Source organism: Clupea harengus, chromosome 15 (assembly GCF_900700415.2).
Source record: "Clupea harengus chromosome 15, Ch_v2.0.2, whole genome shotgun sequence".
NCBI classification, from domain to species: domain Eukaryota; kingdom Metazoa; phylum Chordata; class Actinopteri; order Clupeiformes; family Clupeidae; genus Clupea; species Clupea harengus.
In genome coordinates, this window is record NC_045166.1 from 21,561,196 (window position 1) to 21,630,669 (window position 69,474).

Sequence of the window (69,474 nt, forward strand, 5' to 3'; positions counted from 1 at the left end):
AACACACTAAAACCCCACTTGGCTGATGCACCTTTTAAATATATGAATATATAGAATATATTTTCACAGTGACTGACAGGATTTTCTGTAGACTTACATAAGTTTAATTTATACGCTCCGTTGCCCAGGAAACCCTTCTGAGCTGTCAGTCAAAAAAACACAGACAGCAGAAGAGGAAATCATAAGCTATTAGTTTCAGAGGTTGGTTGCCAAGTCAATTTAGGACCTCTGCCTTTCTCTACTGAGACAGTAAAGTTGTCACATCAGCCACACTGATAAGACTCTGCAATATCAGAGCCAACATTAACCCATCGTTAATAAATGCATATCAGACATTTATATTATTAAAGTAGTTTTTTACATCGTTGTGATGCTGAAACTATAATGAAATATGCTTTCTTTTTGCGGTAATTACAATCACATCATCTGGATACTAACAGGACAGCTGCAAATTTTAGCTGACTAGCGTACTCTAGCTTTGCGGCCCAACGGGAGACCTGAGGAGCGCCTGAAAGTTATTTTTCCACACGTCCCACACACCACTTTCTTTCGCTCTCTAAACCACACACCTCCACACACCACCAGCTTGTGGGTTTTCTATCCAACATGGCAGCACTTCACCAAACCAGTATCATGCTGCCTCTACGCACTTAGCGTCTCACTGTGGTTTTTCTTGTGTATCTGCTGAGGGTCCCAGCGGAGAGCCCCATCCCACCCAGCTGCCCTCCAACATCTGCACACGCTGGCCGTAAAAAAAAAGTTATCCAACTCCACACACAGACCACACAAGCCTCTCACACACACACACACACAGAGACCTGTCCATTAAACATTTGTTTTCCTCTCATTGATTGGTCTAGCTGTGGGTGGCTCTCCCAGCCATGACTGGAAAGGAAAGTGGGTTTCCAGGCCAGCGTACAACAGACACAGGGCTCCCGACAAAACATGTGAGTCAGACCGTGGGGAAGAAACAAAGGGATCAACGCAGCTCTGAGACAGCCGAAGTCAGGCCTTGGTGACCCACAATCCTCCGTCGGAGGACGGGGAAGAGCGTGCCGCAACCACTCAGTTACGTGAAGCTTGAGGCCTGGGCCGGCAGCTGCCAAGTTTCGGCTGCTGGTGCTATGACGTAATAATATACCAGTAATGTGTTTCTGAGCAGATTAAAAGATATCTGTCTGGGGTGGAAAGGGCAGGGTGGGAAAGGGTTTAAGATGTCAGAGATTCTTGGAATCATGGCTAATGACAGATGCAAGACAAAGGGTTGCCTCCTCCCTCACTCAACCCCATCATATCAGGGTTGCGTTCGTTTGTATCCTCTCTTGGATGTGCATGCCACGCTCCAGCAAAAAGGGGGATTTTTGGAGCAGGCTGCACGAAAGAGATTTCTTTTTTATCCATCATGGATGGACTGGACGGCTGTGTAGTTGCAGTCCAGAGCAGCGAAAGCCAGGCTTAGCATCCTATTTCATTACAGAGTTTTAGCAAATTCTCTGACCAAGCGGGTACCAAGGTCCTTAAACAGAGGTGTGGAGTTCTAGTTAGTTTGCTGCCTGCACTGTGCATGCCCTCATCATCTAAAATCACAGCATGGGCAGAGAACACAATCCCTTCCAAATACAATTAAGATAAGCTCCTCTTTAATGTTTTTATGATACTAAGTGACCTAAATCCATGCATTGGCCTGTAGGGGTTTAATGTGTTGTCCAAATGTATGCAAATTTGTTGTACTTTGTAATCCTCCTAATAAGAAGATGACAGCTGAACTGTAACTAATTGTATTTAAACACAAGTTGTCTGCTGGACACCTTGCAGACAATGGAACAGATAATAACAACTGAATAAGGACAATATTACTGTGTTAACTGTTACTGTGATCTACACTTTAGGCCTACTTGTCTGAGAAGCGTCAATACTGAATTAACATTTTTAAAGCGGAACAAGATGACCAGGTCAATTGAACCAGTTTGCTCACAAACTGTTTAATGCATGGTGACCCTCTTGATGAAAATCTCTGTGCGCATTTCTACATTATCACTTAAGTGTAATGGTACAAGTGACAGATTATAAATTCAGAAATGCGAACTGAAGAAACTGGATAGATATATTAGTATGAACCAAAGCAAAAAAGACACCCAAATGTATGGCCAGTATGTGTGTGGCAAACCTGGCTGGCTTCTGAATCAGCTAAAATGTCCCATCGTGGCTTTGGTAAGAGAGAGGCCATTTCAAGGAGGTAAGAGACAATAGCTAAGAACTGTCAACTGAAGAATGTCTGCTAGGCATCACAGTGACCTCAAGGTGAGAGTGGTGATTACAGGTGCATCTGGTGTGTCCACTTACCGTTGAGACCATTAGGAATACTTCTGTGGTGATTTGGAGCCAAGAGGTCATCCATAGACCTCCTTATGATGGTCCCCACTTTGGTCTCCACAGTTTTGTGTGCGTGGTTGTGGTGGTGGTCCGGACTGCCCGCACTTCCCGTGCTGGAGGTGCTGCTCCCGTCCCCCACGTCTCGAACGTTACTCGTTCCCCCATTGAGGTTGGTCAAGCTCGACTGGCTGTCAATGGAGCTCCTTGACCCTGCTCCATTCCTCTCCTCGTCCAACATGAGGATGATTTCTTTCAGGTCCGAATTCTCACGCGTCACGCTCTCCTGGTTGGCCTCAAGCTCCTTCAGCTTCTGCTGGTACAGGCCGACCTCTTTCCACATGGCACTGGCCGTGTACCTGCCGAAGCGCTGCCACTCCCGTGACAGCTTCTTGCCCTTCTGCCTGTCATCATCTAGGAAACAGCAAAGTTCCCGGAGCTCTTGGTTGTCATCCTGAAGTTTCTGGTTTACATCTTTTAGATTTCGAATTTCGTGCAGATGCACCTGCAGCCGACGGTTGACATCTTTCATCATGTTGCCGTGTTCAATCATTAAGTTCATTTTCTCGCTGTCCACCTTTCTCAGTCTTTTGACCAGCTCCTCCTTGCTGCATTTCAATAGTTCCTCATCGGAAACCTTACTAAGGTCATCCCTAAGTCCGTCAGTGCAATGTTTCGCCATATCCTCGGATAAGATTTATTTCCACGGTCCGAGTTAAAAGTTATCCGAGCCTTAACTGAGCCATTGTGATGGAACGCAAGTGCATAATAATCTGTTGCACAGTTTCGGTAAAAATCATCTACCACCCTAGCCAAGTTACAACCACTCCACGGAATCTATGAATTTTGACTGACGACTCACATGAACCGTTCCCTCCCACCCACGTCCAGTCTGTGTCGATTGTTCCTCGTATTTGTTAAGTAATTAAAATACTCAACAGTGTATTTGTTTAAATAACTATATATTACGACCGAAAGATTAAAAAAAACAAATGTGCAAAAGAAATTGAGCGCTTGAGATCTTACCGTATAAAAATGTGTTTTTGGAGTCAAAACGTTAGCTCCATCATTGCGTGAGCACTAACGTTAGCAAATATCACAATGTGGCGGAGATGTATTCTCCGTAGCATGTGCAGAAAATTCTAGGACTCGAGTTAAGCAAAATAAAAGGGTTCACAAGACGTAAAGACAGCAAAAAATCCTTAACATTCACGCTATAGTATTCGAGTGTAATTCACAAATGTCCAATATGAAATCACTTTCAAAATTCCATGTTGCTTAAAGGCAAGAAACGTACGCTCCGATACACGCTCAATCTGCCAGCCTTGAGACTTTTTCTCCCCAAAAGGGGTAAACGGAGGGGGATTGAATCCTCTCTCGGTTAGGAATTAGCAGCACAGTCCTCCCCCGTTTCCAAAGGATTGGTTTGAAATCATTCAAGAGGATTTTGGCCAAGACGGCCAATCAAGACGAAGGGAAAGAGTCTGAGCAGGTATTGAGATGAAAAGTATGGTCAAGCCTATCTTTTGCTTGGCTCTGCCTTCTTAAAGGGACAGTGAGCAATACAAGACTGAAAAGTGCACCTGCTCCCTAACCAATTAGGGGACAAGTAATAGGTTACGGCTTACACATACCCGTAACCAGATGTGGTGTATTTTTTTTTTTATGTAAATAAAATCTGTAGCAAAATAGAACTGGATGAAAAAAGTCAGCGGTTGAGAACTTCTCCTCTGAGTCGACTGCATACTTTATTCAGTTAAGACTTGTTATTTAGTGTTCGCTGTGTGTGAGAGTTGTAAGAGAGGGCGCGAGCGCAGCTCCCTTTCCTCTTTAGACGCACGTTGGCAGCAGGACATTTCTTTCATATTAGTAGGCTAGCTAACGTTTCACATAACGTCATTGATAAAATAAACAACTTATGTAGGCGACTGTATCAATAACAATCCCGTTCAGATGGTATACCTTAGGAGTGACACAAATACAATTTGTTTCATGTAAAGAGCAACAGGTCTCTTATGTGTGTTATGTTTGTATGTAAAAACCTAACCACCCCCACCCCAACCAGACCTCACTATTTTTGTACACCCTGGTCTTACATAACAAGTATGTCTACTAAACAACTGTGAGAATGTTTTAACGTGTAATTACTGGGACTGGGATAACCTGTGGGTTATGGCACTGACAACTGATCTTTCCCGTCCTGCCTGAGTTTCTGAATGATCTGGCAAAATACAATTCCACACACCATAGTGTTCTTAGAAATGGGAGATGTGCACATGGTGTTCCCTGAAAACCTGTGGGCTTCAGGACAGGAGTTTAAGTGTTATGGTTTCAATGACAGAGGAAAATGCCCACAAAGTGTGTATTTACTATACTGAAACTTGTTGTCATATCCCAACTAGCCTAGTAACTAAAAATAGCAAAATATTAAACGATACCTTTCACTTTTAATCATAATTCTTGACATTGCCATTAGTATAATGCTTAATTAGTAATGCACAGTTGCATGCTCAATCAGAATAGCTAATTACCCTGATGTATAGGATGCAGGGGAGGAGTCAAAAGCATAGGCCTACCCAGTCTCCTACCTTCAGTCCTCCTGGTGTGCCCCCTACAGGGAAAAATCTCAAAATCAATCTCATATTATATACTTACAAACATACCTCATTTAGAGTCTAGAAAGGGCATGGCCTCATTCTGAGGCAAATATGAAGGCAAGACTGGGCTAAAAGATTAGCAAACAACATTTAAAAGGTGCTACTGGCTTTCTGAGTCCTATGTAGAAATTGTAGGCAGTTTCGAGTGCTGTATTCAATTGATGACATGACGTTGTCTTAATATTATTCAAAACAAATGTATGGCATGCAACATATTGATTGTTGACGGATAAATGCACTGATCTGTACATCGTTCTCTACATCTTTAGGTATTAAGATGTCAACAAAAAAAATCCAAGTTGGTGTTAGCCATCCTAGCCGTAGCTAAGTAATGTTATCCTGCTGACATTGGCGTTGGATCTCTGCTGTCATTTTTCTTCTCAGTTTGAAAGAATGAAGTTATGTCGCTGTGAATCAAACAGTGATCAACTATTATAATACTTATTAACTTATATATATAGTACGCTGTGTAGTAGACAAGCACAGTCACGCACCAGACTCGAACTCGCAACTTCAGGCATGAGAGGGAGACGTGTACGAGCGCTCATACCTGTCACTAGCACTTGTACGGCAGTGGTCCGGCGTCAGTCTTTAACCTTTGCTAAAGTCAAATTATGGCCGGTGCTTCTGTGCTCGCTGGAAAATGTGCGGAACAATTGAATGTAGCCTAATTATGGAACAGCTGACCGAAGTAGGCCGAATAAAACTAATGTTTAAGCGATCAGGAAATATGGGCTACTTGATTGAGGTGTAATCAAACATTACATAGGCATAACATATGAAGGGCTGTAGTGGTCGCGAAGAAAAAGAAGCAAATATATTTCAAAAAAGTCGGATTCCTTCAACTGTCCATTACCACTTAAAATGTGGGCCTTATAATCCCAGTGTCTGACATGACTGGGCCGCGGGACAAATAAGTTCGAGGCTGTCTTTAAGTGTCTGGGGTGAGGTTTACTGAGTTTTACTTCTGCTGTCTGCCGTTATATACATTTACTCAACCTCTGTGGATAAGTATGGCATGTTGGCTAGCTAGCTTGCTAACAGTGTGGTTTCCCTTGTTTACACAGTTAACATGTTTGCTCAAAGGCCTTAGCAGCTCCTATAGTGTTTCTGACATAACGTTTGTCATCTCAGAAAAGTAGTGAAAAGGGTTGTCTAGTATTTATTGTTTGTTGTGGCGCAGTCCATTACTCTACAAATTCCTTACTAGCAAATTGGTCAATTTAGCTGTCTGGCGGTATCTCGCGGTGTTGGTGTAATTACAACCCCCTTGAGAACACCGCCATCTAGTGGACACAAACAAAGAATTACAGTGTTGAAGGGTGGACCCTTTGAAATTGAAGACGGTTCTTTTAACACGAATTCTGCCAAACGCAAATATGACTACCGTTATATTACTATTGAACCCATATTGCTTTTGTATTATTAGTGTACCTGTACTAATACATACATATGTATACAATGACCCTCGTGATACTGTTAGATTACCAAGAACCACACGAACATTGTTTTAGTCTTAATAGTAGCCTACAATTAACTATTCACTGAGTTTGACTAATGCCCGGTATAATCTGTATATAAAAAAAAAAACAGAACGTATCCATATGTATAACTGATGAATACATGTGAAATGACCAGTTTTAATACCAAAACCTACCACTAGGTGCATTACTTGGCTCCATAGCTCAGTGGTTAGAGCACTGGTCTTGTAAACCAGGGGTCGCGAGTTCGATCCTCGCTGGGGCCTTGATCCGGGCAGTTTTTTCACCAGTGAAAGTAGTCAGGAATAAACATACTGCAATATAGCAGTGCATACATAATAAATAGTGGCAGAATTAATTCAGAAGCATTGTGCATAACGTGCAGTGAAACATTTGGTTGTACATACAAGACCTCTACTCTTACACATTCACACAACTCTACACATAGGCCATCCTTCTATACATTCATGTTTTATTGCTGTTGTTTTAGCTTGAGTGTAGTTTGTGTATAGATTTGTCACTGTGTGCCCAAACATGAACAAGCACATTAACAGGATGAACACAGTTCTGGATAAATACTGGTACATAAAAAAGAGACAGGTATTTCATATTTTTGATTTAAAAAAAAAGGATTGTGACAGTATAAATTCAATTATAGGTGTATTATTAAGTTTAATTGGAAAATGAAAGATATAGCAGTAGATTTGATATATGACATACGAATTCAAGAACACAATGTTTTAATGTTTTAACAAATATAGTGCCCAGTGCATGAAATGAAAACAGGACATTAGCTTTCACATTGCAGCATCTCAGTGTGCAGGATATTAAAGAAGTGCCACATCTCCTGTCAAGCCTCTGCAGCAGTTCAGTGTGATGGTCTACCTAAGCCTATTACAAAGTCTAGAATGGTTACTCAGTTTGGATAGAGTTACACAATCAGATGTCATAAAAACTGGCAGACTAGATAAACGTATTCTTTCACAGATATATTACCCCACACATAAAAACACTGTGAAAGAAAAATCAATGCTTGATTAGTCTTTTAAGTGAAACAATAAGATAAAAGCATTCAGAAGAGTTACTGTATAAATATAATATATTTGTATGATTCAAAGTCAGTCTGTCTTCTTACTGTAAGACACTTTGTCAAGGGCTCTGAGGGTCATGCACTACTGCGCTGTTTGATCGTGCATATCACCCTGCTCTGCGGCCGCAGTGTCCCCGTGTCTAGGATGTCAAAAGACTGCCCTTGCCCTAGGCTGAAGTCAAATCTCTGCAGTAGTTTAGCCAGTGCAACCTTTGCCTCCATCTGCAAACAAACATGCCATTTATTGCCAGGCTGATTGAATTTTAAACACAATTTCAGTGACTTTGGATGTGTGTGTTTCACCTGTGAGAAGTTTTGCCCGAGGCAGGACCGTAGGCCCAAGGCAAAAAGATAGTAGCAGAAATAAGGCCTTGATGGATGAAGCACAAAAAGATTTGTTTCGTTTTTTAAAGTTTGGCCAACGGTTTTGTGTTAATTTCATTGTATACAATATCATTCTTGTAATCTAACTCAATTTAAGGAGACCAAATTGATGTCTTACTTAGGAGCATTCAAATTAAATCTCTCTGGATCAAATGTCAGTGGATCCTTGAAGAATTTGTCCATCCTTGAACTCACATACGTACTGAGCTACAAAAAGATGATAAAGATCCATTCAAAACATCCATTCTTTACTGCCACAATACTGAGATGACTTAAATATATAAATCAGGATCGTGCCCAGGTTGTGACAGACACAGACAGGTCATATAGAATTAATCAGGATGGTGTCCTGTTAAATCATCATGGCACAACCAACTCTGACTTTCATTGAGACTTTCAGTGAGACAATCTCTCAGATTGCAGATTTACACTTTAACAGACCGGGCCCTGATTGGGCAAAGGATCTGACGGATCCATGTTAGATCAGGATTGGACCAGGTTTCAGGATGACATACTATAAGAACTTGACACTCACCATAATGCCACATCCTGCAGGGACCTTGATACCATTAATGACAGTTTCCTTTGACAGCCAGCGAGAGGTACCAGGAGCAGTTGGGTATAACCTCAGAGACTCTTTCAGCCAGGGGCGGAGATCCCATTTCGTTGTAGGGGGGACAATACACGGTAAAATTTCAGAGAGTAATTCCTGGGGGGGACACAGGAAAATTGCAGATGACCCCACCCTCTCCCCCCGCGACGAAGTTTTGCCATCTTTTTCTCACATGCAGGGACGTTATAACTCGTTTTTAAAATACACAGAGGAACACGAAAATCCGATTTTAGAATCCCTGCCGGAAGCATTTTTTTAGGTCCATGTCCGGGTATAATTGTATTTACAATGACTGTTTGAGGGGGACAACTTTATGGTAGGGGGGGGACACGTCCCCCCCGGGATCTCCGCCTATGCTTTCAGCACCTACACAATCATCATTTCAAACAAAAGTTATAAAAGATGGGAAGACTCTGGTCAGTATTCTCCTTAGGCTGATTATTATAACAGTGATTTAGGATAGTGTAAATGACCTGGGTTAAGTAGGTCAGATTTCCTAGGGCCTCATAGCTGATCTCCTGTTTCATCCCAAGGACTTCATCCAACTCCTCGTTTAGCCTGGGTTAATAAGTAGATGCATTAGTCTTTTAAAAACAATAATTATCAGAGCTTTACAGCAATATATTTATATATATATTATGTTAGAGTCAGGCATATTAGCACTTACTCTTCATACCTCAATAGTATCTCAGGATCTTCCAAGTTCCATGATGGTAAATGAAATCTGACTAGCAGTTGTTTCTTGACCTTCATTTATACAATAATAATGCACAACAACAATATCAGTAATTGGATTGTTCAACTGGATTTTTTTGGTAGGGTAATAAGTTAGCAACCTGCTATGAGAAATGTGACAAAGTTGTCAAGCATGATTTCCTCATCGTTGTCATCTTTGTTTTCCTCTGTGAAGATAAAGCAACGTGAGGAAAAGTTGTTGCATAGACAGCCCTTGAGGCAACACTATATGATTTTTATATTCCTCACACTCGGATAAAAAATATGCAGATCAGAGTTATTTGGCCTAGTGGGGTGAGAAAGCTTGTACAGTATTTTCAGTGGCAGGACCTGTTAATTCAGCAAGACATTATTATAGGATTCTGGGTCACAAGATTAAATATAGAACATAAGGATGCAACTAAACTAAGAAAATAGATTATACTGGCGAGAGTTAAACTTTTACTATCAAAAGGAAAAGTCTGTTGACAAACGGTACCTACCTGAAACCTTTAGCAGTGAACAAAGTGGTGCAATAAAATATTCAACAATATTCAAGTAGAGGAGACTAACCCTAACCCTTCTAAATGGACTATGCAACATACTGAACACAGTGTCTGAATCCTGTATTTAGGCATATACATACATACATACATACATACATACATACATACATACATACATAACTGTGAGTGTACATGAATTCAAATTACCTGCACTTACGAGAATCTGTGTAAGAATGTCCATAGGCACATCCTCACCATTCTGAACAGCCTTCTTCCTCTCGTTTATCCAGCTGGCTCCTGTTTCACGAGGAAACTGGACAGCTTCCTTAATTTCCTGCACCACCTTTTTGTTCTTCCTCAAAAACTGAATGAAAGTATGAGGTCAACACTCATCTCTCTCAGCTGGTAATGCACTAATCCAATACACTGGGTCTGAATTGGCACCAATATTGACATTATTAGCTGAATCTGTTACTGTCCAGACTGTGATCCACACTGGATAGTGTTACATTGTCACTGTCATGAAGTTGTAACAACACAATCTTATGGATGGTTTTCTCCCATACTGCTGTGACACCTTACCGCAAAGGTTGGATCTCGTAGGTAGACCGTGCCCTTCAGACATAACTCTATGGCTCGAGGGAAAGGGGAGTCACTGATGTTCAGTAAATCTAAGTCAACTCCAAAGGCCACCTACATGGAATATCACAAACACTTCATGACAATCAACATAACATAACATAACATAACATAACACTACAATGTATTTGAAACTTGTTCCTTGTAGAGAACATTACTACAAGCCTGTGGGGAAGGACCCTGATATATATATACTATATATGATATAGTCATGAAAGGTTGGTTAAGTAAGATGTATTAAACTTACTGTTCAATTAGTAAACACTTAGTTTTGGACGACATTCTGTGCCTTATCTTCGAGTAAATTTGCTCTGCTATTATTAACTCCTTGACATTGAAACACTTACCCTAAGAGTTTAACAATTCATGAATTAAATAATAAACAGTTGGCCACTTATTTGTTCACATTGGGCTCAAAGAGGCAGTGACCTTTGCAATCACATCCAGGGCAAAGGAGTTGATCAGCTTATTCATGTGTGCCGGTGTCTGGCTATCGGCATACTCATTCAGCTTGGTCATCAGGCACTCCGCTCTCTCATTGAAGGTAGTCATCAGACCCCGTAAGTATCTGCATATCACAGCATCACAGACTTGAAACAGCTCAACACACCCTTCAGGATACTTTATAGAGAGTACAGTAATCCTATAACTGAACTAAAAAAAAGCAGTTAGACTGTTAGGAATACACATACTATTTGTAATGCATACCTGAACCATGAATTGCTGTAGATACAGGTACTGTATTTGTTTTAAATGAGTAAGTGATTAAGATTGTATTACTCACACACACACTACTAAATGCAGGATCCATGATTCTGCGCTGCCTGTACCACAAATCATGATCTGTGGCGGTCACCAAGCCATTTCCAAGGAATCTGAAGGGTAACAGTCAAGATTGTTTGCCATAGAAGTGCAGATTATAGCTTTATTTCATCAGACAGAAGAGAAATTTGAACAAGATTCAAGCAAAAAGAGAAGACTGTTAGTTATGCATATATAAGAGAAGACAATACTAATAAAATGTATGAATTTGCACAGCTCATTGAACTTGTTTACACCATACTGTTCAAGTTAATCGAACACTGCTGCAGTTTGCCTTGAAATCAAGTTATGTGTGTGAGTTCGATCTCGCTTTGCATTTGTAAGCCAGAGGGGCAAACTCAATTCCTCTCCACACTGAATAGCCTCAATTGGTTTGTCAAGCAGAGAAACAAGTAGGTAGTGCAAATTATTACATCGCAACCTGCCCTATCTACAGGCCTACTCAGCCACACGGCTGAATACAAATTATGAAATATATTGAACAAGTCACAGGTTTAAAATAAGACCCTGATTACCCTGTGTAAAATCAGCATAATGCTTGAACATGGTTAATCAAATAGATGGTGGTGGAATGTAATTTGAGCGAGCAGGGAACTGAAAACAATGAGCTGTGTATAGTCTGTATGGCAAATGTGAGTGGGAATTGAGTTCTATGTCTCCAACAATGTTCAGGGAACTGAAAAAAAAGTGCTCATGCTCCAGTGGCTCTGGTAGAAACTTATAAAACTGATTGTGTGATCAACCATGTACTGACGACAACGAAAAAGAGAAGTTAACTCGAAGTTGGATTTGGGATTTCTATTATCTGTCTATAAGTCATATGCTAAAAGTGCAGTTCTTGTTTCTGTTGTTGATGGAGGTTGTTGATATTTAAGCTCAACAGCCAATCAAATTACACCCCTCACTTCCATGCTCCTGAAGAAAGGTGTTGATTGGATGGAATAGTGTATGGCCCAGTCCGAGACACTTTGTTTCCCATACAGAGCCAGGACTCTGTACCAATACCTGAGTATACATATAGCCAGCTAGAGGAATGTGAGAGTTTTTTTTTCTGAAATTGACAAAAAATGTAATAGTTTATAATCATTGTGCCTTTATGTGGATGATTGGCTTTCAGGTTGCATGTTAATTAGCACAGTGAGGCAACTTTTCAAGACATTACCTGGTAGCAAATAAGTTGAACATCATCTTGTACATAAGAGGGTTTTTGGAATACTTTGGTGACATTAAGAACTCCTGTGTGCATTGTGTAGAAGTTATGGTGTTTACTGGAGAGATATTTGCTATGAGGAAGAATTTTGTTTTAAAATTTTAGGAAGCAAGATTTGTAACCTTGGTTGCCTCAGGACAAGTAACAATGAGAAATACAGAATGCAGCATGTTCACTCTACAGACAGGACCATACTTGTCAGCCCTACAACATTAAGACATTTAAAAAATATGATCAGGTTTAAGCTCCATTCACAGATTGTTCATGCCTGAACTATGGTAAAATCAAAGTAGTTGAAGACTACTAGACTTCAGCAGAGAGAGACGAGCGTTTGACAGGTTGAGCGACATGCATGTCATGGCAATACATTTCTCAAGGTCAGAATCTGGACTTTACTTGGATTTAAACCGAAAAACACTTGCTGGAGAATGCGGGCATCGATCCCGCTACCTCTCGCATGCTAAGCGAGCGCTCTACCATTTGAGCTAATTCCCCTCTACACCAGTATACCTTTGAGCAGATTCTCTTGCCATCTACTGGACAGTTTTAACTTTATATGTAATAATGTCAGATTCAGAAAACTTTTAAAATACCGTTTAGTCTACCAACTGCTTCGATGGTTACATACAACTGCACTTCAATTGTTTCTTGACACTCTCAAAAATATCAATCAAAACGAGGACAGTCTGTTAAAGAAGCCAAGCCACTAAATGTACATGATCCATCTGGGAACTGGCATAGGACGCACTGGAGAGGGCAGAGCAGTCTTATCTAAGCCTTAGCATTTCTGGGCCAAGTGCAGGAGGCTATTCCAAGTGAACATGTTGTCCTTGAAAGCCTCTTTCTCCCAAGTGCGTCCTATGCCAGTTCCCAGATGGATCATGTACATTTAGTGGCTTGGCTTCTTTAACAGACTGTCCTCGTTTTGATTGATATTTTTGAGAGTGTCAAGAAACAATTGAAGTGCGGTTGTATGTAACCATCGAAGCAGTTGGTAGACTAAACGGTATTTTAAAAGTTTTCTGAATCTGAAATTATTACATATAAAGTTAAAACTGTCCAGTAGATGGCAACACAAGCTGCTCAAGGGTCTATTGATGTAGAGGGGAATTAGCTCAAATGGTAGAGCGCTCGCTTAGCATGCGAGAGGTAGCGGGATCGATGCCCGCATTCTCCAGCAAGTGTTTTTCGGTTTAATTCCAAGTAAAGTCCAGATTCTGACCCTGAGGATTGAAATGACATGAAATGCAAGTCGCTCAAACTGTCAAACGCTGGTCTCTCTCTGCTGAAGTGAGCACAAGGAAAGTAACCACGACCTGTTTTAATTTTTTTCTTACAGTACGTGCTAGGTAGTTAGTTCGTGTAAACAAACAAAACCGATATAACGTGGACATTACGAACAACGTTACGTGTAATAACTATAGCCATAGTTACTGTATCTGATAGCAAAAAATACATGTTTTCAGTGTAGTTTGCCTAACTAACAGTATTACTGTACTCATAACTATGTACTTGTTAAGTACTCGCTGAGATGCGTTGATAATTATAGTTGTAATTATTGTTATTGCTTTTATGTCCATGTTGTCTTTAGATGAGCCACAAGTCCATGGGAGACACGGAGTGGATGGCAAGGCTTAGGGCATTTGCCAGCTCTGGAGTTTGGCCTTCTGGAGGCAATAGACCAGCTCCAAGGCTTGCTGTAAAAAAAAACAGCCTGGCAGTAGCCTCTGTGAGTACAGCAATGTCTATTTGCTCTGTTGTAAGTCTTGCTCTGTTCTGGCTCTGTTGTAAGTCATCTTTAGTATAACCTTTATTTATGCAATAGACTTGATTCTTATTTGTTGTTGTCTTACCATCCGGATGAGTCTGGAGGAGTTCAGCCAGTCACTGCTGGGGCTTCAGCTTCACTCTGGTTGCCGGTTGAGATGAGCAAGAGCATCCCTGTGCAGGACCAGAGGTGGTTTAAGTCACACCTTGTTTCACTCTGGCAAACTGAGGCCAGGTTTCAAGCTGTGGTATGAGCCCCCTGTCCCAGCCCTAATTTACCACCAGGCACCGACAGCCGACTGCTTTTTCACCCATCATCTGATGGTGTGGATGCCTTAACACCTGTGGAAGGTTAGGGTGTCCTGCCCAGGTTGTGGAAAACAGCTGACAGGCTCTGGTGTCCACAAGAGGGCTTGGAAGGTCCAGGACATCAACAGGTATTACCTGATGGTGACAGAGACACTCAGGTGCACTGTGTGTTCCCTGAACTATCTGTACATCAGTCAGACTGTAATTGCAGTCACAAAAGTTTTAATAGTTTCTCCAGTATGTGGTATCTTGTGCTACTAAAGATGTTTGGATGTACAGTATGTTTGACTCATTTTCCCAGAATGCATGTAACATGTCACTTCCTGTTGATAGTTTGGATGAATGACTGGATGCACGCATGAGGTCAAGTTTAGCTAGTATTAAGCTACTAGGTAAAGAAGATACAAGCTGAAATATGCTCTCTAAAGAAATACAAGCTGTATATCCCTCTTAGTCCACAAGCAGGCAAAAGTGGTATGTTACGTTTTGTTTGGTTATTATTTTAATAACATTTAAGATTGTTCTTGTGTGTATGAACTTATGATTGATTGCTGTATGTCTTTTATTCATTTCTGTATAGTTCTACAGTGTATTGGTGTCTGTGTTTGTCGGCGCAATAAAGAACATCAGTGTTAAAGAACCTGGACCTTGGATGTGTGACTAAGGGCGGCATACAGACTGTCCAGGACCAGCTGGACCTGCCACACCAGAGGATGTTCCAGCTGACCCTGGCCCAAAAGTGAGTAAAGCAGTTGTGAAAAGATGGTGATAGTGCAGACTTAAATCACTGAAATTACCCTCCAATGAACATGTAACTAATCACTGCAACAATGTGCATTTCGGGTATGCTTGTGACATCCATGTCATTCGGTTGCTTCCGGACCAGACTCTCGGCAACAGTCCAGCACGCCTGGTAAAGCAGCTTAAGGACAACTATGGCGGATCCGGTTGGCACACTATGTTGGGGAATGTGCTGACTTTGTGGATAAAATAAATCAGGGTGAAGTCGTTGCTGGTGACGGTCATCAGTAAAGCATCAGACCAGCAGAGGGCACTGAGAGCCAGAGGGAAGTGCTTCAGACGCCTACAAGACAGAGATGCAGGTATAATACGCACAGACGCAGGCAGGCAGGCAGGCAGGCAGGCAGGCAGGCACGCACAGACGCTGGCAGGGACGCACAGACACACGCAAGCAGGCACGCACAGCCAGTCGCAGGCAGGCACGCAAAGACACACACAGGCAGGCAGGCACAGACGCACGCAGGCGCAGACACCTGGTTTAGGATACATACCCCTAACAGAGACAACAACAGACGTTTCCATGTGTAGCGACCCTGGGTCAGGATAGTTTTAGCGTCAACGAGCACCTTTCATCCTAACCAAGAATAAGTTTACCTGGCCAGTACGGGTATCGAACCCGCGACCTTCGCGTTATTAGCACGACGCTCTAACCAACTGAGCTAACCGGCCATACATTAAATGCCATTTACATGTCACTTCTCGAACTTCATGTGTCAGATTCAGAAAACTTTTAAAATACCGTTTAAAATATGTTTTACTAAACTAAAACCCATACACAACTGGCTACTTCCATCTTCATCAACACACTGACTATGTAGGTATGTGACATTATGTACAGTATTTCTAGATTATAATTGACCCTGCTTCTAACTTTCTGCAGAACTTGAAAGAACAATTTTGTGACAGGGCGTAAGGGCTTGAAAATGTTCTAAGCTAGAAGGTGTCATTTTATGTTGCCAGATTTGTGTACAATAACTTGATATTTACATTATTGGGTCTTTGGGGACCAGGCCCAAGCCCTGGAAGCTAGTGCAGTATTCTCTGTATGGACATTATGGCAGAGGCAAGAAAGAAACCGCGGAGGACATTGTTGGAGGATAAGAAGAGAAAAAGAGAGAGTAACCAAGCAAGAGACCAAACAATTAAACGAGCAAGTCAGATGCCGAGCTGGCCTTCTTTCTGTTGGACTAGTCAGTAATAACTTATTAGCTGTCTTGCTGTGTTAGGAAAGTTGCCGACTCACTAGTTTTCATCATAAACCTCCTTGCCAATGAGCTTATTTATGAAATAATTCAATGTAGGCTGTAACCTTATTGGTGTTATCCCTGTCTCACAGAGATTTGTAGTTTTTCCAGATGCCCAAGGTCATCGACCTGTCCTGTCTAGCATCCAAATAAATGAATCTCACGTCAAAAAGTTTGATCAGTCTTTGTCAATCTCACTCCAATAAGCCTTGGAAGTTTGGAACTCAGCTAGCTTGTATTAAATGACACTGTCCAATGTTCCCTACTCTACATTCACACTTAGAAAACAATCTATATGGCTGAAAATATGACCAGTATTTCAGCAAAATGAACATTTGTCATAATTTTTTTGTTAATCTTTGGTTATGTTAGCGTTTATATCTCCGATCAAAAAATCTTGTGATATTACTCTGGCTGTTTGTGGGCAGCCTAATCTGTGCAGTCCAGAGTCCCTACGACACAGAGAAGACAAACAGCAGAGTTAAGCTCCATGAGCAGATTCATGATGACAATTGCACAAAAATGCAATTGAATGCATCTGAATGATCAAAAGAACACATTTAAATCAGATGATTTGCCTTGTGTGGTTTTCAGTCTTTGTAAGTTTGTAGTCTTTGTTCTTTTCATGTCTTGGTAAGCAGTCACACTTTGTACAACATGAGTAATTTCAAGACATGACAACTTCTGAGAAATGGAATTTGTGGTCGGAGTGCTTTCCCTTTTAAAGCTTACTGGAAGAAATAGCAAGAACTGGAAGTCCTTAAAACCGAGCACACTGACAAAGTTAGAACAAAGCAGCCTCCACCATTGATGACTAAATACTCTCAATCTTGACCTATCTGGTGTCCAGATTTCCCAGCTTTCCCTTACAACCACACCAGAGAGACGTAACAGGCTGACTCACAGTGAGGAAGTCTTGACGTTGTTATGTAAGTCAGTTTCAAGAAACTCCTGCTCATCCATATCAATATTTCAGCAGAACATACTAATGACACAGCCCTGTGCAAAAGGAAATGGCCCTAGAATGGACTCTTGGGAATGATGGGAATTTAGAGGGGTGGGCTAATCACCATGGTGACTCAACAAACTCAGCCTCCAAAGGACACCAGGGATTCCCCGGGTCACAGGGAGGGGGCTGGAGGGGGCCAGGCACTCTGGAATATTATGACATATGACACCTGAGAACACAAACTGTCTGCCCTTTTCTCAACCACAGTTACTATTCATAATATCCATGATGAATCATTATGTCTGTTCACACAAAAACACATAGCCTATGTCCCTTTTTTCATGTCCATTGGCACCCAAAGGCTTTGTACGGGGAGAGTCACTGTGTGCGTACACTCAGACATTTCTACACACAAAATAAAGCTTTATAAATGCAATCAGCCCACAAACCAATGTCATTCAGAATGAAGTTCCGAACCAGTGTCATTCGGAATTGGAGTTCTGTAACAACCCTCTGTACCTGGGTACTGCCTTCCCATTCCAGAGCTCTCATGGCCTCACAACCGCAAGTGGCCTCGATGGGGTGTATCAAAAGCATAAAGAATGAAGACTATCAGTTAGTCTAATTTTTCGCAGCAGACCGTACCTGAATGGTGGTAGACAATGGTGGAGATCCGAAGGAAGCACTGTAAATTGCTACCGATGTGTGCCTCCGCTAGGAGGTGGTTGAGGGCATCTCAAGTACCTACATATTTTTTGCATCTTTTCACCCTAAGTTTACACAAGGGCTACTGTAGAACAGCACAGAGATTGTGCAAATATTTTAAGAGCACTTTGTCCTGCTTAATTTGAGTTGTCATACAGTGAGTCAACTACAAGGAGACACATGCATCCTGTTCACGTCATCACGCCATACTCAGTCCAAAGAAGCACACATGCTCTAATAGTGCTCATATACGAACTTAGTGTAGAATACTAGATCCTGCAACTGGGGCATGAGAACCACTCACAAGAACTGGACGTCATGCCTTCCACAGACATGATAACAGATTTGTGGGTCCTAACGAGCTGGGGCCTGTCAGGGTTTTGTGCACGGATTGCAAAACTGTTAATTGTATTGTATTGAATGTATTGCTACGGATTTTGTTACCGACAAAAGCATACCTTTAAGGTCAAATGATACCCATTGACACTATAAGCTGTGGATTTGGCCAAATTGCTGGTGTGATTGCCCGTAAATTGTAGTAGTAGGGATGTGACAGTATTATTATTAAGGAAGTATCGTGATAGTCTAAACTTACAGTCAAAAGCACAGCAGAGATATAACTGATACGCATCTAATGCACTTTTCATCTGGGCTACATTAAATGTAACATTAGCAGAATCAGCAATCCAGAGGTGGTTTTGGTTGGTGAGGGCTACATTTTCCAGATTGAACAGTTCAAACAGTATAGTATACTGACAAGACACTAAGAGAAAACTCAATAACCTCTTCACTTGCTTCACTGAGCCAGTGGGCCACTAAATGTGTATGGTCCATCTGGGAACTGGCATAGGACGCACTTGGGAGAAAAGTTTTTTTTTTTAAGGACAACATGTTCACTAGGATTAGCCTCCTGCACTTGGCCCAGAAATGCTAAGGCTTAGATAATACTGCTCTGCCCTCTCCAGAGCTCTCCCTCTGCAGCAATAAATCAAGACAGAAGCTCCTGGCTAGTCGCTGACAACTAAACTACTGACATTTTTAGTGATCTGTCAGTCAATAGGTGGAGTTATAGTCACCTCTGTTCCTTTATATCACCTTTATCTTCACCTCTTTCACTTACTTGGTTGACTTAGGATGAAACAGCAAAAAATGAATCATTAAAATAAAGCCAATCAGAGCAGATTACAAACTAGACCAGGATGTGTATGAGGTAACTAGAAATATGGCAGATAGCCTACAGTAGAACATCTTACTTAACTGCAGGATACACATTTGCTTTAGCGTTAACGAGCACCTTTAATCCTCACCAAGAAAAAGTATTCCTGGCCAGTACGGGTATCGAACCCGCGACCTTCGCGTTATTAGCACGACGCTCTAACCAACTGAGCTAACCGGCCACTGGTAAAGCGGCATTTACATGTCACATCTCGAACTTCATAAGTGTTACATTCAGAAAACGTTTAAATACCGTTTAGGCTACCGACTGCTTCGATGGTTACATACAACTAACTGCACGACTTCAATTGTTTCTTGACACTTAACTCTCAAAAATATCAATCAAAACGAGGACAGTCTGTTAAAGAAGCCAAGCCACTAAATGTACATGATCCATCTGGGAACTGGCATAGGACGCACTTGGGCGAAAGAGGCTTTCAAGAACAACATGTTCACTGGGAATAGCCTCCTGCACTTGGCCCAGAAATGCTAAGGCTTAGATAAGACTGCTCTGCCCTCTCCAGAGCTCTCCCTCTGCAGCAATAAATCCAGACAGAAGCTCCTGGCCAGCCGCTGACAGGGCCTTGGGCCTGGTCCCCAGAGACCCAATAGTGTAAATATCAAGTTATTGTACGAAAGTGTGGCAACATAACATGACACTTCCTAGCTTAGAACATTTTCAAGCCCTTATGCCCTTTCACAAAATTGTTCTTTCAAGTTCTGCAGAAAGTTAGAAGCAGGGTCAATTATAATCTAGTATTACTGTACATAATGTCACATACCTACATAGTCAGTGGGTTGATGAAGACGGATGTAGCCAGTTGTGTATGGCTTTTAGCTTAGTAATTAAAATGTATTTGAAAAGTTTTCTGAATCTGACACTTATCAAGTTCGACATGTGACATGTAAATGTTGCTTTAGCAGTGGCCGGTTAGCTCAGTTGGTTAGAGCGTCGTGCTAATAACGCGAAGGTCGCGGGTTCGATACCCGTACTGGCCAGGTAAACTTATTCTTGGTTAGGATGAAAGGTGCTTGTAAACGCTAAAACCACACACGGATGTGTCTGTCTCTGGTAGTGGTATGTATCGTAACCCATCCTGAGTATGGACGGGGTTGGGACTGGGACACCAGACAACACTGTTGACTGAGCCCTCTGGAGGTGTCATGGTCCAAATTCAGCCAAACACTGATGAAGGAAGGTACCTGCTTAAAAACCCCATGCTCACAAAAACTTTGTTGTTGTTGAATACTACTGCTCACCTACTTTTATGGTTAGTCACGTTGTGGTGTTTAGCATTGTGGGCTACAGAGGGGACTTGCTGTGTTTGTCACCAGCCAGTTGCGGGTTGTTGTAATATCCTGTTGGTCAGGATCTAGGTTAGGTTGTTGGGATAGAGTACTTGCATAGACTGGCCACTGTGGGAGGTCCCCAACCAGTAGCACAAAGATTTTAACATCTTTTCCTGTGTATAACTAAATTACTGAAACTTATAGTGATCTGTCAGTCAATAGTTGGAGTTCCTTTATATCACCTTTATCTTCACCTCTTTCACTTACTTTGTTGAGTTAGGATAAAACAGAGCAAAAAACGAATCATTAAAATAAGAGCAGATTACAAACTATAATAGGGTGTGTATGAGGTAAGTACAAATATGGTAGATAGCATACATGATTAGAACACCTTACTACAGAGAGAGATTAAACAATCCTCTGTCTACACAGGATAAACATTTACTTTAACGATCACCTTTCATCTTCACCGAGAATAAGTTTCTCTGGCCAGTACGGGTATCGAACCCGCGACCTTCGCGTTATTAGCACGACGCTCTAACCAACTGAGCTAACCGGCCATACATATCCAAACGTTTACAAGATGTCAGATTTTTCCAACTTTAGATCTTCCAACTTCTTCCAAGTGTCAGATTCAGAAAACTTTTACAATACCGTTTAGGGTACCAACTGCTTCAATGGTTACATACAACTGCAAAACTTCAATTGTTACTCTACTCTAAAAGTTATATTGGTTTGGTTAGGTTGTTGGGTATGAGTACTTGCATATCTTCTCAGTGAGAGGATTGGCCACTGTGGGAGGTCCCCAACCAGGAGCACAAAGATTTTAACATATTTTCCTGCGTATAAGTAAACTACTGAAACGTGTAGTGATCTGTCAGTCAATAGGTGGAGTAATAGTCACCTCTGTTCCTTTATATCACCTTTGTCTTCACCTCTTTCACTTACTTGGTTGACTTAGGATGAAACAGCAAAACATGAATCATTAAAATAAAGCCAATCAGAGCAGATTACACACTAGAATAGGATGTGTATGAGGTAACTAGAAATATGGCAGATAGCCTACAGTAGAACATCTTACTCTACTACAGGATACACATTTGCTTTAGCGTGAACGAGCACCTTTAATCCTCACCAAGAATAAGTTTCCATGGCCAGTACGGGTATCGAACCCGCGACCTTCGCGTTATTAGCACGACGCTCTAACCAACTGAGCTAACCGGCCATACATCAAGGAGTTACGTGTTTGCATTTTACCTCTTGAAGTTCCTTAGCGCCAGCTACCCTCGGAGAGTTTGAAAAGTAACGAACGCGTCTCGGCCCAAAATCTGATTTTTTTTTGCCGTAAGAAATTGGATGTGTGGCATGTGCGTGTGAAAACATGCAAAAGCGTGTGTCACACGGCGAAACCGTGATAGTTGGCAGCTCTGGTTAACTGACTGTTTTTTTTTTTTTTTACAAAAGTACTCAACCTATAGCCTATTGTTGTGTTGGTTCAAGTACTTATTCAACTCAAATTATTAAAATGTACACGTATAGGCCTATGCTAAACCGTCACTGTAGGCCTACATTTAATTTTTTTTTATTGCGACATGTCCATCTTTTAACTGGCAAAAATGACGTCATTAACACAATTGTAATGTGGTGAATCACTGCTTCTGTTTGTCTGAGAGCGCGCGTGCCTACTACGCTGTATTGTGCAGCGCTCGGGGAGGGGAGCGCACGAGCATTTGGAGACCTTAAAACATGCGAGGAAGCCCAAGGTTCTGTCCAAGTGTTTGTAAAGCAGACTAAGGTCCTTCTCCGCTGATGTTACGAACTGTGGGGATATATGTCTACACAGAAATAAAAACAAAGGGTCAACTCAAAAAAACAATGAAACACCTAAATATGTCAAACAAAACTTGCTACCTCGATGCTGCCAATCCAGGCTCTCCAGCGGTTTCCGCATCTATGTTCGCAGCTGGGGTTTTAGGAAACATTTTCGCTTTGTTTCTGTTGGAGATACGACGCCGGAGGAAGAGTCGCTCTCTTTTTCACGTGTTGGTTACTGCTCTGGTCATCACTGATTTACTCGGGACTCTTGCCGTGAGTCCGTTAGTTCTTGCCGCGTACGTGAGGAAGGAGAGTCTGGTAGAGATGGGTGGGACAGCTCTCTGCAACCACTTCGGCTTCAGCATGACATTTTTCAGCCTGGCCACTCTGTCCATTCTACTGGCCATGGCCGTGGAACGCTGGCTCTCCATTGGACACGCATACTTTTACGAGAAGTACATGACCAAGCGCTGGGGATACTACACAATTCCCCTCACCTACCTAGTTTGCTTTGCGTTCTGTTCTCTACCTTTCGCTGGAGTCGGGAAGTATGTGTTGTATTGTCCCGGTACATGGTGCTTCTTTGACATGCATCCCCAAAAGCGCCTTGAACAAGTTTACGCGGGAGCCTACGCTTCTGCGATGCTCGTGATGATCGTGTGCACGGTGCTCTGCAATGGATCTGTCAGCTACAATCTATTTGGCATGTACCGGAGGAGAAAAAATAACCACGGATCGTTTCGAGGACCCCGTGGTCGAAAAAGATATGAGTCCATCACTAAGGAAGTAGAGCACCTTATTCTCCTCGTGGTGATGACTGTTTGTTTTGTAGTGTTTTCTCTTCCGCTTGTGGTAAGTCCGTTTGATTAACTCTTTAGTTCTTATGATTGCATATAGTCATTCATATACACCTTACATTTCAGTCAACCCTTTAGTCGTTTTTTAGTTTAGTTCATGCCCCCCACCCCCTTCTGACACTGGTGTATAAAATTGACAGCTGGTTCGTGTTTTATTATTAGTGATAATGTATATATAGGCTACTGGGAATTTTTACCATGACTAATGTAGTGGTTTCTGCACTGTGTTCCTCTCAGATCCAGGTGTATATGAACTTCTTCCGAATTGACAATCATCAGCAGGACCTCCGGATGCTCCGCCTGCTCTCCTTCAATTCCATCGTGGACCCCTGGGTCTTCATCATCCTTAGCCCCTCTGTCCTGCGCTTCCTCTGGGGGAAGCTGTGCCGACGGCAGCAGACACCAGCAAGCGAGGAGAGCACCTTCCGCACCATGAGAGCTTGCAGGCTTGGTCCCCCAATAGATGCTCACAAACTGCCTGCACATACGGCCCGTGCCCTCTGCCTGTGACTGGTCACGACAAGAGATGTGCCTGGATTGTCAAGCGCACACTGAGGGGCCCACTGTGGCGCTATTCACTGGATGGTCCAATCAGATCAAAGGATGTCCTCCTGTAGGTCGTGTCAGAGGTCAGGGTTGTGGTCACAGCTGTGGTCCCCATGTGCCTCTGACTGGTTGGCCATTAACTGTAAGTGGAGAGGTCTCTGAAGGGCAGAGGAGGGAACCCAGTACAGGACGATCTGAAGGTGAATATACTGCAGGAACTAGGGAAGATCCACCTGTGCATCACTGTAGAAATCTAAGACACACCAGTGATGATTGTATGACACTATACATCATACGCTTATTCCAGTATTTATTTAGGGCCTTAAACATTAAATACTGTGACAGAATGCAAGTCATACAAGTCAACATTGTCATACAAGTCAACATTGCTATGCATACAAGGAAACAGTTTAAAGCCAGGGTACCTGCTAAATGGTACCATGTAGTTCAGTTCACATTTCTCATTGTACACTGTAATTTGATAAATAAAAAGCTATGGAAAAAATCAAGTAATCATAATCAAGACCGGACTCCCACGAGAATAGTATGGTGTGTTCCTTAACATGAGAACCTCATTTTAATTATGACTGTTTGCTTTCAAAGGCTAAAAATATCTCAGAATGTTGCCTTGAGTCCACAAGGAAATTGAGGTCAGAGGAGATGTATAGTGTTCAACGTGGGTTTTGGGGTAGTTACGGTATGTCATGTTGTACCTCTGGGGAGAATTAGGGGTTCAGAAACTTCACAAACCACTATGAGTATTGTTATACCATGCCAGAGACTTAATTTGGAAATTGTGTAGGAAATTTGTAAAGGCATCTTCCGTTTTCTGAGACTCCTGGTATTTTTCTCATATGGAAGCATTTTGAGAGCTTACCCGCATGGACGCTTAACAAACATTGTCAGTGGACTGCGTGAGGATACTTGTAATTGTAATCAATACATCATTTTGATCATTCTTTTTTAAACATGCAGTGGGGCAAGTAACACAAACATGATGTTTAATTTGGTGAATTGTTAGAGGTAAGTGAAGGTGAAAGAAGTGAAAAGAAAGTAAAGATTTCATAATGTAAAAAGATGTGGACATTTGTGACTGTGAGATTTTCGAAAAAAACCTGTGCCAAACACTGGTTAGCCAAAGAAGAGCCAATATACGGAACCACATGTCAGAATGAACACACACTGACACGGATTCACACTCACATGTCCTACCACACTAATGTACGTTTGAGAGGATGTTGAGTAAACTGCAGAGGTAAACTATCAAAAGCCAATTGGTTCCAGTAAAGTCCAGCACGTCATCACACCACTGCCGTGGTGTGTGACAACCTTAATATGGCCTGTGAAAGGGCTTTGTGTATGACTCCTTTATCTCTTTAATTGGGCTCTGAGGAATAGCCTCCTTATAAGGTGAGAGCAATTATTTATCTTCTGTCTGTCTGTCGTCGCTCTTAACAGTGTTTATTTCAGACTTTGCTGGTTCTTCAGGCCTCTTGTGAGCGCTGTCAGGCTATGTGGAGGAGTAGCTTCATACAGTCACTGGCAGTTTGAGAGACCTTCACATTTTGGGTCAGCACTGGAGTAAACTTGTCTTCTTCTTCCTCTCTGCATATGAGCTAATTACATTCTCAGGCCTTTCATGTAATCCTGTTCTTTTTGTTATGAATTTGTACATTTGATTGTCTTACCCCCACAGAGAAAGAGAGAGAGAGAGAGGTTTTGACCCTTTGTCCAGAATCCCGCATATTGAGATGTCTCGCATTTTCATTGATCATTTGTTTTTTAATTGTCAGAAATAAGAGCACATGGATGCATTCTTTTACCCGCCCGGCACATGAGCCGCATATGCTGTTGCAGCAGAGTTTCTACTGGCTTTCATCCAGGGGCTGAGAAGAGAGCAGTGTAGGTGGTCATCAAGAGGTTGTGGCGGCCGTCAATCAAAATGTGCAGACATGTGGCTGGTGACCTTCTCTGCTACGTCACAAAAAAAAAAAAAAAATTGCACAAACTTTGCAGGCAAGGTAAAAGTTACCTGGAGATCATGGCTTATCATATCTTTCATAGAGCAAAAGCTGTAGCCTGTAGGCTTTATAACCTGGATTCTTTTTTTTTCCTACTGTGCATTGAAAAACAATACTGGCTTTAAATTCTCATAGTCAGTACAAAAATAGACGCCCTGAGAAAAATAAGTGATCTAAGTGACTCTCGTCTTGCCCTGTAATCCGCAACAAAAAATTCAACATAGTCCATAGTGTACAATTAACTAAGGAAATGTCCATAGCGACAGGGATCATTGCCTCCCGGTTATGTCCCATGTGTACCACACATACAAAGAACAGGATGGACTCCAATGGTGGCCAAGTCAAGAAATGCTAAAATAGCTAACCGTACCTTGAAAGCAACACTATGCAACCATTTGCCACTTTTGTTTTTTTATAGGCAACTACTTTTGGTATTGTCTTCAAATTCATTTTAATGGTATGTGGTCATTTGAAGGACAAGTAAACACACCTTTCATTTCCACTAGCCATCCAGGCAATGCGCTCTGATGATATTTCACTTTAGATATTCTAGGGCTATTGAATGTTCATTATAGCCAACCCTTCAACATTTCCTCTGTAGGGGTAGTGCCATCAGTTCCTTTGCGAGAGCATGTCATTGTTTCTTTTTTGTCACTAGGTTACTAGGTTTATTTGCAAAATAATCTCTAGGATAAAATTAGGGTAAGACTTAGAGCAGATTCAAACTTGCACCTACTGTATGTTGAATATGCCACCAGCCGCCCCTAAACTTTATGGCCAGGGGTGGAACTCCCCATTCGCCTTCACAGCGCGACATGCTACTTTAACTCCATGTGTAGCTGGTTTAGCTTCTTACATTGAGGGTTAGTTTGAGAAGCCTGCAGACAGTAGCCATTTCCAGCGGACGGACTGAGAATGCAAACACTGAGCACAGTTAAAGAAGGAAACAAACAGCTACTTGCCAAAGTAAATATTTCTATTCGCAATGTGGGAACTCAAAGAACAAGGAGTCAGTGTCCACTGCCATTAAGCATAGGCTAATGAAAGTGGGTATGTGGATAGGCTTGCCATAAACAGAGGATCTCTGAAATATACACAAGCTTCCATTAACAGGAGGCCTGGCTAAGATTTTAGATTTACGGACAAAAAGTGCCTATACAAAAGCAATGTACTCGTACTATTCTATAATTTATGTAAGGAATGATAACTATTTTTTTAAATGAACAAAATATCGAATTGTCAATCTAGGGGAAAATCTCAAATGGGAATTATTTTCTCACAACGGATTTTTTTTTTGCTGTTGAAGAATGCAGTTGCCATGACATCTTTGTTTCTGTAGACCTCAAAGTTTATGTATTTTTGTCTGCCTTGGTTTCAAATCTTACTGAGACTTTCTATTAGAAAACTATAAATTTCAAGTGCCTTGGCCCACACATGGCCTTCATTTAAAATGCCTCTCACTCTAATCATTTAAAAAGTTGTAAACATCATTGGGATGTATTATTCTAAGTAGGATTGGACATGTCCCACGGTGAAAGCTTTTGACCCTCGAGGCTGCTTAAACAATCCATGTTTTGTGTTCCTGTATGTTGGCCAGACCGAGCAGCTTTGCTGATCAAATGGAAACCTGTTCAGTTACACAGCCCAGGAATGTGTTTGTGCAAAAGAGCTGAGTTTGAAGCTGTGCTAACGCTACACAACAAACACTACCCCTAAGCCAATGAGAGTGTGCACATCGTCAGCGGTCACAAGCACAGATAGTAGCTGGCAGCAGTGTGGCGCTGGCCAAGGTTTGGGCTGAGGTATTTGTCCTGTCCTGGACAGCAGTGCCGGCTCTCCAACACAGCTGGACCAGCTGGCCCATTTCAGCAGGGGAAGCAGCATGTGTCTGTGGGAACCAAAGACTCAAGACTCCAATACGAGGGCACTCTGAGAGCTCTAAGCCTGCTATGATTGAATTCATTTTTATGTTTAGATAACTAGACATTATGCAGTACATGAATAGGAAGATATCAACGATGGAACATGGTGCTGTTACTCATAAAGAACATACTGTTAAATACTGCATGCTTTTTCCATGGTCAGTGTCCACAAAGTAAAATCTGCAAATAGAAGGATTTCAACTGCTGAAAAACATGCCTCATTAAAATACATTCATAAATTAAAAATCATATTCCAACCGATTGCTTTTGGCAGAATGTAGCATATTTATAGCATGTTTTCATATTAAAGTGTTTTTGCATGGGTACATTGGGGTCCCCTCAGCATTTCACAAACATGGGGGAATTACCTGTGGAATTAAGAAAACAACCCAGAAACTCCCAAAATAATTTAAGCACACATATAAGCTTGCAGTATCCCAGTAACAGCACAGGTCAGTGTGAATTTTGTTAAGAGTAACATGACAAATGACAGTCCAGTGCAGGAAAAGAGCAAAAAATGCAAAGAGGGGAATTGGAGCCCCATTTCTTTCCAGATGTTGCTCCTTAGCATAACATGTTTCTCAGCTATTAGTGCTGAAACTGTTGCATATTATTTTGTGTTTTTGTATTTCCTCCCAATATAGTTGTTGCCAGTTCCTTTTGTATTGGACTTCATTTATGAGAAACAAAAACCAAAACAGAATTCTTCTGTCCCTTTTAAAACAGGATTTTATTGGCACTCTGGGGTCTTGGATTGTGGGACATTCTGTGTCCTGGGACGGAATTCCAGGGGATTCAAGGTCCCAGAAAAGTCTGGAGAGAATGTGACACTATTCCACAAACCCCTCTGACACACAAGGAGCTGCTATATTAATTTTTAAATACGTAAATATTCATTCCCTTTGTTCTTTAGCTGGTCGAACATGAACATTAGCACATTTTCTCTGAAGTGGTTGTGGCTGTATCTGGCCTTATCCTTGCAGATTTGGGGAGGGTTAAATTACTTTGGGGAAGATTTGGCATATTTTTCAAGATTATGGGGTGGTCACAAGGAGTGCACATTGCAGTATGTTCCCAGGATCTCTGATGATGCAGACAGAACTGTTGAGAAGCATGGGGTCAGGGACTTCCCCGTGACAATCTTTTCCTGGAAGTACTTCCTGGGACTGGAACACATCAACGTGTTTACATATTTTTGACTTGTGTTGGTATATGCAGGGCTGAATGATGCTACTGATTTGTTTAGCACTGTTTTGTGTTGTTAAGTGCGGAGAGGATATACTGAAGGGGTTATAAACATGGCCTAGGGCCACACACAGCAGATAGTGAACAAAGAATCATCATATAATCATAAGTGACTCATAGTCAGTGATGATACTGTTTTACAGAGATAGGATAGCAGTAATAACATTAGCCTGAGTATTTTTTTAATTTATTTACCCAAACATTAATTGCTATTATAATGGTTATATAAATGTGTCTTGATCTAACAATACAATTGTATTAACAACTGTCCCTGCCCCTGAAATAAAATATCAGAATATAGAAAAAATAGATAGTAAATAGTAAATCAGGTCTAGTGCACAGTTTCCTGAAAACCAGGACGTGCATTTGTCGTGCAAATTCCCTCTATTCCCTGGATTTGACGGTATAGAGAGGTATATATAGACACAGATATCACATATAATTAATACATACATATATTAAATAAACACTGATATTAAATGTATTTTATATACTAGTTAAATCAATCAGAGACAGTGATTAGTTCTTCAAATTCCAAAAATGACTTTTATTATGATACAATAATCCGGCATCCTGTGCCGGAAGTTGACAGTGTGTTTCGTATAGCCTCGAAAAAGATAGGTGGGCACTCATGACATTTCTTCTTGGGTTTTTATTGCATATCAAATACAGTTAAACATTCTATATTCCATGAAGCTGAACTTTGTGCTGTAAGTGATTTGGCTGATCCAACGAGTAGGAAAGTCAGATCTACGGAGGCCTGATTTTAGGTAAGCTTTAGCGTTCATCATCGAGATTTGTGAACGCACCCCTGTTGGTCGGACGGACGTCATTTAGCGATTTATAGTGTAGCTTGTCTATTTTGATTTTCCGTAGCATTTAAAAATGCATTGCACTAAGTAGTCTATGCTTGTGAACTGTCATACCAAAATAGTTAATTCATTCGTACCAACACTCAGTCAGAACGTTGAAACTTTAAGGATAGTGTGACGAAAGCACGCTACAATACTAATAAACTCACCTGGAGGGATGTGACATCACTAGCATCAGGGTTATTTGCTCGAAATTAAACTAATATGAACATTTTAGTTTAAACATTTTCTTGTCTTGTTTGTACAGGTGGTGATATAAGAATGTCACTGTTATAATCTTAGTTCAAGAGATGCTGAAGGATACATGACCGCAGAATGGACTTTTTGTTAACATGACAAGCAAATTTGATAGGCGTTTTTGGCTATAGGCTCTTTTTTTTTAAAGAGCTGCTGTTTTCTCATCCCTGGAATTTTGTTTCTTATGACCATGTAATGGACTACACAATTTTAAACCTCTGACATTTTTTATGTTATCATCATCAAGAGAACTGAACCTGAAGGAACACTGAGTCAGTGGTCTGATGGTAATGCATATAATGTTTGGTATTCAATAGGTCCTTTACTACCCAGCGGTGTTCAACAGAGCCAAAATGGCATCCGCCCCTGCGCAGCAACCCACACTCACAGTGGAACAGGCCCGAGGTAGAGCCACACCAATCAGTCATCACATTTGATTCATTTACATTTTCATAAAAAATAATTTAACTGAGACAGGTGGGATCTGTGTGTGATGCATTTGTATGTATGTGTGTGTGTGTGTGTGTGTGTGTGTGTGTGCGCATGTTTGTGCGTGTGTGTTTGTGCGCACATGCCCATGCAGTGGTGCTGAGCGAGGTGATCCAGGCCTTCTCTGTGCCAGAGAACGCAGCGCGGATGGAGGAGGCCAGGGAGAGCGCCTGCAACGACATGGGCAAGATGTTACAGCTGGTTCTTCCCGTGGCCACGCAGATCCAGCAGGAGGTCATCAAGGCTTACGGCTTCAACAACGAGGGCGAAGGTAAGGAAAGTCAGATGTGTTATCTGTCTGTGTTATCGAGGCTGGACTTACCTATGTGTTATCTGTCCGTGTTATGGAGGCTGGACTTACCTATGTGTTATCTGTCCACGTTATCGAGGCTGGACTTACCTATGTGTTATCTGTCCATGTTATCGAGGCTGGACTTACCTATGTAAGCTCAGCTCAGTTCCCCATGAACTCCTCTGGGAATCCTTCAACTTTTTCCACGTACCAAAACCCATCACTACACTGGTAAAGGCCTATTTCCAAGACCTGCAACTGTGCTTCACAACACATGACTTCACAACAACATGGCAGCGCTTGGAAGTAGGCATAATGGCAGGCTGTACAATTTCGCCTCTGGCCTTCACTATGGCCATGGAAGTCATCATCAGGGCATCGAGATGGGTGGTCGGCGGTGAGAGAACTAAGGAAGGGCTCCGTCTCCCACCTATCCGAACATACATGGATGACATGACTACACTGACCACCACTGCAGCATGCACCAGGCGGCTACTTGCAAAACTGCAGGATAACATCAAGTGGGCCCGGATGAAAATCAAGCCAAGCAAATCTCGAAGCATCTCTATAGTCAAGGGACAACTTAAAGATGTGAGGTTCTGCATTGGAGATGACCCGATACCAACGGTGTCTGAGCAACCCGTCAAGAGCCTGGGTAGATGGTACAACGAAAGCCTCCGGGATAAAGATCAAGTGCAGCAAATAAGGCAGGACATTGCCGACGGTCTTGAGAACATCAACAAGACCCTACTGCCTGGGAAGCTCAAACTTTGGTGCCTACAGTTTGGACTTCTCCCCCGGATAATGTGGTCACTCACCGTCTATGAGGTCCCAATAACAACAGTGGAGAAGATGGAGCGAACCATTACCTCATACGTGAAGAAATGGCTGGGCGTCCCACGATGTCTGAGTAACATCGGCCTCTATGGCAAAGGGGTCCTTGAACTACCTCTTACAAGTCTAACGGAGTACAAGTGCTCTAAAGTAAGACTTCAGATGACATTGAAGGACTCCAAAGACCAGACCATTAGCAAGGCTGTACCTCCCCTACAAACTGGACGGAAATGGACATCATCCAAGGCTGTGCAGCAAGCAACATCAGCCCTGAGACACCAAGACATTGTGGGGAATATCCAGCATGGAAGAGGAGGCTTTTGCCTGGCAGCAAGCAAACCAACATTCCATAAGGCAACAACATCGGAACGCAGGAAGCTGGTGGTCGAGGAGGTGCGCAGACAGGAGGAGACTGCAAGAAGTGCAAAGGCTGTCTCTCTTGCTAAACAAGGGCAATGGACGCGGTGGGAAGGCCTGGAGAGGAGAAAGATCAACTGGAGTGAGCTTTGGCAAATGGAGGCAAGCAACATCAGCTTCATCATAAGAGCTGTTTATGATGTGCTTCCATCACCAAAAAACCTACATCAATGGTATGGCGAGGACCCGACCTGCCCCCTCTGCCCAGCTCCAGCGACTCTCAGGCATGTAATGACAGGTTGCAAGACCAGCCTCTCACAAGGCCGCTACACCTGGAGGCACAATCAGGTCCTCAAGAGCTTGGCTGCAGCACTTGAGATCAAGAGGAGTGCAACCAATTCACAACATCCAAAAACAAGCAATCCCGTTAAAACAACAACATTCATCCGGGAGGGACAGAAAAGGCCCAAGCATCCTCCTACGAAGCCAGAAAATGGACACTTAGCCATGGCCCGGGACTGGAAGATGCTTGTCGATATTGGCCAGCAACTCATTTTTCCACCTGAGATTGCTTCTACCAACCTTAGGCCAGACATGGTACTCTGGTCCCCGTCACGAAAGGCTGTGTACATCATAGAGCTCACAGTCCTGTGGGAAAACTCTGTTAAAGAGGCCTACGAGTGTAAAAAACTGCGTTACACAGAGTTGGCAGCAGACGCAACTCAGGAATGCAAAAGTCTGGCCAGTTGAAGTGGGATGCAGAGGATTCGTGGCTTCTTCCACCATCAGGTTGCTAAAAGAGCTTGGAATCTATGGACAGGCTCTGCGGCAGACCGTCAGAGCAGTGTCTCAAGCAGCTGAAAGAGGCAGCCAGTGGATCTGGATCAAACGGAAGGACCCTTGCTGGGCTATAACTTCATGACCCCCCACCCCCACCTGAGAACCCAATTCAGATCCCTCCAACTTGAGGAGGGCATATGAGGTATGCGTTCAGCTTTAGGGCTGGCTCAGGGAAGAGGACGCCCCTGCCTTGCATAGTCCCATAGGAAATCTTAATTGGGCATGGGACACAAGCTAAGGCTTGATCACCCTTTAGCTGGCCACCTTTGATGAGAGTGTTTAGTGATTAAAGGCCGAAACACCTACTGATTCGAAGGCACACTACTGAGGATGGGTCCCAAAATTGACATCTTAACCCAGTCTAAGAATTAAACTTCCCATGCCACTCTGTCAACATCATGGTAAATCTCATGTGAGTGCATACCATCTATTGGCACAATGGACAGTTTTAACATCTCGTCCCGTGTTTTATAATTCTGTGTTATCTGTCCGTGTTATCGAGGCTGGACTTACCTATGTGTTATCTGTATTATGTTCAAAGTCAAAGTAGCTTTATTGTCAATTACTTTGCATGTTAAGACATACAAAGGAATCGAAAAAAACGTTTCCCACTCTCCCACGGTGAAACATATAAGTGCACACGCACAACAACAGATAAGACAAGACATATAGATATACATATACATATAGTTATAAACATTCAGATACATGTACAGCAGCATAAGTTTACTTTAAAGTGAGGTTATGGTAGTGCAAAAAAAAGGCAGCAAAAAGACATCCTGTGAGATGTATTTGTTACATTGGCAGTGCAAGTATAACAGTACGTGGTAAAGTGATAAAAGTGCAAGGGACAGTTTTGTTGCAGAGTCCTGAGTTATTGTAGGGGGGGTGGGGGGGGGGGGGGGATTTCAGCCTCGTATCAGACTGTCGGATATGGCTGGGGGCCGGGGAGAGAATTTAGCTTCCTGACAGCTTGGTGTATAAAGCTAATAATAATGTTGACTCTGTGGCACTCATGATCACTGTATTTAGGTGTGATTTGAGTACCTTCTGATGACACATGGATGTGTGTGTGCGCAGGTGTGCCATCTGTATGATCTGTCAATTTTACTGTTTACATTTACATTTTAGTGTTATCTGTTATTTTCAAATGTTACTCAAATTGCTGTTTGTTATACCTCAGTGCTCCTTACTCAGTGTCACAAAATGACTCAGTTAAAAAAAATGTAAAAAAGTTTCTTAAAGTCGAACGATATTCATGGATTGCTGCAGCTTTCATCGTTAGTGTCTTTAGAATTTTAAGAAAATAGAAACTTAGAATATGTACCAGTGTTTTGTAGTTGATTTGCATCATGTAGAAAGATTAAGGCCTGTAAACATTTTGTGTCCTTTGCTGTTCTTTCACAATAATAATAATAATATGTCTTTTTTTTTTTTCTAGGTGTCCTTAAATTTGCCAGGCTGGTGAAGATGTATGAAACACAGGACCCAGAAATTGCAGCCATGTCCATCAAGCTCAAGTCCCTCCTTCTACCACCTCTTTCTACACCTCCCATTGGAGGAGGTATTCCAGCCTCCTAGGCTTACCAATGATCAACGAGGAAGCCACATGACTTTACTATGGTCATTCTGAAAAAAAAAAAACTGAAATTGGGAAAAGTGCCAGGAGCATTTTTTTCTGTTACAAAAAGGCTCATTTTTTTTGTCTAATGGGATCCCACTGCATTTTCTATAACATTCCCATGGCATTTGTCTTGAGTTAAATATCATTGAAGCACCACTGGCCTTTTCGCCAACATGTAAACCAATGCACTTTGGAAATATAGGTGTTTATTGATGAGGGTGTTTCAGAATGTGTCATTGTTTTGTACCATATAACTAATGTCAAAAGATTACTCAATTAGGCACCCATTTCTATATCGCATGACGGACCTTACTTTTAGCTCTCACCCCCTTTCGCCCTCAACATTAAAAACGCATACACACACTAACAATACTGACATTTTAACACATTTTTAGTAATGTGCATCTTACTTTTTCTATCTGTGGAAGAAACACAACACATACATTCTCTCACTATCTTTTCTGGAACATAAACATACACACCCAGTTTATTCACACTGACAGGGATAGCCCCAGAATTCCTATGGAACACCATGGAGAAGTATGAAGGCCAAAATCAGCCAATTTGCCTGTATGTTTTGAAAAGTGTATTTCTTTCTCATCTTTTACATTTCTAGTAGACAACTAGCATTTTTGAAAATTAAAAGATGGATCATGGTTGTTATTATTGCTTAATAAATGTATAATGGTAACGACATGGTCCCGTAAACTTCATCGTTAACCAAAGTGGCTGGACATTGTTGATTAGACCGACTGGTAATTAACCTGCTTTAGTGACTAGTGATATTCCACCCATTGTTACTCAACACAATTTATTTTTGCCTTGAAGTTCACCGACATGTTGACAAGATAAAGCAACGTAATAATCTGTGCTACCATCCTAGTCTTCAATTTACATACTTTTTGCTCATATATATATATACGATATACACAACAAGCAAACAAGGCTGACTTACGTCAGTTTTTTATTGCACAAGTGACACACTGCAACACACACGTGGATATGGAGGCGACACAGGACACACACGCAGGCCTGAAGTCGCTGTGAATGTAATCTCTGCCTTTTCCCCATCCCGGACTGTCCTTTCTCCAGAACCCCCCAGGAGCAGTGGGCAGCTTTTCAGCTCCCGGGGACCTAGTGAACCGTCCGTCTGGTCAGGGACGGACAGGAGAGTGTTCTAACATGGCACATTAGAACCTTACTATCTAACTTAGTTATTGAATAATGTAAGTGTTCATTACCAAGGAAAATTGTTGTTTCAATCTAGCATCTGACATATGACATTTATTAGTTGCTAATAGTCATAGTACATATATTAAAATATGTGTATTACCAATTTCTCGGTTAAATGTAAAATAAACCTGAATAGCTTCAGTGGCTTCAATTGGTTAGAAATGTGGAACCAATCCTTTTGCCCATTTTTGTCTTTCTCCTTTCATTGGCCAGTCTCATGTATGGCTTTTTCTTTGAAACTCTGCCTAGAAGGCCAACATTCCAGAGCCTCTCCACTGCTGGCAATGAGACGATGTAAAGCTGCCAGCTGAGGACCTGTAAGGTATCTGTTTCTCAAACAAGAGATACTGGTGTTTTTCTCCACCTACACAGTTGTGCACCGGGGGCCTCTCGCTTCTCTTTCTACTCTGGTTAAAGCCATTGTGTTCTGTGAAAGATGTGATGCAAACATTTGGAAGTTATCACTCTTCAGATGCACAAACATCATTGCAAAAAGGTTTTCCAATTAGCCTTCTGAACAATTTTGGATTAGCAAACATAATGTGCCATTAAAGACAAAACAGTAAAGTCGGCAAAAAATGGACCTTGTACACCTTCGTAGATATTCCATTCGAAATTAGCCATTTCAACCTGCAATAGGCGTTTACAATATTATTCATGTGTACACTATATTTCTGATCAATTTTAGGTTATTTGAATAGAAAAAGTGTGCTTTCCTTTCAAAAACAAGGAAATTCCAGTAGCATAGGTCGAACTAAATTAATTGTGTTATCATACTGTTCCATTGGTAATTTTGTTGTGCAAATTTCTGCAGGGTTATGCAGTTTCCACTTGAACTGACATAGCCTATAATTATACCTATTAGAAAAGGGATGAAACGGTTGTTCAAATTTCATTCAATAATAAGGCCATGGGTGCTTGAAAAGTCATGGATCAGTTTTGCAAAAGTTGGGAACACTACCGATAGATATGCCCCATTGTGCCAATATTCGGAGAACCAATGATGTCATGTGATATCACAATGCTAGTATTTATTGGTCACATTTTAGTCACGTGATTGAGGTATGGATGTCTTGTAGGCCTTGTCGTGTTGCTACGGACGCACATTCTCAGGTTTCTGAACTGACCCAGCCTAGCTGCATTTGGAGGGTAGGCAACCGATAGTGTTTTTTTTTTTTTTTTTTCATTTTTATGGCTATGGCCATGGCAAAGTCAAAAACCGATGCACTGTGTGCCTTAAACGTGCGGAGAGAGAATTGGTGTCGAATTGAGGCTGGCAGCGAATTCTGGCAACGACCCGAGAAAAGGCACTTCGTTTGTCATCTTCAGAACACCCGCGATCTTGGAGCCCAGCAAACAGTTCCGACAGTGGAGAGAACCAGCTGGATGAAACGCACTCCTCGTGCCCGTATCATCGAACGCAGACACTTCGACGAGAGCTGTGAGTAGCTTATCTTTTCTTAGGCATAGGCAACGTAAAAAGTGTTAACAGAAAGTAATACATCCCATTTTTTGTAATTCACAGATAAATCCCATTTGGTGTGACGAAGATGACGGATTCACACATATTTGTTATATAAATAGGTTACCAAATATATTCAGATAGTCTGCTATTTTATTCATCTTTAGGTCTATTCAACAGGTTTTGGTAACAATGTAAGCAATACGATCACAAATATGTGATTTGTACTCCCTTTACCTGTACTGATATGTGAAGACGTGGGTCTGATTATGTTGGAACATAGGGTATAATGTACTAAAAACCTTTAAGTATCTATGTAACTTGAAAACCGACGGTTTGACTGTTCAGTGGATTTGCCTGTTATGAATGAAGGTTTGATGATGTAATAATGAACTCAAGGCAAATGGCTGTTAATAAAACTAAATCTGCACTGTATAATTTTGAAATGACTCAAAAAGAAAGCTCTATCCTCAAAAGATTTGACATATAATTTGATCAAAAAAATGAAGGAAAACACTAAAACATGCATGGCTACATACCACTTACTGGCTCAGTGCCTTGCAATCTGTTACAGTTTTAATGAGCCTTACTTTATTTTTTATGTAAAATATAATGTCACATCTGGCCAGCAAGTCCTGAAAGTTGATAGTTAAATACAGAGTCTCCATAGAATACCCAGATACCCCCTATATGTTTAGTGTTTAGTGTAGTGTTTTAGGGCAATGACTGTACTGTTTTTACAGTCATTAGTTTAGACCCAGTTATACATTACAGAATGTTGCATTACAAACACACAGATATCACTTTGTTATTATTTATTTCCAAGCAGCACTATAATATGGCTGCATGACAGAGTATAATGCCTTGTGCCATGACTTGGAATAATAGTTTTTCACAAATGATAAAAAAAATAAGGCGTTAAAATGGCATATAATACTATATGGTCATATATGGCTCCAAATCAGAGATTGTGTATGAAAAAAGGTTTCAAGGAGACAGTGAATGTTTTTTTTTCCTTCTCTTTTCTTCTGAGGATCCTGATTGTCTTTCTCTCTAATCATTAGAAGGAATATGGTGTTGTGTGTTGGTTGTGTGAAATGTTTCTCTGTCCACAGTGACAAAATAACTTCAAGAACTCACATTTCCTTGGACTATTTACAAATGGAGAACCATCACAGTGCATCAATATAAAGTGCCTTCAGGAAACATCTTTGTTATAGTTCTGTTGAGCAGAGTAACTTTTACTCGATGAGTCTCAGACTTCAGAACAAGAATCCTTGCTGTGTAACTGGTCAACAGTAAACAGTTCCCATACAGGGCCAGCAGGCTGCTTCAAAGTGCCACGAAACATCAACATAATTTTCCTTTACTTAGAGCAGTGGTTCCCAAACTTTACATGGCAGGCCCCACTGCACCCCCAATACCACGGTGCAAAGATTGAGAGACTCAGATGACCTATTACCTGTCTTCTTTAATAAAAAAAAAGGTGTTGCATAGCTTTTCTTTTCTAATTGTTTCTACATTTTAACATTTTCAATTTCATTTCAGCAACCAGTCAAACTTAAATATTTTATCAGTTAAAGGAACAGTTCATGATTCTAATCCCATACACTTTTAGTCAAATTCAGCAAATTGCTCCTCACAGTCCTAGCTGTCTGATTAGTGTTTATACACAGTCCTGGCTCTCTACATGGGAAACAAACGTAGTGGCTTGGACCAAGCCATAAACAATTCAAGCCAGGGAGCGGTGTAAGTTGACTTGCTGTTGAGCCTAAATATCAACAACCTTTCATGAAACCGAAACGCGGACGGTACCTTTGACATTTTTTTATTTGATTGGATCAGAGCTCTTTTTGTAAATATAGACTGGCTATGCATCGTTCCTTTCTTTGGATCAGTTCATGTTAGGCCCATGTCCATTGTATTATAATACAATGTAGGCTAGCTAGTAACCCTGACCATATTGTATAAATACGAAGTAGGCTATAAACTCTTCAGTTAGTTACAGGTTACTATGCTGAGAGATCACTGCCATACTTGGTTTGTAATAGTTTATTGTTTAGGGTTCTCGTTAAGTTTTTTCGCCGGTGTAACTCCACAGGGGGGCCCGCCCTACAATTTGGGAACCACTGTCTTCGAGAAAAGAATGAAATAACAGAAAAGTGACTGGCTTAAGACACCCCAGTCAGGGGATGTGAAGTGATTCGAGAGCATGTTCATCGCCTCACATCTCAAAGTGACGGAACATACTCTCCACATATTCAAGAACTCTCTGCCAGTCTGGTCCCCCCGCGCTCAGCATCTCTTCTACTGTCTGGTAAACGGACATACAAACATACAAACAAATTAATAAATAAAAAAATACAGAATGTTCCAAACAGAGGACATTATGAAATATGTTAAGGTATGTACAGTCTATCTCACCAGTGTAGCTGTTACTCCCACACTCTCTCCAGTCCTAAATGCCAGATCTAGATTTTCCCTCTAAAGCAGATACAGTGAATACAGATACAGATATAAATATAGCTATTTATATGTCTTTATATATATCTCATTTACATATTACGTAGATAGTGCTTCACCATAGCTAATCCTTAGGGACTATAGTATTTGTTTTAGAGATTATATATGTTGATTGTGTATATACCATTTTAAGATAAATTGAGGTTAGAGTGCTGTATGAAATGTGCCTATTTCCCTAGACATATGTGATGTATGTGTGAGTGTGCGTACCTTATTATCCGGGTTTAGTGTGCTGTAAGGTATGTGTGTAGGCAGGTAGGTGTGGTAGACCGCACAGAAGGCTAAACCATCCTCCCAACTGGTGCTGAAGTTTGTGATGTCGATGTTCTGCCGACAGAAACCCACACACTTTTTAACAATTACAGCAGTTAACAAGCAACTATTCAACTCTGTACATTAATGCACACAATAAGATCAAACAATATAATCTATTATACAATCTGACTATTAGTAGGCTATTTAATAACCTCTTCATGGAGATATGGGGTGAAAATGTGAATAGTTTAAAGGTCAATCAGAGCCGGAAGCTGACCTTGTAGCCCTTTGTTCGCCTCTGACACCAGCGTAGGAGAGAGTTCCTTCTGGAGCCGCCATGACGACGCAACAGCATACTGAAGCTATCCTCAGGCCTTAGGTGGGTGAGCAGAGTAAGGAAAGAGTGAAAGAGACATTTTGTGGAGAACAGCGATGGAGCGAGAGGGACAGAGCGGTTGCTCCCACGACATAGAGCACAGGAAGTGGAAGTGTATGTGTGCGTGTTTGTCAGCAGATGCTTAGCAGCCTCACCTGATTTTACCGACGATCACTGATGACACATCAGTGCTTTGGTCATCATCCTGTTTACCTGTGAGATGCACACGCAAATAGGAAACAATTTGTAAAGTGTTTGGTGATGGTTTTGGTAACCTCAGACTCCAAACTAATTGTTGAAGCACTACATCAAATACGCGCAGAAATCATTCAAACAGACAAATAAAAATATGCAATGTCTCTTACAAGCAAAAATACACATACACAAGCTATCAAAAACACACTGCCACATTCAGTTATGCACTCTTTTTAGTTGGTCATGTAATCAAGAAAAACACACATACACACACTTGTGTAAAAACTGGACCAGCTGTCTTGGCGTTGTAGGGGTAGGTCCAGTCTCCTCCCTCCCCCCACATCTCTCCCTGGGTCTTGACTCTGAGGACAGAGACCCACCACAGTTGTGAGAACGGACCAAAACTTAATTAAAACTGTTTAGGGAGAGGAACATGGTTTACTTTCACTGCCATAAATGACGAGAGTAGAAATGCCGTTTTGACAAACAAAAACCTTCTTCCCAGCATTCAGTAATGCCAGGTTACAGAGAACAACTTGTGTATCTGAGTCTGCCAAAGCTGTTACAAATGTTTTGTGAAAACCCCTGAAAGGAGTTTGTTATTTACTATTAAACTATACAGGCCAAGATAAGTCTTTCTCCCAGTCAAACATTCATTTTTCACACTAATCACACACACACACACACACACACACACACACACACACACACACACACACACACACACACACACACACACACACACACACACACACACATATACTGCTTTACCAGGCTAGCAGGTCCCACCACATCCGATGATGTTTGGGAGACACCACTCAGGCCAGGGGGAGGATCCGATGGAAGAGGCAGCCGAGAGAGACTCCTGCATGGGATGCAACGTGGGTGGAAGATCACGTCTGCCTCTCAAATATTAATGAACTCACTGAGCCTGGACTACAACTAAACAGAGTTGCAACTAAGAGTTAAGTGAACTACTATCACCGTTACATGGAGATAACAAACAAAAAAGACACAGAAACTGCCCAAAACAGACTAAACCTGCAGTATTTTTGACAGATACTTGAATGGGTCTCCATGTATCCTCCATATTTGCTTGATCCAAAGGCTGACACATTACAGGAGAAGGTATGATGATGTTTGCAAGTTCATTAGAGGATAGAATATAATAATTTGTCACACTTGTCTTGAGGGATAACAAATCATAACTGTGAATATTAAGAACAATATTAATGTGAAATATTTTGCAGGAAAACTGCAGATTAGACTTTTCATCAGGCTCACCTGGACCTCTCTGACAGCATGACAATCTTCCGAGGATCCCTCAGTCCAAACCCTGGCAGAGTCCTCCTTTCAAAATCAATTACTCCACTCCCAAATGCCCTAGCCTCTCCTTCACCCAATGACCCCTCCCCTGACTTCCTCTTGTTTCTCAACTCAAGCTCTTCACTGGTCTTTTTACCGCCTCTCTCTCCGTCTCCCTCCTCTTCTGCTTTACCTCTTCCACTTGTCCGTCCACTTCCAGAATCTTGCATAGGTATCCTGGATGTCCTGCCTTCTGTGTTTGTCTGAGTGCTCTGGTCCAGCTGTAGCGGTCTGCTCTGGGCCTTGAGCTGCTCCTGCTCCAGCCTCTGGCAGGCCTCTGTGTACTGGGCCCTTAGAGTCTCCAGGTTGCTCTCTGCCTGCTGCAGCAGGGCCTGTGTGGCCTCCAGGCGCTCTACTTCCGCCTGCTGGCTGAAGCGCAGCGCCCTCGCGCCCTCCTCTGCCTCCATGCGCAGCCGGTCGGCCACTGCTACCGCCACCTGCAGGTCAGACTGGAACTGCAGCCACTCGGTCCTCTCTGACTGCATGGGACAAACACAAGGTTGTGGTATGCATGATATACTGCAATAAAACTGTAGTACCTGTTCTAAAACCCTTGGTCAAAATATAAAGTTATATAGATGTACAAACAATTATACTTACAACATAACACTACACTAATTAACACTGGATCACGGTCACATCAAGTTACTGACTAAGACTGTACGAACAAGCCAGGACTGTGTACGAACACCTGTGTTTTTGAGCACACACTCTGAAAGGACAGCTAGAGGACGAGAAGAGCAATTTGCTGAATTTGACAAAAAAGTGTATTGAATTAGAATTGCAGATTGCTCCTTTAATGGTCAATGTCAGGTTGTCTTTGGTTTAACGGCATTTTAGTTAAGTCTTCCAGCTAGATGTCAGAGACAGGGGTGATTTTCCATTAGCAGTAAATGCAAATACACACGTCAGACAAGAAATCAATACTCCTGTCTCACCCATTGTGGGCCTGGTGTTTTGTGTTTCAGCTTGTGTGTGTGTGTGTGTGCACGTGTGTGTGTGCATGTTCCTGCAGTGGCATTAGTTTAAGCCTATGCTGAATGGTGATATTCATGATTGACTGACGTATGGATGTTTGTGTAGGTGTTTGTATGGATAGCTGGGTAGCAACAGCCAAACCACCTCCCAGCCACCACACATTCTCCTCAAATGTGTGCATTCAGAAAGTCAGCTTTGATAAACTGGTTTACTAAAGACTCCAACAGTGTGCTTCATCACTGTAACCTGTGAGTTTATCACAGTGCTTGTACGTGGGTAAGTAATGTGCTCTCTCCCTGTGTGTGTGCGTGTGTGTGTGTGTGTGTGTGTGTGTGAGCATTATGCTGTGGTGGTGAAATGGAGAATGACCTCTGACCTCTAGTGTATTCTTTAGGCTCTGAACCTCCTCTATGAACTGGGCCCTCTCCACCACCAGTCTCTTTAGCACACCTGATTAACACACACACACACACACACACACACACACACACACACACACACACACACACACACACACACACACACACACACACACACACACAAATGCACAGGTACTCACACCCACATAAGTAAAGTTATATACACAGAAACAGGCACACATATGAGACACACATAAACATAGCAGTCCCTTGTGATAACATCTCCTAAACACTTCACTTTAGCTCCGGTGTCCTCTATATTGTCTGTATGCGTATATGTCTGTGTTAGTGACGGAGATGAAACTGGAAGAGTGAAGCAAGCAAAGAGCCTTACCCAGCACCTCTGCTACTCCATCTTGCCCTGTGCAGAGTCCAGCCACTGCCCTGTGTTGCTCCAGCAACTGCTGCAGCAGTGTCATAGCAACACCCTCTGTAACCACACCCTGCATGTCCCCACCCATTATTGCCATGTTACCAGTGACCACTCCTTGCAGAGGCCCACCAGTGACACACCCGGACGCAGCCCCCAGGCTCCTCCCCTCAGCCCCTTCAATACAGGGAACACCCTCCACCTCGGCTGCAGTCTCAGCCAGTGGGGCATCCTCCGTCTGGCTCAGGGAGGCTGTCGCTGGGGCGACCTCGGACGCAGTCTCTGAGGGTGATGGTGGAGCGGAGGACGATGGGAGTGGCATCCCCTGGAGGTCTGGCACACTAGGGGAGGAGGGAGGGGTCTGGAAGAAGTCAAAGTGTGATCCTGGAACAGAGATGATACAGGCTGACCTATCGGACACAGAGAGATACTAAGAAGGTGACAGCAGAGACGGAAAGAAAGAGATACAACTGCGGGAGAGATACCACTGGGGCTGTAGCATTCTAGCTGTTTAGAGGCCAAACATGCAGGGTACCTTAGCATCTTACGACCTTAAAGCCTGTCCCCTGAACTACTTACCTCACCTTCCTGATACCAAGAAAGCTCTGCCAGTGACATAAGCACTCTCTCACCCTCGCTGTATACTGTCAGCTAAACAAACACCATAGTTGATAAACACACAGCGCTCCAAATAACTGTTTACGTACAATCTTATCTCCTTCTCTCTCATACACACCTCTTTTTTTCAAAGCATCTCTTTAGGCTAGCTCCCTGTCCTGTTTAAAGCTGCAGGAGTTTGCTGAGTCATCGTTTGACTGGCAGAGAAGGAGCTACTGCAGTGGCCAGTCTGTGAGTGACAGAGTCTCTCCTAGCGTCCCTCCTGCTCAATACAAAGTATCTCCCTTAGAGATGTAAACACACAGAAGCTCCACTGGTATACTGAAAAAAGACAGAATCTCCCAGTGGTCTGTGTGCAGTCTCCTCCTCTGACGATGTGACTATAGACAGCTGGTATACAGGATACAGAGAGAGCTGTAATGTGCAGAGAATCTCCTCTGGTTTCCTGAGCAAAGAGAATCTGCTGCACTCTCATAAAAAACACATTCTCAGTTTGTGTGTACTGTATGTGTACATTTATACATACACATACCACACATGAGGACAAGTTGTTTTAGTTACCTGAGGGGCCAAAGCCATCCTTTCCAGCAAGATTACCCATGAGTCCCTGCAAAAAAAATGCTATGGGTCAACTGGGTTCTTCTTGTCTGGCGCTCCGCTGTTCTAAACACGCACACGCACGCACAAACACACAAATGTGTCTCTTTAAAAGATTTCACATACTCGAGGTCTTTGACAACTATTTGCACACAAACAGTGATGATGGTAAACAATACATAACTTAGGGGGGCACAGGAGTTCTGAAAGAAAGGGTCAGCAAAAACAGATACCTTACATAATCTAACAGCTGTGTTAATATTAATAATTCTGATGCAAGAAACTAATAAATACTATGCATACCTTTAGGAGAGATAGCAGCCTTATAAGCTTTAACGTTTAACTTCTATAAAAAATATGTTAATGCCGTCTTCCATTCACAGACCTCACTTGTTTATTCAGGCTACATCATAACACGCCTCTCTAACAGATACACCACGGTCGATGGTACTTAGACTGGACACGATCTCAATTTAATTTCCTCATTATTCAATATATTTTAGTATATAGGTGTATATATATATACATATATGTATGAAAAGTCTATAACCTACTGTGCAAAATATGGTAGATTAGGGAAGCAGCACAGCACTGCGGTATCTGCAGTCGAATTTCTCAACCAAGGGTTTTTACTGCGTCTCCAGGCTCTATGAATGCGGCTGCCATGGTATACTCAGGTTAAACTCACTGTCGTCCTGTGAAGGCGATCAGATGTGCCGTCTTGGATTATTATTTATGATCTATTTCTAGTCTGGTATTCACGTATCAGATCATCCCATCCGCAGCGTCAAGTTTGCCTATGCAGTACAGGTGATCATGCTAAGAAATCCTGCTGCCGATCGTGATGATTAAATGCAGGTATAGCCAACATTATAGACTAAGACGACATGAAGACTGAATCGTGCGGGTGGTGACACATTATGCCATTCAATCTTTTCATAGAGAAAAATGCATGTCTACTCATACGTTAATAGTCGTTTGTTCTACCACACACCTTCGCTTCCTTGATGCAAGTTAATTTTAAAGTCTGTCCTCACCTCTGATGGGGGGCAGCTTTCACCTTTCCGCCCGACGTTGTGTGAGTGCGCCCATAGTCTTGTAATTCGCTCTTGTCCGCTGTGCACAGGACAGATTACACCTCTAACTCGCTCTTAATGTCGTATTGACTAACTCAGGGGCACATGTACTAGCACGTTAGCGCCTGTTTTATGCGTAATTTCGTCACAACGTGTGCCTAAAAACATGGCATGATTTGTATGAACAGACCACACATGGCTAAAACCGCATTCTGCCTGCTGGAGGAGCACAGAATGACAAGTTGCGCTCTTCTCATTTATGCGTATGTGTCCGTGGGAGGGTCGTGGGAAAAGTGGGAGTTTTGGGAAACATTCTGGCAGAAGCACAAGGTACAAGGTAACAGTATTAAAAAATATACAAAGACAGAATGATATATATTTATAGATATTTAATTTAACCCTGTAAAGACTGATGTATCCAATGTTGGACAGAACAAATTCATTTTTATAAGTTGAAGTGTTTATTGGACAGTTTATAATCAGTTGGGCAGTTTATAATCTCAAATATATATATATATATACATTAGAAACAAAAAAACAAATATTGTTCATTGCATTTGAAACATTTGGGGATATTTCATATGGGTTGGTTCTTTTTTCCCCCTTTTGAAACAGGAACCTTTTTACAACTTTTTAATTTCTCCTAAAACAAACAAACTAAATAAATAACATTTTTGCTTCTCAAAGTGCTTCCCAGTGGTGGTTTTCTTGGGTTCACAGTTTTATGCTTCATGCTCTGTTTCAACCACCAGCCGCTACAGTGCCCGGTTATAATTAGCATTATGTCCCTGTGCTGTTCGTCACAAACAAAAAATGTAGGCCTAATTGCTAACCCTAGACCTAATTACAACAGAGATGTATGTTCTTTGGTAATTACAGAGGAATCTGTAGGCTAAATTTAACCATAACATAAACCTAGTTATAGTGTCATGCCATGACACAGTATTATTGTATAAATACTGTATATTAATTGTATAAAACACATTTTGGCATCACAATGAATGGGCATAGTGGAGTACAATGCATCAGAGGGCTTCAACCCGGGCAGATTTCACACATTGCCAAAGCCACACACTCAATCTGGGTAGTACATGGATGTTCTGACATCCCCCTCGTCTGAAACACCATTGGTTACAACTGAGAATGTTGCAGTGTCCTTATGCACCTACCGTTGCTGTGTCTTTATGCATCTGCCGTAAGGAAGAACGTGTTACAAGAACAACCACAAGGAAGCAAGGAAACAAAGGCAAGTGACAAAAGAAAAACAGGAGGCATCCCACTCGTGGGACACACACGCTGGGGCTCCAGAGGGAAGACAGTGGGTGCTTTTCTGGATCACTTCAATGCAGCCCACTCTGGACTCATAGAAATACAATTAGGAACATCATAAAACTCTGACATTGTATGACCGGGGACAGGTTTCAGAGCTTAGAGAATTAATTGTTAAGGCTATCGTTATTGTTGATAAGACCTTCGTGCCTGGTAAACTGAAATTGTGGTGCATGCAGTTACACATAAGGTGGCCTGTGTGTATGAAGTTGCTATTTCAGAGGTGGAGAAATTTGAGTCACGAAAAATGCAGTTAGGAAATGGCTTGGGTTGCCATGTTGTGTAAGTGCTGTAGCTTTGTATGGAAAAGGAATTTTTGAGTTACCAATGACCAGCTTGGCGGTGGAGTTCAGATGTGCCAGCCTGGAGATGACTTTTGTAACAGTCTAAGGATCCAGTAGTCAAGAACAATGCTCAAAGTGTAAAAACAGGGAGGTAGTGAAATCCTCGAGAAGTGGATCAACATGCACAAGGTCCATTCGCCCATTCGAGCATAGGGATCTCATTGGGCGGATACAGATTGAGGGAGCGGAGTCAGGGCTAGGTGACAGTTGGAAAGCATGGGGTATGGCTAGAGAGGAGGCAGATGGGGTATGACATTGTCAGAGGAGGCAAATGGTAACTAGCTTTGCTTAGCTAGCTTTGCAGCAAGGACTTCTCAAGCAAAGCAAGGGCAATGGATGAACTGGTAATGTTGAGAGGAAGATCAGCTGGAGAGTACTTTGGGCTATGGACCATGGGCTATGTTTTTGGTTATTTAAAACATGTAAATGTATACATACATACTGTATATGCTGTGCATCATCTATTCAGAGAATATTATATAAAAGAAAATTAGTGTAAATAAACTTGTTTGTTTTTTCCTTGCCTAAAAAGAATCGATAAGAGAATCGATAAGATAATCGATAAGGAATCGAATCGATAAGCAAGAATCGTTATGGAATCGGAATCGTTCAAATCTTATCAATTCTCATTCCTAGCTACAGGTAGGTTAGTCAAAACATACTCATTCCGGTTGCCGCACGAAAATGGATAAATGGTTGAAAAAATAGTTCATCCCCGGTCCTTTAGTCCAGAGAGACACCAACCGCTACTACTAGTAGAAGGCCTACAATCGAGGATGCACCTGCCGGCGACAGCAACCCATGTTGTTTGCTCTTCCAAGTCTACATCGGATCAGGATGTTAGCAGCAGTACAGTTGTTGCTAGCCAAGCTACTAGCTTTTTTGTGTGCAAATAAACTCAGTGTGACAGACATTGTCAAACGCGACATAACAACGCACCTCAGTGAAAAGACTTTGATGCCCTTTGCCACGACGTACTTATGTGAGAGTGGGTTCTCAGCTCTGACGAGCATGAAAATAAAATACTGGCAGAGACTGTGTGGAAAACGATTTAAGACTTTCTGAAATTCAGCCAGACATCACACTGGGCCACAGGGACCCCTATCATCTACAACACACACACACAGACACAGACAACACAGACACACACACACACAAATATGCACTCACTCTATCAGATCAAAATGTTAACAGGAGCATTCTGATGTGCTGTTCTGGCTGAAGAAGGTCATGAGACTTTTTACAGCATTTTCAGTTTCCTTCCAAGCTACCATTTCTCATGTACACGTTTCAGCAAGTGAGTAAGAACAGGTATTACCATGTGGGACAGCAGACACACACACTTTACAAACGGTGTTTTAGCCCAGTTCTCTGGTGAACTGTTATTTAGCTGACCCACCTGGTTTCCCAGAGCCATATAAATGTCTGTGTGATGCACTGAGGTAAAGAGCATCCTGGGTAAAATGTGTTGATCCTCATTTGAACTGTACAGCACAATTGGGCAGCCAGGTTTGAGGAATGCATCTACAACAAGCTGGAAGGCAAAGATCGCCATATTTGTTTGAAGGACATTTTAAAATCAAAAAGACTCTTTTGAAGCATTGAAAAACACACAAAAAATAAAAAAGCTGGGCTAGAATAATGCCCATTGTATCTCTGTGTAGGTGAATTCAGATTAAAAATAGCGATGCATTGCATTCAACTTAAAACCACTGTAAAACAACAACCTACAAAACCTAGATCCACCTTGATCCGCAGTCTAGTTCCAGTCCCAAAGTAAAGAACAATCCAGGAGTTTCTCCTTAAGGCAGCGACCGATGTTATGGAGCTGGACCTGAACACCACATCAGATGGCTTGAGAACTTAATCTTTGACCAGATCAGACTGTAGAAGAGCCAATAACACACTGACAAACAGGGATGTGGTCATTCACTGCTTCACCACAGTAATATGATTCCTTTAAGTTTAGTAAAATTATTATTATTCAGAAATAAACAACACAGACACATACATTTCAATACAGTATCACATATTTTCCTCATTAATATTTTCTAACTTGGCGTTTATCTTCTTCGTTACACTCATCTTTGTTAAAGCAGAACCTTGAAACAGGGGCTGTTTGCGATGGGCCGATGTCAAAAATTGCATCTCCAGGGTTGTCCTGAAAGACACCTGCCCAAAGCACCTGAGATCCTCCAGGAATAAGAGCAGAGGACAGAAGCTCCCAGGATTCGTTGCCTTCGCAACACTGAAACGCCGCACCTTGGAGGGTTCGGAAGGTTTCCCCTTTAGTGTCCCGAGTATTAAGCCTCAGAAGTTTGACTTTTGATTCGAATCCGTTCTTGGCGTTCACCAATAAGTATTTGTTCGTTCCATGGTCAGTAAAAAAGCAATATTTGAGTATGACCCAATGGTGAAACGTTCCCTGTGTATCCTTCTAGAGATGTTATTCAGGTCAAGAACTTCACAGTATCCACAGAGATCCCCAGGGAGAGATCCGCATGTCAACAGAGTACCGTTACTGATGAAAGGAAGTAAAGTCATGTTGTTTGCAGCTGAATTTGAAATTTGTTTAAGCATTTGCAGTGTGAGGCTCAGGGTCATCTGATGAAGTTGAGGTGGGTTATCCGTGAGGACGAATAGTTTATTGATTCCAACGGCGAAATGAACAATATTCCCATCAAAAACTTGCGTTTCTTTACAAAGAGCATATCTGCAAGCAGCCAGAAGAAACGCGAGTAAAGAGGCTCCCATTTTGTGCAAAAATTCAGCTACATTTTTCTGAACAAGGAACCTACTGCAGACGATTTGCTTTCTCTGAACGCCCTATTACAGAAGTAACCTACTAGCCTGACGTTGTCATACTCATAATTCTAGTCAGAATATGAGTCTGATACTGCTCCATTGGGCTGTGATTATGGGGCGTGTTTCAACCGAACCAGGAGAAAAGATGCCTCTTCGCTCAATTGGTTACCTACAACCAATCAGAGCAACGTAGTATGTGACCAGGGCCAGCTGATAAATTAAACTTTTACCGGATCCCGTAGGAAGGAAGGCAAAAACATCTTTTGATTGACAAATGCCTTGATCGCGTTTCTCTGTTCCTCTTTCAAAATGAATGCACTGTCAACGTCTAAATGGACTCGAATCTATACATTTCAGCTCTCCAGCGGCAGCCATGTTTGTTGAAAACGAATTTAACCCGTGTGTTGGTGGCGTGATTGATTACGTTACGGTTGATCATCTGTCCATCATCGTATAAAGCCCGCCCTGACGGTCCGCCATCATTTCTCCCCAACGGAGCGATGCCAGACCGAACTTCCAGACCTCAAATGTTGTGGGCTAAGTTCGGATGGTATCCAGGCTAGTAACCTACACCAGTATAAAAAGTTGTTCAGTTCCCCTTTTCGCAAAAAGAAGCTTTAACTTCCGCCTTCGATAGTGCAGGAAAAGTATCGTAAAAATTGGGTCACTTTTCTGAGTGGAAACACATCATGAAATTAAATATGAAATGTTGTGTTTAATATGAATGTAATGAAAGAAAATTATCAAGCCTGGATAAACGAAAGAGTCCGAGCGGTATGAACAAGAAATCAGTGCCCTAATTATTTTAAAGACAGCGCTCATTTCACTTACAGTCCTTGCCTGTTCGAAACATGGTCATACAGATCCGACTTGCTGCAGGTTCAACTTTAGCTGAGTAATGAATCTGTCGTACCAAATCCCCCCTGTGGCAGGTTACACTGATTTTATGCAACCCTATAATAACGGTCTACGCCCGGCTGTGACATGTGGTCAGTGTTGCAGTGTTGATCAGGAGAGGTCTACAAGCCAGCGGCCGGCCTACCCCCTCCAGTGAAAATCAAGTTTGTCCATACAATGTTTTTTTTTTATATGATACTCAACATAGGCCCTATTGGAACTGCCGTGCACCAATGACAGTCTCAAAAACACGGAATCAGACAGCCTGGGTTTCATACATCACACACCTAAGGAACCAATCGCTTGAATTTGCGGGGTGGGGCTTTACATGTTATTAGCATGAGACTATGTCGAAATGAGAGCTATCAGAAGAGAAGAGAGACTGTAAAATACTGGCAGCAGAGACGCCAGTATTTTACAGTGCATCTACTGTAATTTATTTTAACAGTATACTGGATTAGCCTGTATGGCAGTAGGATAACTGGGTTTTAAGGTAATTCTACAGTATATGCATTTTACTGTTCATACAGTGGAGCGATAGTGGTTCAGGAGGTAGAGGAATCGTTCAACAATCGGAAGGTGCTACTCCAATTCCGACACTAATGATGTTAATGTATCCACAGTAGGCTGGAGTGTGTGTGTGTGTGTGTGTGTGTGGGGGGGGGGGGTCTAGATGTATCACAAGTGGTATGAACATATGTGTCTGAGAATCTGGTGGTGAAGATGGTGTCACCAGTGGAGTGTGTGGATGGGTGTATGTGTGAACATATCCACAGTAGGCTGAAGTGTGTGTGTACATATCCACAGTAGGCTGAAATGTGTGTGTGTGTGTGTGTGTGTGTGTGTGTGTGTGTGTGTGTGTGTGTGTGTGTGTGTGTGTGTGTGTGTGTGTGTGTGTGTGTGTGTGTGTGGTGAACATATCCACAGCAGACTGGAGTGTGTGAAACACTGGGTTTTTGGTTTATTCGGGCAAGTATGCGTTTGTTTGGGGGGGACGGGGGGGTTCAGCAGCAGGACTTGATGGTACTGAGCTGTTTTAGCGCTCCGGTCCTGGGGAGACCCCACCAAGGAGGCCAGCTTGATGTTGGTGTGGGGGGGCAGGTCCAACAGCCTCTCACAGAACCCTTATCTAGTGTTTGAGAGGAAGGGGAGATGCACCATTAGAGCACTGACATACACACAGTAAGGTTATAGTCCTTGTTTCAAGGTAAGACGGACTTGACAGGATGATCTTGAGCACTGCTATGGGTCTGTCTGCATGCTGTCTGTGTCTGTGGTGTGGAGTTTGGACAGGAGACTGGGGCTCTGTATCTGACCATCAAGGATTTTTACGACAAACTGGGTCTTAACCTAACAACTGGGTGGCTGTCAGTGGCGGTTCTACACGGAGGCCTGGGGTGGCCCGTACCGCCGTAGACATGTCCCTGGCCACCCCTGTGGCCACCCCGTGCTGACCAACTAAAAAAAATAATTCTTTATTATGATTTTACACCCGAGCGCCAAAAGCGGAACTTATGCGACGCAACGTTCTACAAGGGTAAATGAATGCGGCGCACCCAAACACTGTAGTCTGCCAGGTGTGGAGCTCGTCGGTGAATGAGAGCTCAGCAACTACTATTCATGGACATAGATATATATAAAGGCTAGCTGTCTCTTTATATATATCTATGTTCATTGATACCATGTGACGTTACTGTGTCTAAGCGCTGCCATATTTGTGTCCAACACGGACACAGTAGTCTAGCTGTGCGTCGGTCACAACCCACAGAAAGTTCATATGCCCGGGATATGTTGTGCTGTTGGATGCGACAACTGTCGCCAAAGAAACCCAGAAATACAATTTTGTTCTATTCCAAAAGATTTAGGGAATGACTGACCTGTTAAGTGAAATGCAACACGTTGATACAATCGTGAATAATTACTGTGTCTTATTAAAGCTAAACTCTCCTGAGCAAGCTAGAGTGCTAATAGCTAGCAAGCTGTTTTGCCCTTTACTAAAGGCTTTAGCTATAACTCGTTAGCCCATATTGGCACTCTTAACCACCACTAAAATAACACGGTTGATAATCGCTGTTTGAATTACTTACATGACCTGTGTGATCACATACATATTTTTTGTCTCCAGATGCCATATCTTGGTGTCGTTCACCCATCCTGCAACTGCATATTGATAGGCATTTGTACTCTTGAAATCTCCGGTGTATGGGGATGGATTATGTACAAGATACATGTAAATGTCGGGAAAAGAAAGTTGGTGGCAGACGCTTTGCAGACTTTAAGGGACAAAATAAAGTTGAAGTTAATAAATATGGATCGCAGCCAATAATCAATGCCTTTTCCAAATATCGCTGTCCTTCTGTCTCATTTAGATGTGCTATCAGCTACAGGTCGCTAGCTTGCTCAGGACAGTTTAGGTTTGATAAGACACAGTAATTATTCACGATTGTATCACCGCCAAAAACAAATCCCAAAGGAGACAACACATAAAAAAGCACATGCTTAGATTTTAGTATGAATAGCAGTGGCGATTTTAGCCCGACATTTCTGGTGGGGCAATTTTGTATGAAGATATGTTCGTTGTCATGACCGTGTTCGCCAGCTAACCAACCACTAGAATTTAAAAAGTCTAAATTTGAAGAAACTATAAACAGAAAACAATACTATTATAATATTATTATTATAATTATTATATTATTACTATATATTATTATATATGACTACCTAGCTACTATTGGTTACAAAAATCTTATAATTTTGATGTGCCCCTCTGGTTAAACACTGGCCCCTCCTTGGCCCCCCTAGTAAAAATTGTCTAGAACCGCCACTGGTGGCTGTTTTTTCCTCCCCTCAGAAAAGCAATCGATACCTCTGCAATTATGTGTATAAACATTTAGACAGGTAATTATATCAACTTACTTCACATGTGACGTCTCTGGTTGAGTGTCTCCTGCTGAGCAGGAGAGTCCTGCCTGCGTCTGGTGCTGAGCCTTGATGACCAGAAAGGGGCACTTCACTGAGGGGACAGAAACATGGAGAGCAGAAGGTGAGTCCGGATGATGGCATCAGTGTGTGTTTGTGTTTGCATGTGTCTGTTTGAATTTTTCACATTTCTGATGTAGAAGAGGGTGTATGCTGTGCTGTCTGTCTCTTTGCATTTGTTTGTGTGTGTGTACCTTTCTGGTGTAAAAAAGCATGTAGGCAGTGCTGGCTCTATCTCTGAGTACAGCCTCCTGAGTGGTGGGGGAGACTTCCTCATCATTTAGAGAGAGCCAGAGTCCCCCTTCCTCGGCACAGTCACTTGTGTAATGACCTGGAGGTGTCAGTGAACCACAGATCAGAAACCAACACACTCACACACTCATATTTACCTGTGTGTGCTCCTTATAGAGTCTGTGTTTCTGTGATGTCCACACTCATACAAAAATATGGGTCTTATTTGCCTGTGTGTGTGTGTGTGTGTGTCTTACCGCAGTCCGTATTGGTCCCAATGTGGCTCAGCACGCTCATTAAGGAGTAGGTGGAGCTGCCTCCCTCCTGACAGGAGAAACACAAGTGTCATTTATACATCATGGGGCTCATGTTGTTTACACACTATCACTATACGATACCATACTTACATTACAACCGTTCAGCACCACCATAGTGGAACACTCATAGTACAACACACATGAACACATTACTCATTTCACTACCCTCAATAACTCATGTAACCTTTTTCACATAAATGACTTCCACTTGAGCCAAACTAAGATCTCAGCCTAAGTGTCTCCCTGTGTGTCTCACCACCTTCTCTCTCTCTGTCCCTGCCTCTAGCTCCTGAGTGATGGAGGATGCTGGGTAAAAGGAAGGAAGGAGGGAAAGATGAGCTTCTTCTACAGCATCAACTCAGTCACCTCTGACTATCGATTTTAAATTAATAGTTTACATGCAAAGATGCTAGTGTTTTTGAGAATCTATACACTATCATAAAACATAATATTGTGATTTCTTACACCCCTAATCAGCATGTGTGTTCTGTAGGAATCAGACCCATAACCTTGGTGTTGTTGTTAGCAATGGTTCTGCGAGTTGAGGCACAGGGACACACGCAAGTTCATTGGTTCGACGTGTGTGACACAGCGTCCACTGTGAGCAGAGAGGAGACTTGCCTTTAGAGGAAGACGCCCCCTCTAGAACAGAGGGGGCTGCAGGGCAGCAGCCTGATCCTGCACTGGGGGCCGGAACCTGAGGGGACTCGCCACACCTTCCTGCAATGTCCTCAGTCCTGAAAACACATTATTAGTGTGTGTGTGTGTGTGTGTGTGTGTGTGTGTGTGTGTGTGTGTGTGTGTGTGTGAGAGAGGGAGAGAGAGAGAGAGAGAGAGAGAGAGAGAGAGAGAGAAACACAGTTAGAAATTATATTTTACTGTGATAAATTCAAATCACTCCCGAAGTCTATTTTACACAAGCCCCCTGGTGGACCACAAAGGCTAAGACTGTTCCATGTGAACGGTTATTAGCCTGAGAGGACTCCCAAATCCTTCCTGCCAAGTCCTCAGTCCTGGAAACACACATTATCATTGTGTGCGTGAGTGTGTGTGTGTGTGTGTGTGTGTGTGAGAGAGAGAGAGAGAGAGAGAGAGAGAGAGAGAGAGAGAGAGAGAGAGAGAAGCACAGTTACAAAATATTTCACTGTTACATGTAAGGCCCATACAACTCCCGAAGCCTATTTTTCATCAGATCTTCAGTATTTTGTCGCCGCCTGGTGGACCTTCAAGGCTAAGACTGTTACATGTGAACAGGTATTTTCATAACAAATCTCCAAATGAATAGAATCATTTAAAATAGACAGGGTATAGATAGGTAGTCTTGAGTCTGTTCCATTTCTCGGCTACATGCATGTATGGGTGGGTGTGTGTTTGTGCTTGATTGTTTGTGAATGTGTGTGCATGTGTGCGCATGCTTGTTTGTATGTGTGTGTGTTTAAGTGTATCACCACCTTTGTTTGATCTGGAGCTCTGTCTCCAGCTGAAGCGGTGCCATGCTTTTGGTGAGGGTGAAGGGGCAAAACCTCTTCAGGTGTAAAATGAGAACCCTAGAGAGAAAGAGTATAATTATAATCTGGTCCATAGGAGATATCTCTCCATCAGGACCAATGCCAGTGGAATGAATGATTGGCTGCTGTAGGTTACTCTGGTAAACAGGAGGAGTACAGGAGTAACTCCGTTACATTGGTGGCAATGGTGTTTGTACATGTGTCTCATGTGTTTCACATGTGTCTTGTGTGTTTCTCGAGTGTTTCTCATGTGTCACTGGTGTGTCTCATGTGTCTCTCATATGTCTCGTGTGTTGGTGCTTAAGTGGAGGTCAGTGGAGGCAGGCAAACTTACTGAGGTAGTGTGTAGAAACTACACCTCAGGCTCGACACCTGACCCCCACACCGCTCGCACTTGTACTCAACTTCTGATTCCTGTGGGCACAAACACATGTGACAAACCAATTTGTGTGTGTGTGTGTGTGTGAGAGAGAGAGTGTGTGTGTGTGTGTGTGTGTGCTCTGACTACATTGTGTGTATAGAGATTGAGATTGACTGTTAGTAACGTACGTTGAAGTAAAGCTCCAGGCTGTTTTGGACTGTGCCCTGCGCAACCATTTGGAGGGAGAGGTAGGTGGAGATCTCCTCCCTCCTGCTCTCAACTCCACAGCTGCTCAACAAACAAAAACACACATGAGGGCTACAGATCAATGCTTCACACACAGGAATAATGTCTGTAGATCTGCCATTATATCAGCCTGACTGACCTCCTGCAAGATCTTATGTGCTGGAGCTGGAAGGAGAGCAGAGTGTCCACTGGGCACTGATAGGACACATCCCCCATCTGGAGGGTGTGCCCAATGTCCTTGAGGCCCAAAAGACACTCCGAGAGGAACTCATGGGCGTCCTGCACACACACAAGCACATATATGACAAACACACAGATGCATACGGACATCAAACATGTCAACATGAACATGTGTGTGTTCTCACGTTCTGTGAGTTCCCCTTGAATTCTTGGTTGCGCAGGGCGATGCAGTCCTTCAGCTCCATCAGCACTGCCGCCTTCAGCTCCCTGTCCGTGGATGCCCTCAGGCACCAGAGACCCACAAAGGAGCTATGGAGAGAGAGAGGGGGTTGAGGGGAGTGTTTATGTTTGTGTTCATGGGATAATTTATGTCTGTGTGCAAATGTGCATTTGTGTGCATGGGTGTGTGTTTGTATGTGAGTGAATGTGTGTGTGTTTGAATGTGATTATATGTTAGTTTGTGAGCGTGTCAGTGAGTGTATGTGTGTGTGTATGTGAGTGTGTGTGTGTGTATGTGTATGTGAGCGTGTCAGTGAGTTTGTGTGTTTGTACTTACCTGAGGAGCAGTGCTGAGGGCTCCTGCCTCCATGTCTCCTCCTGCAGGAGCAGCTGGATGCAGAGGGGCTGCAGAGCGAACAGACACTGCAGGGTGGAGTTAATATAGCAGGTCTGTCCGAGGTTAGGCAGCCTGAGAGGAAAATAAACCAGAAAGTCAAACACAAACTGCCAAGAGCTACTCAAGCAAGCATCATTCATGCACATAAACACTGCCTAAGTGAATACACATCAAATGTAACCTCTGCTTGACTTCAATATATGTTCAATATATATATATGCTGGACAGTCATACTGAATGTGAACACACACATCACTCCTCTAGGTGGTTTAAAATGAGAATGGTGATCTGGGTGACTTACCCCCTGCACTTCAACTGCTGGGCCGGGAGAACATGCGGCTTTCTCTCTGGGGCCTCCGGGGCAATGAGCAGGGTCACAGGGGGTGTCCTGGCCCTACTCTCTGGGGCCTCCGGGGCAATGAGCAGGGTCACAGGGGGTGTCCTGGCCCTACTCTCTGGGGCCTCCGGGGCAATGAGAAGGGCCACAGGGGGTGTCCTGGCCCTACTCTCTGGGGCCTCCGGGGCAATGAGGAGGGCCACAGGGGCTGACCTGGCCCTCTTTTTACGGCCCCTTGATGGGGACCGGCTCTCCTCCACGAGTTGGACCGTTGACCTGTACAAACACAGTTTGGAGGTGAGTGTTAGTAAACCCAGTACTCAAGTTGAGGCTAAAAGAATGTGATGTGGGACTGGATGCAGCCTGGGGTTAGTCTGGTCTGTGGGGCTGCAGCTGGATCTTACTGTGTTTCTATATGACATTTACGAGTGTATATAAGTTCATAAAGGTGTGATATGGGAACAAAGACTGCAGCTGGATCTTATAGTGAATCTATATGATGTTTCTGTCTGTGATGTGACACAGTAGCTATGACAACATGAGGAACAGCAGTATGGAGTGGTGAGGCAGCATTAGGGAAGTTAGTGAGGGCACATATGTGTGTCGTGTCCTGAATCAGCACTCACTGGTCCAGGGGGTCACAGCCTTTTGGGGTGTCCGGGCTGGGGACCTCCTTTACTGTGCTGGAGATCTGGTGACATGGAAAAACACTCCTGGCTGAGTTTGGCTTTTAACCTTAAAGTGTCTACATTCCACAAACAAATATAAGTTCATGTAAGTTTAATTGTCTAACAGTATATGTCTAACAATCTTATGTGTCACACAAAATAGTTGAGCCAAACTTTGATTATAAACTGCTAATTAGATGCTAATTAGATGACTGTAACTAAAGTGAAGATTGCTCCTGCAGATGCAGGTGTAATAGAAGGGAAGTCCATCTATGTTGCCATGGTTACCTGAGGGACCCCCCCTGACACAGGGCTTGGCTCCAGGCTGTCCAGAATAAAGAGAGACATGAGAACTTTAGTCAGCACACACACACACACACACACACACACACACACACACACACACACACACACACACAGCAACATGCATACACACACACACTTAGAATCCCACAGAATCAGATTCACTCGCACTGGTGTACTCTTACATCGCAGGTATACCAGCATCCCCAGTCTTGTCTTTTCTAAACAATCTCCTCAGCCAGTGACAAGGCCTCCTGTGTGAGAGATTAGAGAGATGAGAGGACTAACAAGACTTTTGGTTAACCTCAATTCAATGTTATTCATAATATTATTCATATTCATAGTATTATTGGTTTTGTTTTACATAGTACCATTAACATCCACTTTACCAATACATAAACACACATACACACGCACAACAGTTTACCTCTCCAAGCATTGCTCTGCCTGGACTTTCTTCCTCTGGTTAAAAAGGATGGACATATCAGCATTAATTTACTTAATAGAATTAAAAACCAATGATTTGATACAAAGGTCATCATTATTATTAGTATTGCTTCATTAGCCTATTATTACTGTTGTTTTCTTTTACCTTCCTCAGAGGAATACAAGGACAGCAAAGCATCTTTATATACTGTAGTGGTCACCTCAATCACAAATCCAATTATGAATCGATGTCAAATTCCAGACCATTTTATACTCGCGCTATGGCAAATTTATGACACGGCAATCAGTCTTTGTGACGTAATGACAACACATAGACAAACTCCAGTCAAAGACCTACCGTGGGCATTCTGAACCGAATTAATATTCTCCAAGGATATCGTTCCGCATAATTACAATGTAGACCAATAGACTGCTTCCGTGTCGTTTCACATGGAACTGAAGGCAGAACGTCTTTGCCTCCCTTAGACTTGTACATGCAAAACAATCCATGACTTTCTCAATGTTATTAAAATAACTTAACAGTATATATATAATGTCAGCGTATTTTTTAGTACACTGTAGCGGTCACATTACCTTGGCCCTACTACAAAATATATTTCCACCAACATGATCACATGAGTCACTATAGAGATTTACTTTAACTAGGGTTTTCGCCCATAAAGACTGGTCACTGAAGGCGTGTATCAACCAGATATGATTTAATATAATCCGACAGATCAAGTGAAATAACACGTCTTTGTTTTGCTTGAAATAGTAGCGACAACAATTCCCTCAGGTTTTGACTGGATGAAGATATAAAAACAAAAATGTCAGATGTTAAGTAGCTACTCTAATGCAGAGGTCTTCAACCGGGGGTCCGCGACCCCCAGGGGGTCTGCGGAGGTACTGCAGGGGGTCCGCCAAATTATTTCAGCTGAAGCATTTTTTCCCTCTTCCAAAAATGTAAAACGTCCAATAGGCTACATAAACATAAACAGAACGTAAAATGGCTTTCTATTCGTTAAAAATAATACATAGGCTACCCATGAGTCTTCACGCGATAATTTGATCACCATGGCAACATAGGCCTATGCACTTTTAGCTACATTTAGCTATCTGGTGCCAAAACAAGTTACCTGCCTCAATCGTTTTGTAATTTCTCCGAACAAAAGCTCCACGTCAGACACCACTGATGGCGGTTCAGATTACCTACCTTCAGAGGATGCCAACACCCCTTCCATGAACAGCCAAAACGGGAGAAGACACGTACATATTCAGAGAATTATCTGAAGTTTGCCTTCACCTACAAAGAGACGAATTACCAGTGTGCGTGGTTTGCTCTTCCGTGCTATCAAACGAAACTATGAAACCATCAAAGCTGCAACGACACTTAAAGACAACCCATGCTCACTTGAAATATTTTTTTTATACATATTTCCTGTTTAAAATCTTTCGAGGGCCAGCAGACCTTGATGAGACAATCAGCCAAAGTGTGCGAGCTAGCTTTAAAAGCCTCTTATCAAGTTGCATTACGTGTCGCTCAGACAAAACAGCCATACATAATTGCGGAAAGTTTAATATTGCCAGCAGCTATATGTGCAAAACAATGTTTGGGAAGGATGAGTACGTAAAAAAACTGAAAAGCATCCCAATGCTATTGATGAATTGGCAGCTGATGTGAGGGCAATACTAGTCGCAAAACTCCCAAAGGCAGATTATTTTGCACTACAATTAGTTGAATCCACCGATGTGTCAAACGACGCTCAGCTTTTACCTTTTTTGTGATTTGTCGACCAAAATGAGATGCAGGAGGAATTTCTATTCTGTAAGCAGCTGCCTGGACGTAAAACAAGTTCAGAGATTTTCAAAGTGATCGACAATTATTTTACGTGAACATGATATACCCTGGCCAAAATGTGTCGCGATGTGCACAGGCGGTGCAAGAGCCATGATCAGCAGTCCAGTTCCAGTCCCAAAGTAAAGAACAATCCTGGAGTTTCTCCTTAAGGCAGCGACCGATGTTATGGAGCTGGACCTGAACACCACATCAGATGGCTTGAGAACTTTATCTTTGACCAGATCAGACTGTAGAAGAGCCAATAACACACTGATAAACAGGGATGTGGTCATTCACTGCTTCACCACAGTAATATGATTCCTTTAAGTTTAGTAAAATTATTATTATTCAGAAATAAACAACACAGACACATACATTTCAATACAGTATCACATATTTTCCTCATTTATATTTTCTAACTTGGCGTTTATCTTCTTCGTTACACTCATCTTTGTTAAAGCAGAACCCTGAAACAGGGGCTGTTTGCGATGGGCCGATGTCAAAAATTGCATCTCCAGGGTTGTCCTGAAAGACACCTGCCCAAAGCACCTGAGATCCTCCAGGAATAAGAGCAGAGGACAGAAGCTCCCAGGATTCGTTGCCTTCGCAACACTGAAGCGCCGCACCTTGGAGGGTTCGGAAGGTTTCCCCTTTAGTGTCCCGAGTATTAAGCCTCAGAAGTTTGACTTTTGATTCGAATCCGTTCTTGGCGTTCACAAGAAGAAAGATTCGTTGTATATTTGATGCATTCAACTGGAAACCATCTACAAACTGAATTCCCTGGCCAACAATTGGTTGGATGCTGGCGGTATCATGTAAATCTAATTTGGAGAAAATTTCTCCAATCTGACCATCTACAGTATCCTGTTACTAAGGGGTCACTGTAACACTTTGACGTTCCGTTGTTTTTGGCCACCAATAAGTATTTGTTCGTTCCATGGTCAGTAAAAAAGCAATATTTGAGTATGACCCAATGGTGAAACGTTCCCTGTGTATCCTTCTAGAGATGTTATTCAGGTCAAGAACTTCACAGTATCCACAGAGATCCCCAGGGAGAGATCCGCATGTCAACAGAGTACCGTTACTGATGAAAGGAAGTAAAGTCATGTTGTTTGCAGCTGAATTTGAAATTTGTTTAAGCATGTGCAGTGTGAGGCTCAGGGTCATCTGATGAAGTTGAGGTGGGTTATCCGTGAGGACGAATAGTTTATTGATTCCAACGGCGAAATGAACAATATTCCCATCAAAAACTTGCGTTTCTTTACAAAGAGCATATCTGCAAGCAGCCAGAAGAAACGCGAGTAAAGAGGCTCCCATTTTGTGCAAAAATTCAGCTACATTTTTCTGAACAAGGAACCTACTGCAGACGATTTGCTTTCTCTGAACGCCCTATTACAGAAGTAACCTACTAGCCTGACGTTGTCATACTCATAATTCTAGTCAGAATATGAGTCTGATACTGCTCCATTGGGCTGTGATTATTGGGCGTGTTTCAACCGAACCAGGAGAAAAAATGCCTCTTCGCTCAATTGTTTACCTACAACCAATCAGAGCAACGTAGTATGTGACCAGGGCCAGCTGATAAATTAAACTTTTACCGGATCCCGTAGGAAGGAAGGCAAAAACATCTTTTGATTGACAAATGCCTTGATCGCGTTTCTCTGTTCCTCTTTCAAAATGAATGCACTGTCAACGTCTAAATGGACTCGAATCTATACATTTCAGCTCTCCAGCGGCAGCCATGTTTGTTGAAAATGAATTCAACCCGTGTGTTGGTGACGTGATTGATTACGTTACGGTTGATCATCTGTCCATCATCGTATAAAGCCCGCCCTGACGGTCCGCCATAATTTCTCCCCAACGGAGCGATGCCAGACCGAACTTCCAGACCTCAAATGTTGTGGGCGGGGCTAAGTTCGGATGGTATCCAGGCTAGTAACCTACACCAGTATAAAAAGTTGTTCAGTTCCCCTTTTCGCAAAAAGAAGCTTTAACTTCCGCCTTCGATAGTGCAGGAAAAGTATCGTAAAAATTGGGTCACTTTTCTGAGTGGAAACACATCATGAAATTAAATATGAAATGTTGTGTTAAATATGAATGTAATGAAAGAAAATTATCAAGCCTGGATAAACGAAAGAGTTCGAGCGGTATGAACAAGAAATCAGTGCCCTAATTATTTTAAGACAGCGCTCATTTCACTTACAGTCCTTGCCTGTTCGAAACATGGTCATACAGATCCGACTTGCTGCAGGTTCAACTTTAGCTGAGTAATGAATCTGTCGTACCAAATCCCCCCTGTGGCAGGTTACACTGATTTTATGCAACCCTATAATAACGGTCTACGCCCGGCTGTGACATGTGGTCAGTGTTGCAGTGTTGATCAGGAGAGGTCTACAAGCCAGCGGCCGGCCTACCCCCTCCAGTGAAAATCAAGTTTGTCCATACAATGTTTTTTTTTTATATGATACTCAACATAGGCCCTATTGGAACTGCCGTGTACCAATGACAGTCTCAAAAACACGGAATCAGACAGCCTGGGTTTCATACATCACACACCTAAGGAACCAATCGCTTGAATTTGCGGGGTGGGGCTTTACATGTTATTAGCATGAGACTATGTCGAAATGAGAGCTATCAGAAGAGAAGAGAGACTGTAAAATACTGGCAGCAGAGACGCCAGTATTTTACAGTGCATCTACTGTAATTTATTTTAACAGTATACTGGATTAGCCTGTATGGCAGTAGGATAACTGGGTTTTAAGGTAATTCTACAGTATATGCATTTTACTGTTCATACAGTGGAGCGATAGTGGTTCAGGAGGTAGAGGAATCGTTCAACAATCGGAAGGTGCTACTCCAATTCCGACACTAATGATGTTAATGTATCCACAGTAGGCTGGAGTGTGTGTGTGTGTGTGTGTGGGGGGGGGGGTCTAGATGTATCACAAGTGGTATGAACATATGTGTCTGAGAATCTGGTGGTGAAGATGGTGTCACCAGTGGAGTGTGTGGATGGGTGTATGTGTGAACATATCCACAGTAGGCTGAAGTGTGTGTGTGTGTGTACATATCCACAGTAGGCTGAAATGTGTGTGTGTGTGTGTGTGTGTGTGTGTGTGTGTGTGTGTGTGTGTGTGTGTGTGTGTGTGTGGTGAACATATCCACAGCAGACTGGAGTGTGTGAAACACTGGGTTTTTGGTTTATTCGGGCAAGTATGCGTTTGTTTGGGGGGGACGGGGGGGTTCAGCAGCAGGACTTGATGGTACTGAGCTGTTTTAGCGCTCCGGTCCTGGGGAGACCCCACCAAGGAGGCCAGCTTGATGTGGGTGTGGGGGGGCAGGTCCAACAGCCTCTCACAGAACCCTTATCTAGTGTTTGAGAGGAAGGGGAGATGCACCATTAGAGCACTGACATACACACAGTAAGGTTATAGTCCTTGTTTCAAGGTAAGACGGACTTGACAGGATGATGGCTAATCTTGAGCACTGCTATGGGTCTGTCTGCATGCTGTCTGTGTCTGTGGTGTGGAGTTTGGACAGGACACTGGGCCTCTGTATCTGACCATCATGGATTTTTACGACAAACTGGGTCGTAACCTAACAACTGGGTGGCTGTCAGTGGCGGTTCTACACGGAGGCCTGGGGTGGCCCGTGCCCCCGTAGACATGTCCCTGGCCACCCCTGTGGCCACCCCGTGCTGACCAACTAAAAAAAATAATTCTTTATTATGATTTTACACCCGAGCGCCAAAAGCGGAACTTATGCGACGCAACGTTCTACAAGGGTAAATGAATGCGGCGCACCCAAACACTGTAGTCTGCCAGGTGTGGAGCTCGTCGGTGAATGAGAGCTCAGCAACTACTATTCATGGACATAGATATATATAAAGGCTAGCTGTCTCTTTATATATATCTATGTTCATGGATACCATGTGACGTTACTGTGTCTAAGCGCTGCCATATTTGTGTCCAACACGGACACAGTAGTCTAGCTGTGCGTCGGTCACAACCCACAGAAAGTTCATATGCCCGGGATATGTGCTGTTGGATGCGACAACTGTCGCCAAAGAAACCCAGATATACAATTTTGTTCTATTCCAAAAGATTTAGGGAATGACTGACCTGTTAAGTGAAATGCAACACGTTGATACAATCGTGAATAATTACTGTGTCTTATTAAAGCTAAACTCTCCTGAGCAAGCTAGAGTGCTAATAGCTAGCAAGCTGTTTTGCCCCTTACTAAAGGCTTTAGCTATAACTCGTTAGCCCATATTGGCACTCTTAACCACCACTAAAATAACACGGTTGATAATCGCTGTTTGAATTACTTACATGACCTGTGTGATCACATACATATTTTTTGTCTCCAGATCCCATATCTTGGTGTCGTTCACCCATCCTGCAACTGCATATTGATAGGCATTTGTACTCTTGAAATCTCCGGTGTATGGGGATGGATTATGTACAAGATACATGTAAATGTCGGGAAAAGAAAGTTGGTGGCAGACACTTTGCAGACTTTAAGGGACAAAATAAAGTTGAAGTTAATAAATATGGATCGCAGCCAATAATCAATGCCTTTTCCCAATATCGCTGTCCTTCTGTCTTATTTAGATGTGCTATCAGCTATCAGCTACAGGTCGCTAGCTTGCTCAGGACAGTTTAGGTTTGATAAGACACAGTAATTATTCACGATTGTATCACCGCCAAAAACAAATCCTAAAGGAGACAACACATAAAAAAGCACATGCTTAGATTTTAGTATGAATAGCAGTGGCGATTTTAGCCCGAAATTTGTGGTGGGGCAATTTTGTATGAAGATATGTTCGTTGTCATGACCGTGTTCGCCAGCTAACCAACCACTAGAATTTAAAAAGTCTAAATTTGAAGAAACTATAAACAGAAAACAATACTATTATAATATTATTATTATAATTATTATATTATTACTATATATTATTATATATGACTACCTAGCTACTATTGGTTACAAAAATCTTATAATTTTGATGTGCTCCTCTGGTTAAACCCTGGCCCCTCCTTGGCCCCCCTAGTAAAAATTGTCTAGAACCGCCACTGGTGGCTGTTTTTTCCTCCCCTCAGAAAAGCAATCGATACCTCTGCAGTTATGTGTAGAAACATTTAGACAGGTAATTATATCAACTTACTTCACATGTGACGTCTCTGGTTGAGTGTCTCCTGCTGAGCAAGAGAGTCCTGCCTGCGTCTGGTGCTGAGCCTTGATGACCAGGAAGGGGCACTTCACTGAGGGGACAGAAACATGGAGAGCAGAAGGTGAGTCCGGATGATGGCATCAGTGTGTGTTTGTGTTTGCATGTGTCTGTTTGAATTTTTCACATGTCTGATGTAGAAGAGGGTGTATGCTGTGCTGTCTGTCTCTTTGCATTTGTTTGTGTGTGTGTACCTTTCTGGTGTAAAAAAGCATGTAGGCAGTGCTGGCTCTCTCTCTGAGTACAGCCTCCTGAGTGGTGGGGGAGACTTCCTCATCATTTAGAGAGAGCCAGAGTCCCCCTTCCTCGGCACAGTCACTTGTGTAATGACCTGGAGGTGTCAGTGAACCACAGATCAGAAACCAACACACTCACACACTCATATTTACCTGTGTGTGCTCCTTATAGAGTCTGTGTTTCTGTGATGTCCACACTCATACAAAAATATGGGTCTTATTTGCCTGTGTGTGTGTGTGTGTGTGTCTTACCGCAGTCCGTATTGGTCCCAATGTGGCTCAGCACGCTCATTAAGGAGTAGGTGGAGCTGCCTCCCTCCTGACAGGAGAAACACAAGTGTCATTTATACATCATGGGGCTCATGTTGTTTACACACTATCACTATACGATACCATACTTACATTACAACCGTTCAGTACCACCATAGTGGAACACTCATAGTAATACACACATGAACACATTACTCATTTCACTACCCTCAATAACTCATGTAACCTTTTTCACATAAATGACTTCCACTTGAGCCAAACTAAGATCTCAGCCTAAGTGTCTCCCTGTGTGTCTCACCACCTTCTCTCTCTCTGTCCCTGCCTCTAGCTCCTGAGTGATGGAGGATGCTGGGTAAAAGGAAGGAAGGAGGGAAAGATGAGCTTCTTCTACAGCATCAACTCAGTCACCTCTGACTATCGATTTTAAATTAATAGTTTACATGCAAAGATGCTAGTGTTTTTGAGAATCTATACACTATCATAAAACATAATATTGTGATTTCTTACACCCCTAATCAGCATGTGTGTTCTGTAGGAATCAGACCCATAACCTTGGTGTTGTTGTTAGCAATGGTTCTGCGAGTTGAGGCACAGGGACACACGCAAGTTCATTGGTTCGACGTGTGTGACACAGCGTCCACTGTGAGCAGAGAGGAGACTTGCCTTCAGAGGAAGACGCCCCCTCTAGAACAGAGGGGGCTGCAGGGCAGCAGCCTGATCCTGCACTGGGGGCCGGAACCTGAGGGGACTCGCCACACCTTCCTGCAATGTCCTCAGTCCTGAAAACACATTATTAGTGTGTGTGTGTGTGTGTATGTGTGTGTGTGTGTGTGTGTGAGAGAGAGGGAGAGAGAGAGAGAGAGAGAGAGAGAGAGAGAGAGAGAGAGAGAGAGAAACACAGTTAGAAAATATATTCTACTGTGATAAATTCAAATCACTCCCTAAGTCTATTTTACACAAGCCCCCTGGTGGACCACAAAGGCTAAGGCTGTTCCATGTGAACGGTTATTAGCCTGAGAGGACTCCCAAATCTTTCCTGCCAAGTCCTCAGTACTGGAAACACACATTATCATTGTGTGCGTGAGTGTGTGTGTGTGTGTGTGTGTGTGAGAGAGAGAGAGAGAGAGAGAGAGAGAGAGAGAAGCACAGTTACAAAATATTTCACTGTTACATGTAAGGCCCATACAACTCCCGAAGCCTATTTTTCATCAGATCTTCAGTATTTTTTCGCCGCCTGGTGGACCTTCAAGTCTAAGACTGTTACATGTGAACAGGTATTTTCATAACAAATCTCCAAATGAATAGAATCATTTAAAATAGACAGGGTATAGATAGGTAGTCTTGAGTCTGTTCCATTTCTCGGCTACATGCATGTATGGGTGGGTGTGTGTTTGTGCTTGATTGTTTGTGAATGTGTGTGCATGTGTGCGCATGCTTGTTTGTATGTGTGTGTGTTTAAGTGTATCACCACCTTTGTTTGATCTGGAGCTCTGTCTCCAGCTGAAGCGGTGCCATGCTTTTGGTGAGGGTGAAGGGGCAAAACCTCTTCAGGTGTAAAATGAGAACCCTAGAGAGAAAGAGAATAATTATAATCTGGTCCATAGGAGATATCTCTCCATCAGGACCAATGCCAGTGGAATGAATGATTGGCTGCTGTAGGTTACTCTGGTAAACAGGAGGAGTACAGGAGTAACTCCGTTACATTGGTGGCAATGGTGTTTGTACATGTGTCTCATGTGTTTCACATGTGTCTTGTGTGTTTCTCGAGTGTTTCTCATGTGTCACTGGTGTGTCTCATGTGTCTCTCATATGTCTCGTGTGTTGGTGCTTAAGTGGAGGTCAGTGGAGGCAGGCAAACTTACTGAGGTAGTGTGTAGAAACTACACCTCAGGCTCGACACCTGACCCCCACACTGCTCGCACCTGTACTCAACTTCTGATTCCTGTGGGCACAAACACATGTGACAAACCAATTTGTGTGTGTGTGTGTGTGTGTGTGTGTGAGAGTGTGTGTGTGTGTGTGTGTGTGTGTGTGTGTGTGCTCTGACTACATTGTGTGTATAGAGATTGAGATTGACTGTTAGTAACGTACGTTGAAGTAAAGCTCCAGGCTGTTTTGGACTGTGCCCTGCGCAACCATTTGGAGGGAGAGGTAGGTGGAGATCTCCTCC

The 69,474-nt window shown here is 42.6% G+C and overlaps 7 protein-coding genes, 2 long non-coding RNA genes and 8 other non-coding genes across 22 annotated transcripts in view; 6 read left to right on the top strand and 11 right to left on the bottom strand.

Annotated features, from left to right (window-relative positions):
- ccdc85cb (coiled-coil domain containing 85C, b) overlaps positions 1-3,909 on the bottom strand; it is a 32,713-nt gene extending 28,804 nt beyond the window's left edge. For 2 of the 4 annotated variants that reach the window (XM_031581118.2, XM_031581117.2), the window contains exon 1: positions 2,344-3,909. In XM_031581118.2, the coding sequence (XP_031436978.1) occupies positions 2,344-3,052 (709 nt within the window). In that variant the 5' untranslated portion in view covers positions 3,053-3,909. The remainder of the gene's footprint in view (positions 1-2,343) is intronic. The other 2 variants (XM_031581119.2, XM_012829901.3) reach the window with 1 other exon arrangement.
- A 2,792-nt stretch (positions 3,910-6,701) lies between these two features.
- Positions 6,702-6,774, top strand: trnat-ugu. Its single transcript has one exon. It is a non-coding gene; the product is annotated as a tRNA-Thr (tRNA).
- An 865-nt stretch (positions 6,775-7,639) lies between these two features.
- On the bottom strand, positions 7,640-13,019 carry LOC105901399 (cholesterol 24-hydroxylase). The gene is given in 15 exon segments (XM_031581232.2): positions 7,640-7,820; positions 7,902-7,968; positions 8,101-8,189; positions 8,518-8,626; positions 9,067-9,153; positions 9,272-9,289; positions 9,291-9,342; positions 9,432-9,497; positions 10,023-10,179; positions 10,398-10,508; positions 10,884-11,022; positions 11,243-11,329; positions 12,439-12,512; positions 12,609-12,690; positions 12,997-13,019. Coding segments are annotated over 15 exon segments (1,308 nt in total). The 3' UTR covers positions 7,640-7,673.
- Positions 12,909-12,981, bottom strand: trnaa-agc. The gene has a single exon. It is a non-coding gene; the product is annotated as a tRNA-Ala (tRNA).
- Positions 13,020-13,590: 571 nt separating the features above from the next.
- trnaa-agc lies at positions 13,591-13,663 on the top strand. Its single transcript has one exon. It is a non-coding gene; the product is annotated as a tRNA-Ala (tRNA).
- A 2,295-nt stretch (positions 13,664-15,958) lies between these two features.
- trnai-aau lies at positions 15,959-16,032 on the bottom strand. The gene has a single exon. It is a non-coding gene; the product is annotated as a tRNA-Ile (tRNA).
- Positions 16,033-19,584: 3,552 nt separating this feature from the next.
- On the bottom strand, positions 19,585-19,658 carry trnai-aau. Its single transcript has one exon. It is a non-coding gene; the product is annotated as a tRNA-Ile (tRNA).
- A 743-nt stretch (positions 19,659-20,401) lies between these two features.
- Positions 20,402-20,475, top strand: trnai-aau. The gene has a single exon. It is a non-coding gene; the product is annotated as a tRNA-Ile (tRNA).
- LOC105901390 (prostaglandin E2 receptor EP2 subtype-like) lies at positions 20,405-25,060 on the top strand. The gene is made up of 2 exons (XM_012828837.3): positions 20,405-23,433; positions 23,676-25,060. The coding sequence occupies exons 1-2, from the start codon at positions 22,576-22,578 to the stop codon at positions 23,946-23,948; spliced, it is 1,131 nt and encodes a 376-aa protein (XP_012684291.2). The 5' UTR covers positions 20,405-22,575; the 3' UTR covers positions 23,949-25,060.
- Positions 21,253-21,326, bottom strand: trnai-aau. Its single transcript has one exon. It is a non-coding gene; the product is annotated as a tRNA-Ile (tRNA).
- Positions 21,918-21,991, bottom strand: trnai-aau. The gene has a single exon. It is a non-coding gene; the product is annotated as a tRNA-Ile (tRNA).
- A 4,696-nt stretch (positions 25,061-29,756) lies between the features above and the next one.
- On the top strand, positions 29,757-35,408 carry grcc10 (gene rich cluster, C10 gene). Its single transcript, XM_012829428.3, has 4 exons — positions 29,757-29,942; positions 30,599-30,686; positions 30,865-31,041; positions 34,535-35,408. The coding sequence occupies exons 2-4, from the start codon at positions 30,635-30,637 to the stop codon at positions 34,672-34,674; spliced, it is 369 nt and encodes a 122-aa protein (XP_012684882.1). The 5' UTR covers positions 29,757-29,942; positions 30,599-30,634; the 3' UTR covers positions 34,675-35,408.
- A 1,356-nt stretch (positions 35,409-36,764) lies between these two features.
- Positions 36,765-37,847, top strand: LOC116223831. The gene is made up of 2 exons (XR_004165288.2): positions 36,765-37,391; positions 37,476-37,847. It is a non-coding gene; the product is annotated as an uncharacterized LOC116223831 (long non-coding RNA).
- Positions 37,848-38,212: 365 nt separating this feature from the next.
- Positions 38,213-46,404, bottom strand: LOC105901387 (cytospin-A-like). Of its 3 annotated transcripts, XM_031581922.1 has the most exons (13): positions 46,146-46,404; positions 45,663-45,803; positions 45,073-45,118; positions 43,858-44,277; positions 43,481-43,554; positions 42,046-42,605; positions 41,533-41,626; positions 41,030-41,123; positions 40,722-40,779; positions 40,468-40,564; positions 40,146-40,262; positions 39,837-39,896; positions 38,213-39,726 (listed from the first exon to the last, which is right to left on the bottom strand). In XM_031581922.1, exons 3-13 carry the CDS (start codon positions 45,110-45,112, stop codon positions 39,637-39,639), a joined length of 1,704 nt encoding a protein of 567 aa, XP_031437782.1. In that variant the 5' UTR covers positions 45,113-45,118; positions 45,663-45,803; positions 46,146-46,404; the 3' UTR covers positions 38,213-39,636. The 3 variants fall into 3 exon arrangements, with proteins under 3 accessions (XP_031437782.1, XP_031437784.1, XP_012684279.2); XM_031581924.1 differs by lacking the exon at positions 45,663-45,803 and having other exon boundaries at positions 41,036-41,123; XM_012828825.2 differs by lacking the exon at positions 45,663-45,803.
- Positions 46,405-52,496: 6,092 nt separating this feature from the next.
- On the bottom strand, positions 52,497-55,394 carry LOC122133539. The gene is made up of 5 exons (XR_006152849.1): positions 55,346-55,394; positions 55,027-55,093; positions 54,733-54,869; positions 54,476-54,572; positions 52,497-52,688 (listed from the first exon to the last, which is right to left on the bottom strand). It is a non-coding gene; the product is annotated as an uncharacterized LOC122133539 (long non-coding RNA).
- Positions 55,395-55,582: 188 nt separating this feature from the next.
- On the bottom strand, positions 55,583-60,104 carry LOC122133515 (ubiquitin carboxyl-terminal hydrolase 37-like). Its single transcript, XM_042709882.1, has 13 exons — positions 59,898-60,104; positions 59,733-59,767; positions 59,491-59,559; positions 59,291-59,327; positions 58,961-59,025; positions 58,299-58,610; positions 57,938-58,069; positions 57,567-57,690; positions 57,341-57,480; positions 57,144-57,243; positions 56,929-57,008; positions 56,538-56,633; positions 55,583-55,823 (listed from the first exon to the last, which is right to left on the bottom strand). The coding sequence occupies exons 1-13, from the start codon at positions 59,928-59,930 to the stop codon at positions 55,583-55,585; spliced, it is 1,464 nt and encodes a 487-aa protein (XP_042565816.1). The 5' UTR covers positions 59,931-60,104.
- Positions 60,105-64,745: 4,641 nt separating this feature from the next.
- The window catches only part of LOC116223727 (ubiquitin carboxyl-terminal hydrolase 37-like), a 5,490-nt gene continuing 761 nt past the window's right edge, over positions 64,746-69,474 (bottom strand). Inside the window, exons 4-12 of the mRNA XM_042709925.1 lie at positions 69,396-69,474; positions 69,167-69,246; positions 68,776-68,871; positions 67,968-68,083; positions 67,603-67,652; positions 67,287-67,353; positions 66,993-67,129; positions 66,736-66,832; positions 64,746-64,937 (exon numbers count right to left, since the gene is read on the bottom strand). The exon at positions 69,396-69,474 is cut by the window's right edge and continues 21 nt beyond it. Of these exons, the coding sequence (XP_042565859.1) occupies positions 66,830-66,832; positions 66,993-67,129; positions 67,287-67,353; positions 67,603-67,652; positions 67,968-68,083; positions 68,776-68,871; positions 69,167-69,246; positions 69,396-69,474 (628 nt within the window). The 3' untranslated portion in view covers positions 64,746-64,937; positions 66,736-66,829. The remainder of the gene's footprint in view (positions 64,938-66,735; positions 66,833-66,992; positions 67,130-67,286; positions 67,354-67,602; positions 67,653-67,967; positions 68,084-68,775; positions 68,872-69,166; positions 69,247-69,395) is intronic.

Coding starts and splice junctions, on each gene's coding strand:
- grcc10 (XM_012829428.3), top strand. CDS start 30,635: ATGGCATCCGCCCCTGCGCAGCAACCCACACTCACAGTGGAACAGGCC. Junction 30,687..30,864: donor CACAGTGGAACAGGCCCGAG/GTAGAGCCACAC, acceptor ATGCCCATGCAG/TGGTGCTGAGCGAGGTGATC. Junction 31,042..34,534: donor CTTCAACAACGAGGGCGAAG/GTAAGGAAAGTC, acceptor TTTTTTTTCTAG/GTGTCCTTAAATTTGCCAGG.
- LOC105901387 (XM_012828825.2), bottom strand. CDS start 45,112: ATGGGTAATCTTGCTGGAAAGGATGGCTTTGGCCCCTCAG. Junction 42,606..43,480: donor GCCTAAAGAATACACTAGAG/GTCAGAGGTCAT, acceptor TGTCCCATGCAG/TCAGAGAGGACCGAGTGGCT. Junction 39,897..40,145: donor CACTAAACCCGGATAATAAG/GTACGCACACTC, acceptor TATCTGCTTTAG/AGGGAAAATCTAGATCTGGC.
- LOC122133515 (XM_042709882.1), bottom strand. CDS start 59,930: ATGCTTTGCTGTCCTTGTATTCCTCTGAGGAAG. Junction 57,009..57,143: donor GCCTGGAGCTTTACTTCAAC/GTACGTTACTAA, acceptor TTGTGCCCACAG/GAATCAGAAGTTGAGTACAA. Junction 56,634..56,928: donor AGTTTCTACACACTACCTCA/GTAAGTTTGCCT, acceptor CTTTCTCTCTAG/GGTTCTCATTTTACACCTGA.
- LOC105901390 (XM_012828837.3), top strand. CDS start 22,576: ATGTTACGAACTGTGGGGATATATGTCTACACAGAAATAAAAACAAAG. Junction 23,434..23,675: donor TGTTTTCTCTTCCGCTTGTG/GTAAGTCCGTTT, acceptor TGTTCCTCTCAG/ATCCAGGTGTATATGAACTT.